The sequence below is a fragment of the Pelobates fuscus genome, chromosome 2, assembly GCF_036172605.1.
Source record: "Pelobates fuscus isolate aPelFus1 chromosome 2, aPelFus1.pri, whole genome shotgun sequence".
Classification (NCBI taxonomy): domain Eukaryota; kingdom Metazoa; phylum Chordata; class Amphibia; order Anura; family Pelobatidae; genus Pelobates; species Pelobates fuscus.
This window is the reverse complement of record NC_086318.1, coordinates 169,631,468-169,703,556: the sequence shown is the minus strand read 5'-3', so window position 1 is coordinate 169,703,556 and position 72,089 is coordinate 169,631,468. Positions and strand designations below refer to the sequence as shown.

At 38.7% G+C, this 72,089-nt stretch overlaps 1 protein-coding gene across 1 annotated transcript; it reads left to right on the top strand.

The window, feature by feature from the left end:
• Positions 1 to 15,735: 15,735 nt before the first annotated feature.
• LOC134585672 (collagen alpha-1(XXII) chain-like) lies at positions 15,736 to 69,617 on the top strand. Its single transcript, XM_063441126.1, has 27 exons — positions 15,736 to 15,852; positions 18,300 to 18,397; positions 19,857 to 19,980; positions 23,242 to 23,623; positions 24,316 to 24,393; positions 25,754 to 25,849; positions 26,067 to 26,120; positions 30,616 to 30,669; positions 30,752 to 30,805; positions 31,609 to 31,662; positions 32,656 to 32,709; positions 33,833 to 33,886; positions 34,743 to 34,796; positions 35,311 to 35,364; positions 35,674 to 35,718; positions 36,900 to 36,953; positions 37,786 to 37,839; positions 42,160 to 42,213; positions 45,393 to 45,464; positions 47,904 to 47,939; positions 50,469 to 50,513; positions 51,878 to 51,910; positions 52,473 to 52,619; positions 53,194 to 53,370; positions 53,641 to 53,731; positions 58,532 to 58,609; positions 68,319 to 69,617. The coding sequence occupies exons 2-27, from the start codon at positions 18,325 to 18,327 to the stop codon at positions 68,501 to 68,503; spliced, it is 2,256 nt and encodes a 751-aa protein (XP_063297196.1). The 5' UTR covers positions 15,736 to 15,852; positions 18,300 to 18,324; the 3' UTR covers positions 68,504 to 69,617.
• Positions 69,618 to 72,089: the final 2,472 nt, after the last annotated feature.

The window sequence follows — 72,089 nt, the reverse complement described above, 5'->3', positions numbered from 1 at the left end:
GCTGCTTTTCTTTTTTTTTTAAAGGGGCCCGGTCGCGCTATACAACGGCCACAGTGCTGACCGGGCCCCTGAAGATATAGGACCCATTGGGTGGCCCTAAGTATGTGGTTATGGTTGTCACCCCCTGATGGTGGCCCTGATTATGAGGGTGACATTAGCAAAGGAGAAGTGAGAGCAGGGCTTTTCCTCCACTCTTTGAGCTGTAGTAACAAGCTAACCAGTAAAACTGGAGACTTAGGGTGGGTAAACCAAGTACAGCCAAAAAGACAAGATATGAAGGGCCAGCCACCAGATTTAAAAATCCACATATGATAAAAATTTGCAGCAATAGTGGAACGGTAAGTAAAAATCCTATAAAGGACAAAAACAAGCTCACTACAGTTGAGCGGACACCTGGATGTTCGGGTTCGCCGGGTTCGGCCGAACTTCGGCAAAAAGTTCAAGTTCAGGACCCAAACTTGACCATGAACCCCACTGAAGTCAATGGGGGACATGAACTTTTGGGCACTAAAATGTCTCTAAAAAAGTCCTGGAAAGTGCTAGAGGGCTTCAAAAGGAAGTAAAATGGGGGTAAGAGTAGGACAAGTGCCCTGCAAACAAATGTGGATAGGGAAATAACTTAAAATAACATAAAATACATACAAAATAAAGATAATAATCTTGAACTAGGAGGAGGAGGTGGATGTGGAGTAGGAGGTTGAGGAGGGGGTAACCATGGCGGTGGAGGTGGAAGTGGCGGTGGAGGAGGAGGAGGTAGCCAACACTGTTTTTTATTTATTTTTTTGTTTTTTTATTGGGGTAGCCCCCAAAATATTGGAACATATAAAAAAAAGAAAACAAAGAGCAAGTTCACTTTAGTATAACATTAGTAGGCATGGCTATGATGGCTTCTTAGGGCACACGAGCAGGCCTGTTTGAAGGAATTTGGGGGCCCCAAGCAAAATGGACATGGAGGCCCTCGGGCAGACCCCACGCCTGAATGGCGGGTGTGCGCCCTAAATAACAATGAAGGGGTGAGACCTACTGTCCTGTCCCCTGGCCCCCACCCCTGTGTGGTGGGTGGGGGCCCTAAATAACAATGGGGGGGACCTACTCTCCTCCCCCCGACCCCCAACCCTGCATGCCGGGTGGGGGCCCTACATAACAATGAGGGGGGGGCCTTCTGTCCTCCACCCCGGCCCCCACCCCTGAGCGGTGGGTGGGGGCCCTAAATAAGAATAAGGGGGGTCCTACTGTCCTCCCCCCGACCCCCACCCCTGAATAAGAATGAGGGGGGGGCTACTGTTCTCCCCCCGCCCCCCACCACTGCACGTGGGTGGGGGTCCTACATAACAATGAGGGGCTGGAGACCTACTGTCCTTCTCCCCTGGCCCCCACCCCTGAACAGTGAGGGGCCTTACATAACAATGAAGGGGACCTACTGTCCTCCCCCGGCCCCCACCCCTGAGCAGCGGATGGGGGCCCTAAATGAATATCCCCCCCCTTCCAAGGTGACTAGGGGTTCCCAAGCCCCTAGTCACCCCCCCCCCCCACCTACCCAAATAAAAGTTGCAAATAGTGAGGGGGGAATAAAATAACTAACCTGTAAAATAAAACTTACCAATTGATGTCTTCTAAAATCTTCATTTTTCAGCCCCAAAAAAAAGGCCAAATAAAAAACCATAATACCCATCGAACTTAAAATAAAATAAAAAATCTGAGCGCAAAAAAAAATCCTGATGAAAAAGGAAAAAACATTCTCTTCACCCATGTAGGGCTCCGCGCAGACTGAGCTCTGCAGGGCGGGGAAAGCTTATAAAGCCTTGCCCCGCCCTGCAATTAAGCTAAGAACACTCTGATTGGTTGGTTTAAGACAATCAGAATGCTCTTTGCCATTTTACACAGGTGGGAAAGTTCTTTGGAATTTTCCCACGCTGTGTAATTTGACTCATAACACTCTGATTGGTGGGCTTGGAATCTAACCAATCAGAGTGCTCTGTGTCATTTTACACAGCGTGGGAAAGTTCTCCCCCCGCCCTGCAGAGCTCAGACTGCGCGGAGCCTTCCATGGGTGAAAATTGATTTTTTATTTTATTTTAAATTTGACGGGTATTATGGTTTTTTATTTGGCCTTTTTTGGGGCTGAAAAATGATTTTAGAAGAAAGAAGACATCAAATGCTAAGTTTTATTTTAATTTACAGGTTAGTTATTTTATTCCCCCCTCACTTTTTTTAGGGTGAGGAGGGTATGTAGGGGATAACTTTTTATTTGGGTGGGGGGGGGGGGTGACTAGGGGCTTGGGGACCCCTAGTCACCTTGGAAGGAGGGGGGGGGATTTTAATTTAGGGCCCCCACCTACCGCTCAGGGGTGGGGGCCAGGGGGAGGACAGTAGGTCACCCCCCTCATTGTTATGTAGGGCCCCAACCCACCGCACAGGGGTGGGGGCTGGGGGGGAGGACAGTAGGTCCCCCCACGTCATTATTATTTAGGGCCCCCACCGTGCAGGGGTGGGGGCTGGGGGGCAGTAGGTCCCACCCCCCTCATCGTTATTTTGGGCCCCCACCCACCGCGCAGGGGTGGGGGCCAGGGGGAGGACAGTAGGTCTCCCCCCTCATTGTTATTTAGGGACACCACCCGCCGCTCAGGGGTGGGGGCCGGGGGGAGGACAATAGGTCCCCCTTTATTTTATTTTAGGTCCCCCACCCGCTGTTCAGGGGTGAGGGCAAATAGGTTTTTATTTTTTTTACAGTGAGCAGCCACTGGCTGCTTACTGTTTACTAGACATTCCCCTACTCGCGGTATAGTATTAGTAAATGTGGCTGAAAGACCACTCGCGGTAGTATTAGTAAATGTGGCTGAAAGAACAATTTAGGTCTTTCAGCCTTTTGGTAGATAGCTCCCTAATACCATGGGAATTAGGGAGTTATCTACTAAGCGGCTGCAAGATGCAGCCGCCGCAATGAATAGGATCGAAGTTTCATTCATTCAAATGAAATTGCAATACAAAGTCCCGAATTGTGTTCTAACACGAATGGAGAAACTGTTCTCATTCTGTTAGGACGCAATTCGGCAGTTTTGCCGGCCTTCTGTCTAAGTGACAGGACGTTCGGCAATACTGACAGGAGGCATTGTGGGAACAGGGAGGAAAGCTATTTGCACTTTACTGCATTGACTATCAAAGGGGTGCTCACACAGTTTTTCGTTGCATTTTATTCTTAACCAGTCATTTTCTTGGGGCTCCAGGTCAGCTCGGGGCCTCAAGCAATTGCTTGGTTTGCTTGCCTTGTCACAACGGGCCTGCACACGAGTCAAACGCTTGTTGATTGGCTGCCCTGCAGCTTTTTAAAACGCGCCAATAAATCGCTGAACACCGAACTCGAACCCAAACTGTTACTGAAATGCCCGGGTTCGGGCTCAAAAAATCGTAATGTTTGGTACGAACCTGAACTTTATAGTTTGGGTTTCACTCAACTCTAATGCTCACCCATAGCTGGATGTTTAATGGGATGTCTCAGGAGCTATGGCATGAGCCCCTGGAAGCTCCTCTAGTAGCCATCTGAGGAGTGGCCAGTGGAGATAATCCTAAACTGTAATGTAAACACTGCATTTTCTCTGAAAAGACAAAGTTTACTGCAAAAAATCTGAAGGGAATGTTTATGCTCACAAGAATAAATACAATAAGCTGTAGTTGCTCTGGTGACTATAGTGTCCCTTTACTTGTTCTTCCCTTTATAAACATAAAGCTACACAATAGGATAAGAATTCCTCCAATACCTGACCAGCAAGAAACAAAATAATTCCCAAAACTGCATTAAGGTTGTAAAAATAAGGCCAACCAACAATACAAAAGAGGAATCCATGAGGAAAGCAGAGGTACCCAGTAGCAAATTACCAGCTTGGCAGAGCATCCAGTTGGAACTGTAGAATGTACTCAAAACATGTCTCCAGCATCACAGCAATTCAAGTAGGGCTAGAGACAGCAGTTGTTTCACCCATAGTGATCCATTTCTTCTGTAAATAGCACAAGGCTCGAGCAGGCAGCAAAGAAGGAGCCCGATCCTCAGGAACAGTGATCTCCAGAGACTGAAAAAACCCTGGTGGTCACTAGAGAGTAACACGGCTGATGTTTTGCCACTTTGTAACACCAACAACTAAAACTAATGGCCCGAGCAATCAAGATGGAGGCAGAGAGTGATATATCTTGGAATATCTCCAAATGCTTGCCCTAATATAAAGCCTCAGTTCCTCTGCAGCTTTTGATGGCCTCCATAGTAATGAAGTAATACAAATCAACGATTACGTCCTTTAACATATCCATATTGCTGTGCTCCTCTGGGAAGCCATGTGGGCTCATGCGAGCTCCATCTTTGATAGCTGGCAATGCCATGCAGCATTTGGAAAGGTTATTTTCTAGGCACAGTGATCATAGATCCAGCCACAGATGTCCATGCATTACAATGTCCAGCCCACGCCCTGTTCTTTAAAGTTTAATAATTAGTTTATCCATTAATTCTACTGTTTGATGACAGTAATTTAATTTAGAAAGAAATAGACTAAAGGTCCTTAAAGAGAATAAAGAGATAGTAATTAGACAAGCTGATAAAGGTGGGAGTATTGTGATTTTAAATAGGGATGATTATATGAAAGAGTCCCAGAGAATATTGGGGGACTCTAACACTTATAAGATTTTGACAAGTAACCCTATGTATGGTTTTAAAGAAGAACTACGTGGTATTTTAACGTTGGGTATGGATAAAGGGATAATTAGTAAGGACACATTTCATTATTTATTTATCACTTCACCAAAGACAGCTGTCTTTTATTACGTACCCAAAGTTCATAAGTGCCTTAAGTCTCCACCAGGAAGACCGATTATCAGTGGGATTGGCTCACTGGCCAGTAACATCTCCCAATATATTGATTTTTATTTACAAACATATGTACCACTAGCTAAATCATACACTAAAGATTCCACCCAAATTATTACAGAGTTTGAGGATCTAGACTGGAATCATGAACACCTCTGGGTGGCTGTGGATGTAACATCTTTATATACCGTGATTGATCATGAGAAAGGCATAAAGGCTATCCAAAATGTTTTAATTGATGACCCCCAGATGAATTTGGAACAAGCGTCTTTTATTTTAAATCTTATCAGATTCATCCTTTTCCACAATTTAATTATATTTGGTGTAATAATCCATTCGGTGCGGGCCTGGTGAAGTGGAGACGCTATATAGACGATGTTTTAATTATCTGGAAAGGGAGTAGGAGTCTTTTAGAGGAATTTTTAACTTATATTAATTCGAATACATATGGCCTGAAATTCACAGAAAAAATCCACGATACATGTATCAATTTTTTAGATCTCACTTTGTTTGTAAAAGAAGGGAAAATCCATAGCAAAACCTTTATTAAACCAACGGATGGAAATTGTTTTATTGAGTTTTCGAGTTGCCACCATCGCAAGTGGTTAACTAATATCCATAAGGGACAACATATGAGGATTTTTAGAAATTGCACGGAGAAAGAGGATTTTAGAGAGCAGGTTCAGATTTTAAATAAAAAATTTTGGGATAGAAATTACCCTAGAGAACTCTTACTTGATACACAGAAAGAAGTAGAGAGTTTCCAAAGAAAAGACCTTCTAATAAACGCTAATACAAATAGGAACAAGAAGCATATGAAGAACTTTTCAGAATTTGCCTTTTTAACTAAGTTTAATAGTAAAGCTAATTTAATAGAAAAATCGATTCGAAAAAATTGGCCTATTTTATTACAAGATACATTTTTAAAAAAGATTTTACCTAAGAAACCAAATTTAATATATAAGAGACCTAATAATTTGAGGAATATTTCAGCCCCTAGCATTTTACCTAAGAAAGAGGTTGCTATTGAGAGAGTGCATATTTTTTTATCAGAGAAACCTAAGGGGTTTTTTAGATGTGGAAGGTGCACTACATGTAAATTCCAGAAAAATAAGGTTACAGAATTTTGCAGTACAGTGACTAAAGAAACTTTTAAAATTAAGCACTTTATCAACTGCCAAAGCAAATTTGTGGTTTATTTGTTGCAGTGTAAATGTGGTGTCCAATATGTAGGACGTACTATCAGAAAATTACATGTAAGAATATTAGAACATTTTAATGGGATCAAGAATAAGAACGTGAAACATAGTGTACCCAAACATTGCAATGCCTGTAAAGAGTTTGATTTTAAAGATTTTATCTGCATTGGGATTGACACGATTATACCACATTGGAGGGGTAAGGATACGGAAAAAACTGTTGGCCATGAGGGAGACAGAATGGATAAACAAAATGAAATCCTCTGTCCCCTCAGTACTTAACACAGATTTGGATATATTGGCTTTTATGGACTGACTGACTTTGCACTAATCCCCCTCTCTCTTTTTTATCTCCTTTATCTCTTATTATTTTACATCCATCTGAATCATTTTTCCATTGATTTTGTCTTGTGCACATATATTTTAATATATTTAATATATATTTTTAATATGTTTTTAATATATATATGGTAATATTTTTAATATATATATATTAAAATTTTTAATGATTATTCTGTTTGCCTCCATTGTTTAATACGATTTAAATATGTATCACACTATGGTCCTTGGAATTCATAAATTCATATATCTGCTATTGTGCTATTGTAGTATGTTGATTTTATGATAGATATACCTCTCCTGTGGATATTCACATATTTTAAGTCCGCCGATGTATAGTTAGACTATCAGTACTATGTATAGATAGTCATTATTATATGTACTTGGTGTATAACCCTCATTATGCAGTTGAAATATAAATGGACTTTTTTATTATTACAATTTTTTTTATTATTACTATTTTTTATCTTATATAGAATTTATATATAATTTTTTCCTCCATTTTTATATATTTTTTCTCTATTTAATTTTTGATGGATTTGATTACATTTTTTTTTATCTATCTATGCATTGAGTTTTTTTATTCATCTATCTGGTTTTCTTTTTCCCATTCTCTATTTATTTAATGTACCCCATCAGTCCTATTTATATTTATTTTAAGGCTGATAGTAATTATTGTTAGGGGTCAGCTGGGAGTTAGGCAGGTCTGTACACACATACCGCATCAAATATGAACGTTCTTGATGTAGGACGTTCATAATGCGGATGTGTATAAGACCAATAAAGTTCCAGCGTGGTTGCGCATGTGCGGGGCAGTCACGCGTGCGTCATGACGTATGTCGGCGCGCGTGACGTGACGCGCGCATGCGTGATTATGGAAATGGCTCGGCAGACCGACGGACCGGCAGATTTAAAAAGGAGAACAGATGGGAAGCAAGAAGAATCTCCTGAGGAAGTCGTACAGACGAAACGCGTTGAGCAGTTTTTTGGGACCCTGCATTCTGGTATCAGCAGTTTATTTTTTCTATGTACTTTGCCTACTTGTTTGTGCAATTTCAATTTTGGCTGAGTGTTATTCACTTATACTAATGATAGGCTATATGCCTTTACACTGTGCTTGTCTTGCACTCTAGCATTTGCACTTTCTGTTATTCCTACCTAACAGAGTACTATGTTATATTGAGCTGCTATACTTATGGGTTTTTAGCCTATTGTTGCTTTTATATATATATTTTTTTATTGCACATATTGTGTCTTGAGATTTTTTCAATAAACTTTACTACTTGTTTTTCTACTATTTTTCAATTTTTAACCCTTATTTATGATATCACCCACATAGTGACTGTGGCACCCTGTACTTTCTTTTGTTTGTATTTTGTTATTAGGGTTGGAGTGACCCTTTATACAGAGGCTTGCCTGCACTGGGGTTTCACTACATTTCACCTACCCTCTTACCTTTTTATAGAAAGAAACAGACAGCTGAAAATACTGTGCAAGATCATATGTCACAGTGCAGTCTCTGCTATCCTACCAAATAGCTTAATTCATATTTTACAATAGATAAACTGACGGCCACTTATATAAAGTGCCAACGTGGTTGTATGTGAATGTCACCAAGTCCCTATTAACAAACACCTCATTCACAGGGCGATTTTTTCACAGATACTAGGGAACACTGGGAGACCTAGGAAATCTGAGACTCTTGGGGACACTGGGTGACAGACACGAGGGGACACGGGGAGACATGGGGCACTGAGATACTGTGATATATAGGGGACACTGGAGACTTGATAAAAACCTGGGTACAGGTCAAAATGTTGCGGTGTCCAATAAACCTGCTTAAAGCTATCACAGTGAGTGCCTGAGATTTTTTCTTTTATACTAGGGGACACTGAGACACTAGGAGACATGGGGACACAGAGACATTGGGAGACTAGGGGACTTTGGGAGTCTAGGGAACACTGAGACACTAGGGACACTGGCACACTACAGACACTGAGAGACACCAGGGAGACATGGGGCACTGAGATACTGTGATATATAGGGGACACTGGAGACTTGATAAAAACCTGGGTACAGGTCAAAATGTTGCGGTGTCCAATAAACCTGCTTAAAGCTATCACAGTGAGTGCCTGAGATTTTATTATTTTATGCTAGGGGACACTGAAACACTACGGGCACAGAGACACTAAAGGCACAGAGACACTACGGGCACTGAGAGACATGGGGCACTGAGACACTGATACATAGGGGACACTGATACATAGGGGACATTGGAGACTTGATAAAGACCTGGGTACAGGTCGAAACGTTGCAGTGTCCAATAAACCTGCCTAAATCTATCACAGTGAGTGCCTGAGATTTTTTCTTTTATACTAGGGGACACTGAGACACTAGGAGACATGGGGACACAGAGACATTGGGAGACTAGGGGACTTTGGGAGTCTAGGGAACACTGAGACACTAGGGACACTGGCACACTACAGACACTGAGAGACACCAGGGACACATGGGGATACTGATATACTAGGGACACTGGCTGGGAGACATGGGGACACTGCTATGTCTCCTATGTCTCAAAGTCGCCCAGTGTCCCCATGTCTCCCTGTATCTCCATGCCTCTCAGTGTCCCCATGTCGCCCAGTGTCCCCTAGTGTTTGTATCCCCATGTCGCCCAGTGTCCCTTAGAGTCTGTGTCATCATGCCTCCCAGTGTCCTGATGTCACTAGGACACTAGGGGACACTTAGAGACATGGGGACACTGGGAGACATGGGGCCACTGAGACACTAGGGACAGTGGCTGGGAGACATCGGGACACAGATTAGGGGCCACTGGGAGACATGGGGCCACTTTGTCCCTAGTGTCTCAGGGTCATGAGCGTCCGAATGGGAGGGGTAAAGGGGGGTAACGGGGGGGGGGGTACTTCAACCCCTTCCCATCCCTCCCCTCCCCCCACCCAATTTTTCAGCTTGTGCTGCTATTTTTCATTTTAGTGTGAGAATACAGTGCAATACCAGCGCTGGCCAGTAGGTGGCGCTGTGAATGGAGAAGGGCAGGAAGCTACAGCTTATCCCTGCCTCTCTCTCATGACTGAAACCGCAGGGGAGCCGCACAGAGGCAGCAGGTAAGTGAGGGATGGGGAGGTAAAGTAGAAGGAGCAGCAAGGAGCAGGAGGGGTCAGCATGGAGTAGAAAGGGTCTGCAAGAGGCAGGAGGGGTCAGCAAGGAATAGGAATGGGCAGCAGGAAGGGGTAGGGACGGTCTGCAAGGAGCAGGTGGGGTCACCAAGGAGTAGGAAGGGTCTGCAAGGAGCAAGATGGGTCAGCAAGGAGTAGGAAGAGGCTGAAAGGAGCAGGAAGGGGCAGCAAGGAGCAGGAAGGGGCAGCAAGGAGTAGGACGAGGCAGCAAGGAGTAGGAAGAGGCAGCAAGGAGTAGGAAGAGGGAGCAGGAAGGTTCTGCAAGGAGCAGGAAGGGTCTGCAAGGAGTAGGAAGGGGCAGCATGGAGTAGGAAGAGGCAGCAAGGAGCAGGAGGGGTCAGCAAGGAGTAGAAAGGGTCTGCAAGGGGCAGGAGGGGTCAGCAAGGAGTAGGAAGGGTCTGCTAGGAGTAGGAAGGGGCAGCAAGGAGAAAGAAGGGGCAGCAAAGAGAAAGAAGGGGCAGAAAGGAGTAGGAAGGGTCTGTAAAAAGCAGGAAGGGTCTGCAAGGAGCAGGAAGGGTCTGCAAGGAGCAGGAAGGGGCAGCAAGGAGCAGGAAGGGGCAGGAAGAATCAGAAGGGAAACTTTGGACCTTCTCATCTCCCCAGGTAAAAACAAACAATATCAGTGTTAATGTGTTCACTTTTATTTACTGAGTGTCAGGAAACTCAGAGGGCTGCTGGGTAAGGGTGCCGATGATTGGCTAGATGGGTCAGCTAGCACTCTAAGCCAATCAGTAGCTCCCCATTCTTAAAAACGTAAAACATTTTTATGAATCGGGAACTAGCGATTGGCTTAGAGTGTCAGCTGACCACTCTAGCCAATCAGCGGCACCCATGCCCAACGTCAATCTGCACTTCCTGACACTCTGTTTCAGAAGTCGAATACCACTGAGTGACCTGGAGATCTGGAGCTGAAGGAAGCCTTTGTGGGTAAACCATTTGAGAGCGGTTTCACCCCTTCAAAGAAAGAGCACCCAGGGGCCTCCTTGCATCACAGCATTTTCATTTAGATAAAGTTGTTATGGTGACCAGAATGTTCCTGTAATTTGATGAAAGGAACACTATAGTGTCAGGAATACAAACATATATTCCTGACACCATAGTTGTGAAAACGCTATTCATCCTTGCTTTATGTGAAAATGACTATGCTCCTTCCCTTTCATGACACTGTCAAAAAGGGGCCAAGCATGGATGTCATTACAATTATGCCCCCCCCGGAAAAATTCCTGCGGACGTCCATGCTCAGGGTCCCCATGTTCCCCAGTGTCCCAATGTCTCAGCGTCCCCATGTCTCGGAGCTGCTGTCTGGACTCTCTGTGCAGAGCTGCTCCCCCGCGGATCAGTGAGTAGAGAGAGGCAGGGAGGGAGATGCCATAACTTCTTATCACTGCCTCTCTCCACACAAACAGCGACCCCTACTGGCCGGCGCTGGTATTGCAGAATAATCTATGTTTATACTGAGACAGACATTTGTATTGCCGGTATTACTGCAATACCGGCACCGGCTAGGCAGCCTCAAATACCTGAGAAATACTTCTGAGAAATACCTGGCAACCCTAAGAAATACATGAGAAATACCTGGCAACCCTAAGTGTGTAAAAAAAAAAAAAAAAATGTACAAATTTTTTTTTTTTTTTAAAACCAATGGGCCTATTCCATGGGCCTGGGCCTGGAGCTGCAGCTCCATCAGCCCCTATGTTAATCTGGCCCTGATAGATATGCATTGTTTCAACGCATCTCTATGAGGAGATGCTGATTGCCGCAGCACAGCGTTTTGCAATGTGCGATGTGCAATAGCCTTCCAATGCTTTCCTATGGGAAAGTATTACAATCTGATCAATCTGAGTTTAAAAGCTAACTGAGCATCATGGGAAATGAAGTCCAGAAACAATTTATGGTGTCAAGGTTAGCCATCACTGATCTAAGACATGGATGTGGGGCCAGCTGTGGCAAGTACATTGCACGTTGGAGAAAAGGTGAGTAAAATAAAATTTTTACTGCAATCTAGGGGAGGTGGGGGAGGGGGGGAGAGGGAGTGGGGCAGAGGCCTAAATAGTTAGTTTAATACTATAGTATCAGGAATCCGTGTTCCTTTATGTTTTCAAGCTTGTAGTGAACTTATGGTAGGTTTTACTCAATCTCCTTTTGCTATTAACTTCCAAACCTAGATTTAAAAATGCAGCTTGCATGAAAAGATTGGGATTAGTCACTAAAGTAAAAATAGTTTTTCAAATTGAAGGCCAAAGTATCCAATCTGAATGCAAACCTGATTTTGAAGATATTTTAGCTCGCTTGGCTTTAATGTTGACATTCACTTTAATTTCACTTTGAATTCCCGACGATGCACACTTTTGCAAATAGCCCTGATAAGAGAAGAGTATATGTTTTATGCCAAAAATAAACAGGTAAGGTTTGTAACAATAACATTGCTAACTCCCTTTTTTCAGTGTTTTTCTGTATTGGGGTAACCCAACACCCTTCCTGGGAAGCTAGGGGCAGACACTTGCCAGATCCAGACTTATAAAAGTTAAATAACATTACAAAAAATCATTAAAACATACGCATGTTGAAAAGAAGCAGAAAATAACCTACAGTTCACAAGCAGAAAAAACTACAGTCTGTATCGCAATGAATGCTGTGTGTGTAACTTTACAGTACCATAACTATATCTGCTTTACATTATTCCAAAGGCTGTAAAGTTCCTTATGAATTCATTCCTTTCACATGGTGTATATTGACTTTAGGTCTCGCAGTTTCTTGTAACATGTTCTATGGTATTTCTAGAGGAGATGTGAATCTACTGGGGAATAATGTTCTTTTTTCAAGTAATATTTTTTTTTGTCAATCTTTCTTTTATTCTCAATCCACAAAAAATCATAGACATTACATAGAAATATCGGATATAAATTAATCTCACACACCTTGCAATACCATTTATATGGTAACTATTGCATTTTCTATTTATGTACTTAAGTGTACTCTGTATTATACATCATGACTTTAAACACCTGTCGTTTCCAATTTTGATACATAAGGATGGAATCCCCCTCTTTTTTCCCCTTTTAATTAATTTTTCCCCCTTTCCTTCTTGTTACTCCATATTATAACTTTTTTTTAATTCTGATATTGTATTGTTCTACAAAGAACTGTTAATAAAAATAATTTGAACAGAAATTAAGACATAGATATTGTACAAAATCGGAGCAGCATGCCACTGGTATCATAGCTATTACGTACGATTCAAGGGTTATATATATAACGAGAGATGATAAAGATAAAAATGACAATCTTAACCCCTTAAGGACTAAACTTCTGGAATAAAAGGGAATCATGACATGTCACACGTCATGTGTCCTTAAGGGGTTAAACGGAGTCTGCTGCCCCTGAAGTAGTTATCTAGGAAGCAAATGTAGGCCGTTAAGGGGTAGCTAAGACTGCTGACCTCTTGACATTGTAGGGAGGTAAGTGGTGCGCACACCCATGTAGCAAGATAAGAGGCTGACACTCACTACTCCAAGTTAACCATAGTTTAAAAATCACAAAAAGTGGGTGGTGGGAGTGTGAAAACGGGAAATTAAATCCCCAGTGGAGAGTGTGGGAAGGGACTCAACCCAAAGGGAGTACATCTGATGATGACAGGCCAAAGAAAAACAAACAAAACAGAAGCTGCAAAAATAGCAAAAAAACGTTTCAAACAGAACAATAAGTAACATTGGTACAATTGCACTTTGAACAAAATTATAAACGTTCCTCTTCAATGACTGTGCAAACTTGGATATTGGCAGGACCTGAAATACACTGTTGTATACGCCGATCCAGAACACCCCAAACATGCTCAATGGGTGACATGTCCAGTGAGTATGCTGGGATGTTTTCAGCTCTCAGGAATTGTGTACAGATCCTTGCAACATGGGGCCGTGCATTATCATGCTGCAACAAGTGATGGTCGTGGATGAATGGCACAACAATGGGCCTCAAGATCTTGTCACAGTATCTCTGTGCATTCAAAATGCCAAAATGCCATCAATAAAATGCACCTGTGTTCGTTTTCCATAACATACGCCTGCCCATACCATAACCCCACCGCCACCATGGACCACTCGATCCACAACGTTGACATCAGCAAACCGCTCACCCACACAACGCCATACACGCTGTCTGCCATCTGCCTTGTACAGTGAAAACCGGGATTCATCTGTAAAGAGAGAACCCACAGACTCTCCACTAATCTACTCCTTAAAAAAATTGATGTCTGCAGCCATATTGCGGCAGAGGTCACCCAGGAGGGTTTTTAGTGTCCCCTCTGTTACTGGTAGATCAGCAGCCTTCACAGGAGGTATAGTAGCACTCTGTGCGATTGCTGGCATTTCCAGCTTCTGAATATCGGCAAGGGACATTAAGCTGGAGGACCGGGAAAGTCCATCTGAGAATAGCGCCATGACAGGCCTCGATGAGTGACCAGAGCAGATCGCCAATATTGGCTGTTGTCGGGGGCCTATCCACCCTGCACTTTTTATTTTTGCACCCAGAAGCACGGTAAGCTGAATGCTGGCTCCTGTTGCAGTAAGTAACCAGGGTATTTCTGTAGTAATTGCACTGGCTGGCCTGGGGCACCCTCGGAATGCTTCCAGAGAGTATGGCTAATCGCAAATAAAAATGTTAATGTTATTTTTGCAAATAATAGTTTTTATTTTGTTTCTATAATTAAGTAATTAATTATAATGGGAAAATACAGTTGGAATGTTTTTAAAAATTAACTAACTATAACTATAGAATTGCTCTTGGAATAAAGTGTCCCTACTCTTGTATACAAACTTTTTGGTACAACTGCTCAAATGACATAATTTATTGATTTTCTAAGTGAAACGAATCTCTACAGTGAACAAATATAAACAACATATTTCTCCTGACTTTGTTTTTAACTCTTTACAATTTAGCGGATACACTCATATGTTGAACTATTAATATGTTGAACCCAGATGAACTATTTGTTCCTACAAAATTGCCGTTTTCATGGTGAATACCCAGCAGGTCACATATAAGAGGGGCTGTAGTTGTTGTGGTGCTTCATGGGTTTGTTCAAAGATCAATAAAATACCTAATCTACGGTATTTTGCTTGAAAGTGCTTCAGAACTTTGCAATAGTATTAATTCCTAGATAGGATTACCCAGTAGTCAGTAGTTTAGAATAAGTCTCAAAACAAACTTCTATACAAAGAAATGAATTAATACATATTCTTATGTAATATATATTCAGTATTAAAGAGATAAGTGCTAGGAATATAAAGATGTCTTCCTAGCACTATAGATCCCTAACTCCCCAGCCCCCCCTCAAACTGTAAGATTTTAATAAACCCTTATGTACTTACCTGATTCCAGCGCCAATGTTCCTTGCGTTAGTTAGGCGACTGATTGACAGCCACTAGAGGCAGTTTGAATCCTACAAAGTAATTACTGCAGTGTATCAGAGACTGCAATAGTTAACATTGCAGGATTAAGGGAACAGGGGCATTGCACCCAGACCACTTCAATGAGCTGAAGTGGTCTGGGTGCCTATAGTGTCCCTTTAATCTTTTTATATACTATTGCTTAGATCCTTTTTCCTGGAAAAATTACATTTGAATTTGTACTTCTAAAAATATTCCACTTTTATTCAGGATTCCAAAGTGACCCAAAGTTTATCAGATTGTTTTTACACACCTCTAGTCAGCAATAAATGGATTTGTGCACTTGTTTTTTCCCCAAAGAGTTGAAATTTGAACAGCATGTGCAACTGAAATCCCCGTTATCTGCAAAATAGAACTCAGAGCGCAGTTATTCTATTTCAATGCTGTCTTTTTTTTTTTTAAATCAAAGATTGTTAAGTGAGTCAGAAGAATAATAATTGTAATCCAGTTTATGTGTAAACATATGCAACACTCTTTTTAATGTAAGGATTTTTTGTTCTCAACAAATCTAGCAAAAGTATTTGACTATCTTTGTACCAAGTGTCATAATAGAGTACAAAGGCATATATTACTTAATTCTCTCAGTATAACTGGCAATTTGAAAAATAACCAATCACCAGCCATCCATTTCTTGTTCCACCTATCACCAGGGAGCAGAACCCCTAGGCACAGAAGGAGAAGTGGAGTTGTCTGTACTGAAAAATCAATGAGAAACTGATCATCTCTGTGTCTTTGGGGATTACTTGTTGCTCTCCCTGTCACAGAAGTTCCCAGAACTAACATTTCCCATCTGCATGCTTTACTTCACCTACAGAACATGAAAAGTAAGTGCAAATGTAATACATCAATTGCTGTAACCTAAATTGTGATTTTTTTAAAATGTTATTTTAATGTTGGGAAAAAGTTAGCATGCAATGCTTAGCTTATTCTTGCAACCATACATCTATATAAATATATTTATTTATGTATTTATAAAATATTTTACCAGGAAGGGTACATTGATATTTCTCTCGGTTTCAAGTATGTCCTGGGTCCACAAAACATTGCATTGATACAATAGGGTACAATAAAATACAAAATCAATACTATTGCACAATATATACAAAATTTAACATAGAACAGGTAAGAAATATATAATGTAATGAAATATATGTGTGTGTATATTTGTGTAAGTCATATGTTAAATATAGTTATATGTCATATCTTAAATATAAGCATGCATAAAAATCTAAGTAAACCTTACTATATCATAGTGGATGTTGTAGATACATGCTTAAGGGTACCTGCAACTGAGGGTGTGAATATCATAATTAATAAAAAATATATAGTTTGTCATTAGAGTATTTTAATCTGATGAGTTTCACAAAGAAATAGAAATTGTATGTATGTATGTATGTATTCCTTGGTAGATTGTAAGCTCATGGGCAAGTTCTCTTCTCATTTTGTATCATTTTGCTTTGTATATGGTATGTCTATATTCTGTTTAATTACAATGTTTTATATAGCGCCAACATATTTTGCAGCTCTGTACAATAGGAAACAAGACAACAATTTAATTGTAACAAAACATGTATGATGGGAACAGTAGGTGAAGAGGGTCCTGCCTAAACAAGCTCACTCTATAAAATATAATTACCAATGATCTGTTTCATAAATTGTACAGTAGTGCTCTGGGCAAGAGCCCTATATAGGAAAATTAAAATGATCTATCTATCTATCTATCTCTCTATCTATATATCTATCTATCTCTCTATCTATCTATCTCTCTCTATCTATCTCTCTCTCTCTATATCTATCTATCTATCTATCTATCTTTCTATCTCTCTATCTATTTATCTATCTATCTATCTCTCTATCTATCTATCTATCTATCTATCTGTCTGTCTGTCTGTCTGTCTGCCTGTCTGTCTATCTATCTATCTATCTTATTCAAACAACTTTTACTAAATATGTACATATATATATATATATAAACTTAAATATATATACATATAGTAAAAGTTGTTTGAATAATGAGTGATTAGTGACTCTATTTGAGCAATTTTATTTATAATACTTCTATTCAACAAATAACTGCATTTTTTGATTGGTTACATTTGTTACACAGAATAAGGCAGAAACGTAAAATTATATCCAGTTTATAAATTATACAAATATTTTGTCCAGATCTTAACTGTATTACTCAGCTCCCACTTGTATACATTATCATCACTTTGTTTGTAATTGTAGATAGATGAATACTTTGTACTGGTGCTTCCACTGTGACTGTACCGCTAATTAAATCCACATGATCTCTTCCATCAGTACCATGATTTTATAACTTGTAAATATTATGTTTAAATAGCTGTTAGATAATTCTTGTTGTATGACTGATATTGTAATCTGAATTTATTTTGTCATATAATATTAATTTTAGTTATTAAATCTGAAATACATTATTGTTATTTTGCAGGCTAAAATTAAAATAAATTCAGAAGTGATTGCGACTTAAAATGATGAGAACAATCCTAGTAGATAGTGTTTGGCCATGATAGGCATGCATGGAATTTCACAGCACAGTGAGGGTGTGATACCCATTATTTACACTCCAGGAATGATACTCATTATAAAGTTGTAGAGTCTATAGTATACAACTTCAAAGTAAATTCTTTGAAACAAATTATCTAATTTCAGCATGATAACAAATATACTTTGGTATTAGGTAATTATCACACTTGATTTAAGAAACTGATCTAAACCGTCATCTATAACAGTCACATACTCATTGTATATATTAATTTCCTTAAAATCTGTACGTTTCATTTATAATATATATTTTTTATATCTTTTAACATATCGTTAACAAAATTAGTAAATGTTGAGAAGTGTTATAAATAAAACAGGTAATCTCAAATCTGTCTTCATTCTATCACATGATAAATTTCAAATATAACCAACCAGCATGAGAAGGGAGATGTTTAAAAAATAATTATGAGAAAGGGTTCTAAAAGTGGTACAGTCACCATGGAAACCAAATGGATCTCCCCGCTGATTCCTGCACTTTAAAAGTTCCCCAATTACACTTCATATCTACTATCAACTATTTAATGAATCTTGCTTATTATGTTAGTTAGATTAGTTAGAATCTTGGAAAAATTAAAAAATCATGAATGGAACGTGAAATGTTATCATGCATTTTTCATAACATTTATGTTTTTCTTCTTTTACTAATATAAAACCAAGCAAAACTTTTTGCTGACAACATCATGCATTTGCTATGTTTGTTTTGCAGATTTATCCCATTTAAGAAAGACACAATGAATTTTACAGGTCTTATCAGTTTTTTAACCGTATTCATTCTTACCCAATGCCAAGAATCTCCTATTTCTGGTAAGTCAAACAATATGTTATACGTTAATGATAATTAGTTTCATTCATTCATGCATAACTCAAAATTTTAGTCTAATCAAAGGATTAAATGAATCAACTGGACATAATATACAGTAAATTACTTTTACTTGGGTTTGGAAGAAACAGTTATTGTTTAATAGGAACGTGGGGGATGCTGATGTTGTTTAGGATGTTGGAGGCAGTAGAAGAGATGAAGAGAAATGCTACACCCACAGAAAAAGACACAGTTTATTGTCACATTCTTAGTATTCCTGTCCAAGAAGTGGTTATTTCTAATATTCCCTTAAATCCCATTGAATATGTTAAATAAAAAGAAGCAGTACATACGATTTGGGTTTGGACATGGGTATGGTTCAGGGTAGTATTTTTGAAAGGGCTTAAGTTAAAATGTGAAAAGGACTACAACATTGCCACCTGGCAATGTCCTTAGAATACTGTTTATAATTCCTCAACTGCTGTACTTAAGGTCCATCCTGATACCTCACGTTATCAAAAGCTGTTCAGTCTTGTCTGGGGCCATCAGAGCCTCTATCCACTTGTACCAGATTACATTGAACACAGAGTATATGTGATTTATAGTATCAGTAATATCTGCTACACTATATGGGCTAACACCATTTTTTGTGTGTTTATACTCTGTTGATGAAGTAACAGTCATCCTGTATCTTGCAAGGCCTATGTGGGTGTTTCTGTAAAATTCAGCTTCCAGAATCTCCATAGCTGAGTTGATCTGGATACATATCCACCACATATAAAACTATGATCCTTTTCTTTTGAAACCCCTAGAACACATTTATGACATTGCAGGGTATGTATAGCAACGTCTATAGAGTTTATAAATAACTACATGAGAGTAGTTATTAACACACCATCTTGCCATGTTATGAAGTGACCTTACTAGAGACTTACAGATATTTTTTTACTCTTGTTACTCCAGGGTTTAATCGATGTTCTGTGCCCACTGCACTAGGCAGGCCACTGAAGCACGCATAATCAAATTATCAGACCATGAGAACATACATCTTCTACGTTTAGAACATTATCTGTACATTAAGGCTAAAGACATGGGGACTGAAAATAGGTCACCTAGGTGTTAAGGCGTCTTTACTTAAAAGACCTGGCGACCGATGGTCTTAAATAGAAGCTGGGATTGAGTGGACTAATGGGGGTATCTAACCAGCATACTAAGGGGAAGTGACTTTCCACTTAAAATAGCGCAAAAGGCTTTAAGAGGATAAGACCAGTGGACTGATGATAAGATACCTTGACACTGAGGAGACTAAGAATAAGAGACTAGGAGCCTAAACTAACTCTTGGGTGGCCCCCAAAATTACTATATACAGATTAGCTTAGATGTGACTTTTATGAAACACAATTGAAAAATGTAATTCAAGTTTAGAAATTAGCATTCAAAATAATGTTTATTTTCCAATTACAGTTTTTGACCTTCTTGAAGGACTGCGTTTGTCAGACACACCAGATGTAAAAACAGTTAATGGATCAAATCCAAATTTAACTGCATTGCGCATAAAGCCTGACATACATTTAAAGAAAAATGCAAGGTGAGGAAAAGTATATATTCATATTATTTGTTTTATAATAAACATCTTAAAATTAGATTTAAGTTACTGTAATCAATAGAAATACACATCTCATGCCTTATGTAGAAGTTTGCTAAACAAGAAATGCACGTTTTATAGTTTGAGTTATTTAATAGAAGAACACTCCAGGCTTCATAACTTTATTGGAATTAAGTTGTTATGGTGCAAGAATGTTCCCCTGATCAGATTACCTCTAGGGTTTAAAATGATTCAAAGTCTTGAATCTGATGCCTGATTGTTTGCTCAGCTATTTATAGTGCTTGAATTAGGTAGCCTTGGACTGGGATAGCCTAAGAAATACTGAAAGCCTGAGAAGAATGCATGTGTCTTAAGCCGTTTTATGAATGGAAAGTTACTGCTAGAGTCAGAGCCTATCCGTGGCTGATGCTTTCAACTTATCAGGCCTATCAGCGGCTTATGTTCTCAGTCCAAGGCTTCTGAGACTTCCAAAATCAAGCCTCGGACTGGGAGGAAAATAGCTGAGCATTTGAGCAGGCACTTTCTAGCAACTTAACATCTTTTTTCTGATGAAGTTGCTATGGTGCTCAAAGGGTCCCTTTAGGGCCCAAAAGATAGATCCCCAGATGTTTTAAACATTAGCTTCCAGGATGCTTTGACATTCAAAAAGCAATTTAAACGTATGCAAAGCATCACTGGGGATGTAGTTCTACAACATCTGAAAGCTCCAGGAAGGGGCTGTCATACGTTCTACTGAGATAAGCCATGCCATGACTGTCAAACTATTCACAAATGATATGACTACTTATCCTGGAATGGCAACAGTGCCCTCCTGACATCATAACCACTGCAGTGAGCTGTGCAGGTTATGGTACTTTCACAAGTATGTTTTCTCCTTAGTACAGACATTGTGAATGAATATAGGTAGGTACAAAATGTGTCATACAGGCTCAAGAAATGCTGTCATCTCTTACATCTCTTAAAAATGGTACATTCCTTCTAATGGTGGCCTAATGGCACACAGTCTAGGTAGCCAACAATCAAGAGAAACAATTAAATGTTGCAAACTAAGGTGCTTCAGTCCCATAGTGTTATCAGCAGGGCTGGATTTACTCTCCTTTGGGCCCCAAAGCCAGTTTCCTAAATGCACCCATCATATTAAATATACAAAAGTATGGGGTATGCAATTTGATGCGTTAATGCAAGGTTTGTCGAGATGCTGCTTGTAGGGTTGCGTTTGTTGGGTGGCAGTTTGTTGAGTTGCTTTTATGATGGTAGGCTCTTTGTGGTGTTGCTTCTTTCTGGTAATGCTGCTTGTAGGGCTGTTTGTTTGGGGATGTTGCTTCTAGAATTGTGGGTTGTGTGTGGATGGGGCTATTTCTGGTGTTGCCTTTTTCTGGGAATGCTGCTTGTAGGTTTGTCTGTGTATGTGGGGGGGGGGGGGGAATGCTGCTTTTAGGGTTGTTGTTTTGTTGTATGTGAATTGGGCAGTTTGTGGTGTTGTATGTGTGTGGGCATGTAAACAGGGGCCGTTTGTGGATAGAGGCAGTAGTGTGTGCTAACGGGGAGAGTAACTATAGTTTGAGTTTTGGGAACAAAAATAGGCTGCAAAGTGTGGGGGAAAATGAGGCTTTTGTTTGGGTTTGGATTTGTAGAGAATTTGTAGTGTATGTGTGTATGTGTGTAATGTGCATTTTGAGGTGATAGGGACTTTATATGTGTTGTGGTAGATAAAGCTGCTGTGTGTTTGCTAAGTGGCGGAGGAGCTGTGGTTGGGGAAAAAGGAGTATAGGTGCTGTAGTGAGGAGATTGTGGCTGTATGGTTAGTAAACCTCCCCCCCCCCCCCCCCCCAAGTGTATTCCCCCTTCTCTTATGTTTACCTTGGGCCAGCTACTTCAGGCCAGCACCTAAGGATTTTATCAGGGAGTTGGCATGGTATCCCTCAGCAACATTGTGATACAATATTGAGCACAGGCCCTGCAAAAAAACACAAATGTAGGGTGTACATTGGAGAGAGAGTGTAGATCATGTATGGGCCAATGTGCACTGATAAGGTAAGAAATTAGGCTAATATGGAATAGTGTAATCACACTGTTTCATATCAGTCTAATTTCCTCCCTTATCAAGGTGATCCACTAGCCATGTGGATGAAATGGTGAACAGGAAGAGTGATTTAGATACAGCTAGTGTCATGGTGAGGAAACGTTATGGTGGTGGGATTGAGGAGAACTAATAAATACTGACAATGTGAATAAATATAGGGGGAAGGGAGCACTGCATATGAAAAGACAATAATTTACAAAAAATGAAGAGGGGGTTTACATAAGAAACAGGTGAAAGAAAATAGACCTGGACACCGTTTTTCAGAAACTGTTCCTGTTACTGATACAGTTTCTGCAGTAGATTTGGAATACTAGCCCAAACATTCACTCTCACAGATTAAATGGCTTGTGCCTTTATCTTAAATCTGTAGAATTTTAAGATTGTTTGGACAGGGACCTCTTTGATATGGTTCCTGTATATCAAACATGTCTTGTACGTATTGTACAATTGTAATTGTTGGATTAATAGGTGTTTGGGCCAGTAATAGACATATACCTTGAGGAATACTCCAAACACCAAAAACAAATTAAGCTTAATGAAGCTGTTCTGGTGTGTAGATCATACTGTAGTCTCACAGCTCAATATCAAATCAGTTAATTTATGCATCCCTAGCCACAACACCCATGGTTGTAACTCACACAGTCTCCGATTTCATTCTGATCTCGCGTCACAGTGTGTTTACTTTAGAAATTCTAATCTCCTTCTATGTCAATTGAACTGAAATTACACACAGAAGGCCCCTGTAGACAATTAACTGGACATGAAATAAGGTCTTAAACATACTGTGCAGTTAGGGAAGTTTAAAAATTAGATATCACTTTCAGGAAGTGTGTAGGGAGGTTGTGTGAGTCACAGCCAGAGGACATGTGGCTTGGGCTGCAGAAAAAAAGTGGTTTAACTTCTAAACAGACAATTAAGTGCAAGAATGCATGGTATTTGATCTATACATCAAAATCAATGTACTGAGCTATAGTTGTTTTGGTACTTACAGTGTCCATTTAAACTAGTGAAACGAGAAGGAGGGAGAACTAAGTAGGAAGAACATTTCACAATTTTTCGAAAACAAAACCATGATAATTAAATAATAAAGAACAACATATCTGCTTTAGTGCCTAATGCCTCTGGTTAATATTCATATTTTCTTTTCTTTTTTCTTTTAGCTCTTTCCCTCCAAATGGATTGCCCAATGATTACTCCATTATAGTTACTTTTAAATTGTTGGTGGACACACCTCAGAAAATTGAAAATTTATGGCAAATAATCGATTCTGATGAGAAACAAAAAGTTGGACTTTATTTCCATAAAAGTACAAGGTCTTTAGATTTCTTCTACTCTTCCCCAGAAAAGACAATCATATTCAAGACACATAACAAATTAGGCACGTTTTTTGATGGCAAATGGCACAAGCTGTCACTAAGTGTAAAAGGAGACGAGGCAAAGATGATTTTAGACTGCACAGAAATCAATGCAATTCCACTATTGGAACAAACAACCGATGCCAAGAAACTGTTTGCGAAAAGGGACGTAGGCTCATCTCCTTTAGTAAGTTATATGCTTTTTTTTATTTTTTTATAATTAAAACAATTCATAATACTTGCATAAAATGAAGCCAAGATTTAGAGGGGAACTTCAATTTCTGTAGAAATTATGAAATTAAATTAAACATATTGTAAATCACCTATCCCCATTGTAAAGCGCTGTGGAATTTGACGGCGCTCTATAAATAATAATATAATAATAATAATAATAATAATAACTTTTGTTAACAAGTTTAATATAATTATCTATTTTCATTAAAAATTATGTTAGACATTGATTTGTTTTTTTGTCCACTGTGTATGCTTTCTCTATGTTGAATACCAAGCTGTGTACAGAGAGCTTTGAAATCTGCAAGTCTGTCACTCTGCGCACATATCCTGTTTAGACAAATGGGCATTATAACCTTATTTCACGGTTATTGTAAAACAGATTTAAGATTTTAGTGCATACTCTATTTGCTTTAACATTCATAATCTCTGAAAAATAGAGTTAAACGGCAAATTTCTTATATGCACTTTAACCCTTGCAATGTTGGGCTTTAATCAGTTCAGACTTCATACCCCAGAATGAGGGAATCCAGACTGGTCACTCTACTTCCCTATAATATCTAGGGATCTGCACCGAAAACAGCAAGTGAATATTTTTTCTCTTAACATAGGAAAAAAGCAAATGATTTACACGTTTATATTCTACAGGTTGACATCCAGCAACTTGAAATACATTGCGATCCAGAAAAGGCTTCAGCTGAACAATGCTGTGAGTTGAATGATCAAGTAAGTGTTAATATTCTTTTTTGTATACAAAATTTTTCTATTGAATGTGGCTAGCAGTAAGATGTAAGCTAAAGTACCATTTGGTGACATTGTTTTAAATAGCATTATCAAGATTTTTAATTGTCTAATAATATATGAACAGGAAGCAGCAATCTTTACTCTGCCACCACACGTGTATTTTAAGAAACACAATAAACTCCAGTATTCTTGAACAAGTTGTCCTTTTCAGAGAAGTTACTCAGACAGCCACTAGAGGTGCTTCCTCATATGCATAGTGTGCAGCACTGGTCAACATGGAGACACTTGATGTTCCCCAGAGAGATGCATTGATTTAATGCAGCTCTATGAGGACATGCTGATTTGCACAGTGCAGTGTTTTTCCATACATGTGTAAGTGCCTGCTAATGCTTTCTTATGGCAAAGCATTGGATTGACTGAGATAATCAAGACTGATTTTCTCAGATGTGGAGGCAAGGAAAGCCACAGTGAGACCAGCACAACATATTAAAAAACATATTAAAAAAGGTGAAAAAAACAACTTTCCCATGCGATTGGATGGCCGGTTACCTAAACAGACACACTCACAGAAAGACACACACACACTCACTAATTAGAAATACACTGACAGACACACACACGCTCACTGACAGACACACACACACACACTCACTCACTCACATACTCACAAATTATTATTATTATTATTATTATTATTATTATTTAATGTTTTATTTACATCCACATAGTCTCCCTACCTTTGGGAGAGCTGGAGTGGACCCTTTCCTTGGGGTTAAGTGTGGCTGCTCTGATCCTGTAAATTTCAAGCTTTTCTTTCTCTGTTCTTTGGCGTGCTTTTTAGTAATGCCTGGGCCGGAGTGACTTCACATCCCAGCTCCCGGTATCACTGCAGACCGCCGTAAGGCAGCAGAAAAAGAAGCGCAGGAAGATCACAGTTCCCTCAACACCCAGCTCCATTGCTCACAGCTGCCTACCTTCATTAGTGCTGAATGGACTGACAAACACCCAGGTGCCAAGACAAAATGCCTAGTCACCATGGCGATCTGGGATTTGTAGAACGCTTGACTTCAGTGTCCCTTTAAGACAGACAATTATATATTTCTGAATATATTTTAGTTCTACTGCATTTTGGATAAATATTTAATCTAATTTATATAATAACAAAGAGCTAATCAATGTTAAGAAGACATCATCATACCACCATTTATTTGATATTTGACACTGACTATATTTTAAGACAGATACACAATATGTTTTTTAAAGTAACGTATACTCCTCTATTTATTTATGTTTATTTCACATGCATTTTTATTTAATGTATTATTTTGTGTTTGTTTCATAGTGTGGAGGAACAGCAGAATTGAGCCTTGGCTCAGACCGTCCTGGGTGTAAATGCTCCCATGGAGTGTTAGGTCTCCAAGGAGATGCGGGGCAAATGGTAATGGAAGACAATCTATGACATAGCTTTACTAAAATGTTGAAAGATGGAGAAAGAAGCACTTAATGAATCATCGCTTGTTTTGGAGCTCACTCTTCTTCTTGAGAATAAGGAGTACTAATTCAGCTTCTAGTGTCTAACCTATTCATAAATATCCATAAATAAATTATTGAATATTGTTGGACTGAAGGACTGATGATTTTTTTTTTGTTTTTAGGGGCATAAAGGACATGAAGGATCCAGAGGAGAACCTGGACAGATAGGAAATCTGGTAAAGTGAATTGTTGAAGTGTTTAATGATCTTGATTTACCTGTTGCTTGGCTAAGCTGTTAGTACATTATAGTTGTTAATCTTCATATTTTATGATTATAGACATTATGATGTATCTTGCATAATACTTGTATAGCCAGGAACCCTTTACCACTGAGACAGGGGTGGATCCAGAAACTAATCACCGGATGGACATTGGTAGATTATTTACAGTGCTGTGCACATCCATCTATCCATCTATCCATCTATGCATCTATCCATCTATCCATCCATCCATCCATCCATCTACACCTCCACAGACCCATGGATTCAGGACTTCTAAATGGTACTTGCCTCGGTGCAATCTTTGGTCACATATACCAACAACAAGGGAGGGGAACTTGTAGGTCTTTATGCAAATATATACAGTTGTAATCAAAATTATTAATTCAAGATCGGGTTTATTATCAACATTTACAGACTTTCAGCTGTTTGCAATGAACAAATTAAACTAAATCAATTGAAATAGCTCAGCACAACAAATGATTCAAGTGGTTTTCCCAAATTCAACTGAAAATGCAACTTATAATGAATTATCCAGTCTAAAAATTATTCAACCCCTTGAAAAGCATCCCTTACAACAGCACAAACATACAAAACAGGTGTTGTCTCAAGCACACAACTAGTTAAGGGATGCTTAGTCATGCTGACACAAGAAATTCAGTTTATATTTTTGTGCTTAGTCATGCTGACACAAGAAATTCATGGGCATGTTGTGGGAGTGTTCTGGGGTTAACTGTAACCTTGCTGTGTATATAAGTGGGCCATCTGGCCATAATAAAAAAAGGGTCTTCTTCACCCTTCACTAAGTCTCGACTAGTGTTTGGGTGACCGCGGTAACCTGTGCAAGAAGCTATAATCACTCTGGAGCTGATCACAACTGGAAGGGGCGACCTTCAGGAGGGTATATCGCCATATCTGGTGACAGCAGTGGGATGCTTGCATACCTCCTGGAATTTGTGGAGATGGATCGAGCTAGCACCCATGGAGCGTCCCCATATGAGGAGAAGTTCCAGCTCTGTCCCAGGATTTTGGTCCTGCCTCAGAGGAGAGTGACCTGGAATGGAGGGATACAATCCATAAAGAACTCTGGTATGAGGTCCTGGAGGGAGTTGAGGTTCAGCAGAGAGAGAGAGCCTCCCAAGCTGCGAGCAGCGCGCTCAGGACCAAGTGACTCTGCGGATGCCTTTTCTGGGAGAGCAGCCCATGGAGGAGAGGGTGATGGAACTTGAGCTCCTAGTAGGGAGGGAACTGTGCCTGGATGATGCCTTCCAGGCGTTATGGTGGTACACGGTCTAGCAATGTCCATGGATGGCTGAGTATGATAGGCCCGAGGGTAAGTACTGCCATGAGCTAGAGGAGGGACACTTGGTCCTTCCCCATGAATATTAGAATAGTTCCGATCTGATACCCACTAGGTTCTCCCACCTTTACTATTAGTATTAGGGCCCTCACCTGTTGCCCATTGCGTGGGGCCAGTGGAGGGGCACTACTATTTACTATTATAATGACAACGCGTTAATTCCCATGAATATTAGAATAGCTCCCACCCAATTCCCACTGGTGGGAGGCATGGAGGGATGCATGTGGAGGTAAAATGCCTCAATTATAGCAATATAGGGTCTTATTGACTCCCATAGGATTATTAATTATAATATTTTGGAATCTTCTGTAATGTGGTGATTAGCTAGCATAATTCGATCTCGCACCGCTGAGATTTTTAACTAGCGGTCCTAGCAACCATCGAGCATACAGTTCAGATCTTTTCTATCAACCACAATGCCACATGCGTGCATTTTAATTTTATCCTTTATCTATTTTTATCCAGATATACTAGACTAGATTAGTCTATCTGTATGTTTTATATTTTTATTCAAACTCCTGGACTGCTGACTGAGACCAATGGAACCCACATGAATCCAGACGTGAGAATTATACCACTCACGCTCATACAAGTCGAGCTTTCAAGAGTTCTCAAAATCTGTAAAAGTATTCCTTACTTATTCTTCCATTTTATTAGAAATGCTGCACTATATATTTCTCCATCTCTGTTACATATATTATCGGAAAATATTGTACGATGCCACCCCTCCTTCCCTGTATAAGCAATTTACATTTATTTGATAAGAGAAGAGACTTTGAATTGCGTGATTGAGCTGCCTAATACTACTGGAGTGCTAAACACCATATAAACTCCATCTATTACTACAAACTGGCTGTTTAGGAAAGCTCAGCTCTTGCCAGGATGGAACGAGTGAGTGACTGGTCAATTGCCCTCTGACTTTCTTTTTATTTTTGGTTAAATCCCCTTTTTTAACTTAAAAGGAATCCTGCTCCCCATTTTTATTTAATACAAGATCACAAAAGGAAAAACATTACAATAAATCATTGAAAAAGTTCTCTCACTTCGTTTTTTTTAAAATCCAGATACATATAAAAATATTCTGGATAAAAAAAAAAGCCAATTCTGACTTGACAAAAATTACCTAATTTTGTCAAGTCAGAATTGACGTTGCAAAATGCTTGCTATTAGGCCAACATCGTAGCCATTTTTGCATGTCAGCACAGTGATATTCAATTTTTCTCCTGCTGTTTTGGCTGCACAAATTACCTTCTCAAATTGTTTTTGGTACCGAAATTCGAGCATTCCAAATAGTTACACAAGCTAAATCCTGGAAAAAAATAAAATCTGCAAACATTTTGCATACACCAACAAACTCATTAAAAAATAAAAAGGAGAAAATTAACAGATAACCCTTATACTCACTGTACTAGCAAGATACCAGTATGTATGTCTCAAGAGAGGTTTTGTTATGGTAATTGCAAATTCACTACAAATATATCACTCAAAATGAATGACAACATTGTTAGGTTTCGGGAAATAATATATACACTTTTTGCTCACAGGCTCTACACCTTTATTTAGAGACTGCAGGGATCCTAGTTTTATGAGGGATATAATTAATGTATTCTAAAACCTGGATGCATATGCACAATTTCATATATTTATGTACAGGTGTTCAGGTGTTTCTAATCTCTTTGTAATCAGCTTAGATCACCGTGGTAAATTCAGAAAATTAATTTGAGACAAAACAAGATATATATTTCATACACGATGTCCCAAAACCAAAATATCATCTAAAATCACTTCCAAAACTAGAAGAGATTGACCCTTTATTGAACTTACTACATGCACTGCTATTGGTATGGTGTCTTAAGCTTTCTTTAATAGTTTATCTGGTAAGATAATAAAGATTACAGGACCTCACCTTTTATGAAACGCTTGATGCTTTTTTGCCATAACTTCTGGCACTAGATCCATGGGCGTGCACATTCCAATGCAGCCACTGATATGCTGATCCTGAATACTGCCACAACTCAAAGATCCTCTGGGTTGGGAAACTAATTGGAGTCACACCAAACCCACCATCCACATCCCCTGGAAGATCATTATGGTCTCTCTATGGACTCTTGTTCAACCACCTTAAGTAGAGTCAGTGGAAATTGGATCAGATTCCCCATGATGTCTGGGCTTGAAGACTGGAGGTGTTTGGGCACAGAAGATGAGGTTTACCCCATCATGATAGGTGATGGCATGGATCTCCCCACTCTGTCCTACTTAGGGGAAAGGTTGACTATTGGGGCAACTTAGTCCTCTATATTCTTAATAGGCAGAAGTTATATGCCACATAACTTACTTCTTTAACCCCTTAAGGACACATGACATGTGTTTGGTCCTTAAGGGGTTAAGGATAGTACCCTTTGGTTCTATTTTATGTTTCACTCACTACCAGTTACTATCCACGCTACTTCGATTCCTTTAGTTATAAATAAGTGCACTGTGTCATTTCTTTTCATACTATTTTTACTTTAAAATTATGCCCTTCAGTTATGTTTGTGACATTTTGTTTTCCCTCGTCCAGCACACAATATCAGGCTAATATTATATGCACTTTGTAGTACCTCAAAACCATAATGCCTGTTACATACGCACTCAATTTCTTGTGAATTAATGTCACTGCTGTAATGTCTAATCTTTTAATGTTATGCCTCAATAAACTTTTGATTGACAAAAAAAAATGGTGAAATTCATTGTGTGCACATATGACCCAGTCAGTCTAGGTGCTGGTATTGAAGGAATTTAGACATATTCTAGAGTTGTGTTTGCTTCAGCATTATTGCATACAACCCATGTAGTAAATTACACATTCATTTGTAATTTTTATGGTTTGCATTAAAATGGTGTTGTCAATGTTTTATCACAGCATAGTTTAGATATGCATGTTTGTTTGTACAAAAACTCCACTGGGGATATTAATTGGTTCGTCAATCCAGCTAGTCCGTTGACTTTAAAGGGTATTTACATTTATTGTTATAGAGTTGCTATAGTGTCACTTTTAATTTCCACTGGTTTCATACCGATTGTTTTTCATTTATTTATATATTTTTTGTTTAGGGAGTACGAGGTAGTCCAGGGCAATATGGAAGACTTGGAGACCCAGGCCCCAAAGTACGTGATTTATGTTAAAAAAAAACCTGAATATTTAATTGTGCATTAAAAATGAGTAAAAGTAAAAATATGTTCTTTTTAGGGGGAAGCAGGAATAAAGGGTGAAAAAGGAGAACAAGGAATTACTGGTGAAAGGGTATGTCAAAAATATAATAGATGCACACAAGCTATCAAAGCCTTATTATTATTTTTTTATAAAGCATCAAAATCATTCTACAGTGTAAATGAAGTAAAACAAAAAACATACAAGTGATTTTATTACAAATCAACCATTTGAGACCAAAATATAACAACAGTCCAGTGCAAACACACATAATGGAATAGTGTAAAAAGTAATAAAGATAATATATAATAATGTGTAACATATAGTAAATAATATTGATAGAATATGCTCTGGAATGAAATGGTAGATTAAAATTCATAGAGGTAGGTCAAATCCCATTTAATTTTGAATCCCTGGGAGAATCATGTGTTATGGAAAGGTTAAATAATGGGAACGCTATAGATATAATCCTTGGAACTCAAACAGCATTATAAGAGGTCTCACTTTCACATGGCACGTCCTACTTGTTGACCATTATCTGAACTCAACATGACTCTGACTGGAATAATCAGCGCACTCCAAGCAGACATACAGTTTATTATGACCAGATTGTGATGATGGCATAGATTACCATTGGTTCTTCATGGTTTGGCTATAACCCTCATATAAGCCACACCTGTTTATCTCTCAATTTACCGTTCGAAAAGATTCAGTTGGAACTGTTGGTGTGTACTTAATAATTGTAAATAGTTTTTAGTGAACAGTATAGCACACACAGATATACACCCCCACTTGCTAAATCCATAAATGAAATAAAACCATGACATTTATTTACTAGATACGTATGTATTAATTTATTTATTAAATGCGAATAATGTAACATCTTACTTTAAAAGGGTGATCGTGGTGACCCTGGCTTTAAAGGATTAACTGGAGCAGAAGGGTTTAAAGTAAGTATAGAATTGGGATTTAGACACTTATAAGTCATATACACTAGTGGTAATGGTGTCAATAGTGCCGGGACCCAGTCCCAGAGTAAGTAGTCAAACTGTTTAAGAACAGTTTGACAACTTACCTGAGGTCTGCTGGGAAATGGGTCTGTAATAGGGCATAGGAGCAGTGGTGTGTGTGAGTGGTGCAGTGTATGTGTGGGTCAGTGTGTGTTTGTGTGACAGTTGCAGTGTGTGTGTGAGGATTGCAGTGTATATGTGAGTGTGGGGCAATGTGTGTGTATGGGGGGGCAATGTGTGCATGGGGCAGTGTGTGTATGGGGGCGGTGTATGTGTGTGGGGGGCAATGTGTGTATGGGACAGTGTGTGTATGGGGGCAGTGTGTGTATGGGGGCAGTGTGTGTATGGGGGCAGTGTGTGTATGGGGGACAGTGTGTGTATGGGGGCAGTGTGTGTATGGGGGCAGTGTATGTGTGTATGATAAGAAGGGTAGGGGGGCTTTTTTATAATATGTGTTTTTTTAAAAATTTATTTAAAACAAATATACATTATGTCCCCTCTCCCTTCTTACCTTTACTGAGGGAGGAGGGGGGACATTTCTCGATCCTTGGTGGTCCGGTGGAGAATCCTAGTGGTCCTAGTGGTCAGAGTGAACTCTAGCCCGTAGCTCCAGTTCACTCTCACGAGACCAGGCTGAGCTCCCGGGTCCTCTCTCCCTTCCTCCCCTGCCGGCTGCCAGCACAGTGCCTGCGGACCACGGAGGGAGATCTCTGATCTCCCCTCCGGTCTGTGAATGCACATTGCAGGGCCGGCGCCCTGCATGTGCTGGCAGGGGAGAGGGAGACCCTCGTTCTGCTTGGTTTTCTCGGGGGGAGGGGGAAATTGCCCCGTTGCTCCCCCCCTGGATCTGCCACTTTATGCTGTATCAATGATAGAACTTTAGAGTCATGTCTATTCACTTTCAGCAATGTAATATTAGATTGTATTTTTTAGGGAATTACAGGACCATCTGGAGTCAGAGGAATCCAAGGGCCAAAAGGAGAGAAGGTAAACACACATTTCGAACTTTGTCTTTACACAATACAATTTACAGTGATTGGATTTCCTCTTCAACTTAGAAATCTCGACTTACCCAGCAATAAGTAAGATCTAGAAAAGAGTATCCTTAATCCAGCTCATCTCTCTCTGGGTATTGGTTCTTTGTATTCTATGTTAGGATCTATATTATTATTATAATTATTATTATTGCCATTTATATAACGCCAACAGATTCCGTAGCGCTTTACAATATTATAAGAGAGGGTATTTAGCTATAACTAGGACAATTAAAAAAAAAACGTACAGGAATGATAGGTTGAAGAGGACCCTGCTCAAACGAGCTTACAGTCTATAGCAGGCTTCCCCAAACTCCGGCCCTCCAGATGTTGCTGAACTAAAACTCCCATGATTCTATGAATGAAATAGATAGGCTGAGTTTTAGTTCAGCAACATCTGGAGGACCGGAGTTTGGGGAAGCCTGATCTATAGGATACATTTCTATATATATTTAATGTGCAGGTAAGATGCGGGTAATAGCATGAAAGATTATTATGAGCTCTATTTAACAATAGGACAATAGTATTAAAGACAACAACAGGATAACTCGCATTGCTTATGCAGCAGGTACATCCATTAGATTATCTAGAGAACCTTAAGGTCCAGAAGATCTTCAACAGACTAATTTGGCTTGCACTGGTGGTGTCCAGGACTAGTCATTTTTCAAAATTCCTAAGGGAATGGCTGTAGACTAGAAAAACAGAGTGAATGTAGTGTCTGCCCTTGAACTTTAGTATATCCTAATACGTGGAGTGATACTTGGTCATTGGTTTGTTTAAGGACATACAAGAACAGAACAGAATTGCATTTATGTTATAGATTCAGACGGTGTGAGCCAGTGGCAACAAATTACTTTGAGCTAACTTCAATAAATCACAATAGAGAGCTATATATATTCTTATTGTGTAATACTGATAACGAAAAAAGATGTAAAGTACATGTGATGGGATGCTGTTACATTTACCTTTTTACATAATAAATATATTATTCTTTTACAAATGTAACCCGTTATAAGGGGGTATCTATTTTGTTGATAGTTTTAGTAGTATTAATTAACTTAATATTAACTATTTAGGGAGAAGAAGGTGAAACGGGATTTGAAGGAATTACCGGATTCAGAGGTGTGAAGGTAAGTGACCTGTATTATTCTTTTTATACTTTGTATTCTGTTTTATACCTTACTTGAATAAGTAGAATATGAATATGTAGAGTACGTGCACTGAACATCCTACATATGAATATGTAGAGTACATGCACTGAACATCCTACTATCCAAAATTCTTTAATTAAGACTAGTGGTGCATAGATTGAATTAAGAATAGATACTATGACTGAAACAAATATTCCTAAAGTAACACATCTAAGAAGACTGTGATAACATAAGATGAATTTTTTATGCATAACTCCTAAAAATGTTGATATGATAACATTGTGTTTATAAATGAGCAATGCCTTTCCTGACCCCATCACTAACAAGAGCAAGAAAACTAGAACACAGTTGGGTATGGTGTCACAGAAAGAAAGTAACAAACATAATTTATTACAGACACTGTAAAACATTGAAACCAAATAACTATTTGTTGCATAGTTTACTGTTTAGGAATACAAAAGTAAAAGTTAAATAAAACTAAAATTAAATCAGGCATCTATACTTACCTTTTCCAGTTAAAAAAAATAACCATTTTCAGTAGGAATGACACTTCAATTGTTACTAGTTTCGAAGTACATCCTAGCTCTAAAAAGCATTATCAAATCACCCTTGGAAGGCTGAGATGTTCTTGCTTACTAACATTTGACTCTAAAATACTGTAGCTGACTTATTGGCTAGTTTTTAGATTTTTAGTAATTTTACACTTGCCACTCAATGAATTCGAAAATTTTATAGAAATGTTGGCAGGACAAACATAATGTTTGTAATTTAAATTAAATAAGATCAGTATAAAATACTGTAAGTAAAAAAAAAGTAAAATACTATTTCATTTTAGGGTGATGATGGTTTTCCTGGAAAAGAGGGCCGTCAAGGACGACAAGGTCAAAAGGTATAGTAAAACTGTTATTTATTTATTTATTTATTTTTCATCATGGTCTGAATAAATATTCACTCTTTTTTAATTTTTAATTTTTTTTTAAAGTGCAGATTTCAACAGAAATTGACATTAAATGGACCTTGTTTTACCCCAGTGGCTGTGAGACAACCCGTCTTTTTTCTTCCTCTTTTTAAATAAGTGCTAATCTCTAGAGCTAGGCAATTGCTCAGGCCTCAGAGCACTATTTTAAAAGTTTCTAGTTCCAAAACAAATTGTAATATCCTTTTGTGCAACAGTTTACAGAAAATTAAAGAATTCTACAGACCATTCATTGTCAGTATATACAGACTTCTTATGGCTACAATGACAATTAATATAATCACATCTCCATCAGAGGTGTTACTTCAAGCCATGAAGCTAAGAACGCACTGAAGAGGTCCACTTGTAAAGAATAGATTTTTATGATTTGTTATGTAAGACAGTTTTATAAAAACATCAATATGTTTTTTCTTTTTTTTTCTTTAAGGGGATTATTGGAGATTCTGGAGAACCAGGAAAGCAAGGATTTAAAGGCATGCCGGTAAGAGTGTTACTGACTTTGGTATATCCATATCATTAGGATAAAGTATGATCTTGCTATTGATCTTGATAATAGCAAGATCACATGTGAAAGAATATATATAAAAAAGTAAAAAAAACTGACAGACATAAAATTATTAATAGGTATAATAGATCCAATATATATATGTGTGCACTGATATACTGAAATACACTTTTGTATAAAGTATTTTTATTCTATAGGCATATTAATTGCATAGGACATTACCTAGAAAAAATGATTATTTATACACATATACATATCTTTAATGGATTTTATCATCTTCACTAGGGTGTCCTTGGTCAAAAAGGTCGTCGAGGGTCTCAAGGTCCCCAGGTAATCATCATTCTTTTGTATTAATTATGTGTTGCTGGTGCCCTTATTTTACAGCTTCAAGTGCGAGAAAATTGTTTTGTAATAAGCATACTAAGCTTATTTTGTAAACTAAAACTGTATTAGTACATACAAATAGACTAGTATAAAATCGTACAATATTTATTTAATTTACATAGTATTTGTGTGAAGTGCTAATATTGTCACTTTTTTTTAAATTGTTTTTTTTAATCCATCAAAGGAAAATGTCACAGAAAAATAATGTATCACATTCTTTACAGCATGCTTTACTGACAGAAAGTAGAGTGTCTGTACACCATCTGTAAATATATGAATATTTGTGAAAACAAAAAAAAAATTACATACAACTTATTAAAACAGCACATACAAATACCAAATAGTGCATAACTGTACAAATAAATGGGAAACAATAAATAATAGACTTGTGGGGAGTTAAGAAATAGCAGGGTGGAAAGGCAAAGGTAGGAATCAAACTCCAGGTGAAGCATGAATATCGTGGGGAAAATATCTTTGGCATAACTGCTCAGTGACTCAAAAGGTTGTCTTCATAGACAGCACATGAGGTGCATGGGGTCCAATATGTACAATCCTGTGGGTCTGTTCTGAAACCACTTAGCACCAGTGTGGCAATATCTAATATTTAATCCATGGCTCGCAAATTGTTAGGTATTTACTGCAGTGTTTTCCTAGGGACCATTTAAGGTCCGCCTACTTTCTAATATTTTCCACTGAAGTGTGCTATTCAGTTAAAGTTGGAGGGTGAGTGGATTTCCATTTCACTGGTATAAGGGATTTGCCCATGGTTGCATAGGGAACAAAAGTGAGTGCTTGTATTTATGTTTCGGGATTCTGTTATGATGAAACAATAATAACGTTTTAGGGTAGAACTCGTATTGTAGTGATAGTTGTAATGGATTTGTGAATGCCTTTCCAATAATGAACAATCTCCTGGCATGCCCACTAAAGATGTAAAAATGTACCTCTATACAACCTTCAACACCAGCACTTGGCTAGATTAGTAGGAAACATGTATGTAACACAGATGGAGTTAAATTATTGTCAGTTTTTTATGTACTCTTCAGTTGTCAAATACATTGCAATCCATGACAATTTTCAAATTCACTGTGATATTGTCTTTCTGCATTCGTTTTGTCTGTTTTCAGGGAGTTCTAGGAGACCCTGGCAGTTCTGGAAGGGATGGGATTGATGGAGTTGAGGTAAGACTTGGATTAATAATGTACACCTTGCTGAAATGACTAGTAGTTGTATAAATTCTTTATTTGTATTTTTAGAATCCCTATTTACTGTAATAAATTCATATTGTAATACCCAAGAGGACTTTAGCATTGTACGCAACTTTAGCATTGTACGCCATGTATAAATTATAGGGATAAAATGTTTTTAATATTTAAAAAAGCTTGTCAAACACTTAGCTTATGGGGATATGATGCCACGTGACCTCATATACGGCTAGAATTGTGGAACATCAACGTCTGGGAATAAAGTTGCTGACATTATCTACTGATGCAGTGGATTACACAATTTTATTATAGAATCCTAGAAACTTGAGAATGCAGCTTTGAGTCTTGGAGTCATGTGATAAAAAACTCAATGGAGAATAAACAACATTATTAATGAATAAAGGCTGTGGAATCATGGTATCAGTGATGTGACTACACATTTGAGAGATCTTAAGAGAAAATGTAATTTTAAAATTTACATTAATAGAAACAAATCTAGAGGATTATAAGATAACAAACAAGGTGAGCTACATGTAAATGAATGTACCTGAAAGCAAACCGCTATCTACAAAAGTACAACATTTGTTTAAAGGCTTGTTGAGAAACTATTGAAGAAGATTGGCTTAAGAGGTTTGCTTGAATGGATCCATACCTATGAATTCTGCAATGCACCAAATTCTTTTTACAAGAATCCTCCTTGAAGTGATTTCTTCAAACAAAGTATATTTGTCTAATCTTGTTTACTTACAAATTGAAGCAGTAAATACATAAATTGATTTGACCACTTATATATTTGGTTTGTTTATAGGCCTATCAAGGACCTCAAGGATCTAAAGGTCGTTCAGGAGTCTTGGGGTACAAGGTAAAGTCCAATATGTTGTTTTAAGCTTATTATATATGTTAGTTGATTAATTACACAGATAAAATGTTGGTATATGAACACACCACTATAAATGATTTGTTAAAAATTGATTAGATGAGTTGGAATCCACAGGATATGAAGATACATTACTATATATGCTCATGTTTTCAAATTAATATTTTGTTTAAGCAAGTTGGGATGGAATCTGGGAATTTTAAAAAGGGCTTGTTTTCCCTTCTTGTTTCGATTTTTGACCAGGAAGTTGATAACGGTCAAAAAGCTGATGCTGTAAATGAGCAATTACTGGCTGTTTCAGTACTACAAAACCTATTTGTAACAAATGTTATTAGAGGCAACTTAAAATTGTAATGTGTCCCATAGCAATTCTTAGAAAATGATACTTTAAGCAAAACAGTGTGCTTTAAGTAAAACATGCTACACATGAAAGGTTATCACATGTTGCTATATGACTAAAAATTACACCAGACTTATCTAGGTGTAAGGAGGAAAGGGCAAGAATCACTCTGGGCACCAAAATCACTTCATGTCACTGGGGAGGTTATGGTGCCGGTGTCCACTGGTACCTCCTTACCCTGATTTAACACTTTTATGGAGTCCTTCAACTGCTGGTTTGACAGGTAAATGAAAACACTAAGGGCAACTTGGTCGGATGATCACATGTGAAATGTGCATGCACTGAGTGAACCTTTTATAGTGTAAAGGTACTTTGGCAATTATTCTAAAAGTGCCTTTTTGTGCAATTTGAAAAGTAGTAACTGGTAGATTTGGGCATTTGTTTTCAGATGAACATATTTTTGTGCCACAAGTGTGCACTGTGCTGCGAGTAGGCAAAACAGCGAGCAGACAGTGGCTATTGCTACCCAGTCGCTAATCCAATAAAAGGGGGACTAGGCACCTATTTAATTAAAACTGGAGGTGGGGGGCCATGGGGTACCCCATGCCCTTCTCCACAACCTGCAAGTGGGGGCTGTTTAACTAAACGGGGGGTGGACTTAATGTCCCCCTTCAGCCCCCACTTGTTGCCACAGATAGGGGCTATTAAAAATAGTAACAGGGAGGGAAGAGCCTGACACCGCACCAGAGTAGAGGCCATTTCCCTGAGCTCCGTGACACCTCACTAAAATCCCCTGAAAAACGTGAGCATCCAGCGGAAAGGCAGGTCTCTCTCACCACTGCTGGCCACAGTACACCTTGCAGATCATGCAGAGTACCGGCACGAAAACCTGCCGCCGCAGCGGCAAGGCCTACCACACGGGCGGACAGCGGAGGGAGAGCACGGAAGGGCTCTGGCTGTGGTATACACTGGGACTGGACAATCTACAAACCAGAAAGCACAGCACAGGTGAGATGGGTCATAGTGTGTCTCCTACAACCCCTCTTATGTATTTTTTACTTCCCCGCCAGCCCCTTTCTGTCTCTTTCTTCCCCCCCCAGCCCCTATCTATCTCTCTTTTTCTCCCACATAGACATAGATACAGGCAGAAATGCATACATGCACAAATACACAACCATACAAGCACACAGACATAATTATTCAGGCACACAGTCACAAAGATATACAGACACACAGTCATAAAAGGCACACAATCAAACAAACACAGTCATACAATCTACACATACAGGTACATTGTCGTACAAACACAGACATACATTCATACACAGGCACACACAGAAATACAGACACATACATAAAGAAACATAGAGATAGGCATATAGAGACATACATACACAATGATACAGAGACATACATACACAGACAGTCATAAAGAGACATACAGACAAGGCATACAGAGACATACATACAGAGACAAACAAAGAACCCTGCACACTGATACCGTGTAAATGCTGCGGCCATCCACAGTGGTGGATGCTCCATGTCAGGCGGACGTCGCTGGATCCACCAGTAAAGTCTTCAAAAGCAATAAACGCAGGCAACACTCCAATAGTAAGGATGGTATATGTACTGGTAGGTGAACCACCCCATCGAAAGTGTCACGTTTCAGATCATGCAATAAGGCTCTGCTCAGCCGAAACGTTGCACTTTCTATGGGGTGGTTCACCTATCAATAAATATACCATCCTTACTATTGGAGTGTTGCCTGCATTTATTCCTTTTGAATACATACACAGACAGCCATACAGAGACATACAGGCTGTATGTCTCTGTATGATGGTCTGTGTATGTACACAGGATGGCTAAAAGATAGATCCCCATCTGTCGTGCAACTTCAACAATGCTTTGAAAGCTGGGGCTCTACCGATTCCCCATGCTTGCAAGATTGTATTTACCTTTTTTATTATAACATTAAGGATCTTTATTTGGCCTTTTTTGGTGCTGAAAAAAAGAAGATGGAAGAACAAAAGCTATATAAAGGTAAGTATTTTTTTTATTTTCTTATTAATATACAGGTTTTTAGTTTATTGCACCCCACTGAGTATTATTACGGTTAAGGCCCTAGAGTTGGAAGTTTTTATTGGGGAAGGGACCCCTTGTCACTGCCTGCATGATGAGGGGCTGGGGGAGGGCAGTAGGTTCACCCCCCACTTTATTATTGAGGGCCCCACTCATTGCCACTCACTTTATTGTCTAGGGCTCCCACCCACTGCCAAGGTCTCCCCTCAGTTAATTATTTACATAGGTACCCTACAATGGGAAGAAAATAAAAGTAAAAGCTGCACCACTAAAAAAATAAATAAGTTAATAAAATAGTCCAGATAAAAGGGAAAGTCCAAGTAAAATAAGTAAAGTCTTAGCTGGGTAAATCTTCTTTAGGTAGGATAGTCTATACAATACTGGATGGAGAACGGTGTCCTCGTTTTCCTTCCGCAGGTAAATCCAATAATATGAAAAGATAAAACAAATATCCAAAATAGTATAATATATTCACTAAAGTGTGACAAATTAAGAAAGAAAAGTATAGCACTCACATTTGGTAGAGGTATAACTAGCTCTAGTGTGGAACGCGTACAGCGGTTTAGATCCCCGCTTGTAGGATATACTGCAGCTTTGCACCCAGCTACGCAAATCTGTTTATGGCACACTGGGAGTCTGAAGCCATTTTTGGTGATCATGCATGGACGGCAAACCTAGTCTCCTATTTTAGATACATTGATGATCTCTGTTTTATCTGGGAAGGTCCAGAAGATGGCCTTATTTCTTTTATTAATGATCTTAATATTAATAATAGAGGCATCATTTTAACATACGAATATAGTAAAGAACAAATCAATTTTTTAGATCTGAATATTTTTATCAAAAATGGACAAATACACACCAAAACATATTTTAAGAAAGTCTGTGTAAATACTGCAATTGAGAAATCCAGTTGCCACTATCAACCATGGCTGGATAGTGCTCCCAAGAGCCAAATCTTAAGATTACGCAGAAATTGTTCAGAATTGAAAGATTTTTAACGAGCAAGCAGATTTTTAAAGTTTTTAAGTTGCTGCCTTGTTCTGGTTTTGGCGCTAACCCTTTTTCTCTTCTTTTTACCCTACACTGGGAGTATGAGGACTTTTGTCAAGTCCATCTTTATTGGATTAGTGACAGGGCAGCAATAGCCCCGTCGCTGGTCTTTTTTCTATAACAGTGAGCAGCCACTGCCTACTAGCGAGTAGGAATAGTTGAGAGGATTTAACCTCCCTCATTTACTAATGCTAAGTAATTTTTTTTTTTTTTGTTGTCTATAGTTGGTTCAGCTTTTTAGTAGATAGGTCCCTAATCTTGTGGCTGGCATGTGGGATTGCCATATGGAAGTCTAAAAAAAGAGCTATATACTAAACATAGCTTCCTAATTTGGTACACTAAAATATGCAATCCCCAAGAGTACTGATTTAGGTGTTATCTACCAAACAGCTGCAAAATTTAGTTGTGGCACAGATTCGAATTTCATTTTTCCAAATGAAATTCCGAAACAAAAATAATTTGCGAATATTGTCCGAAAACAAATGAACACACGCACAAAATTTAGTTCTGATGAAACAATTTTTTTTCATTATAATGTATTCAGGCAAAACAAAAAGATTGGCGGTGACCTAGATCTAGTATCAGTGGTTGGTTTTAGTGGAGGCGGAGTTTTTGCACCTTAAAAGCAGGGGTGGACTAAGGTACCTGTCGGTATTTTGAAGCTGCAAATATCTACAGGCTACTTGTATTAACAGTGCTTAATACCTGCCTTTTTCCAACAAGCATGTAAATGGGTCCACTGTGTGCATATGGTATATTGCAAACTGTCTGAGCAAGTTTGGTCAAAGAATTGGCAGTGTAATTTCGTGAATTTTTAAACTCATTCATTTAAGGGAGAAAAAGGACGTCTGGGACAGCAAGGTCCCGAGGGGCCTCGAGGAAGAACTGTGAGTACAAAGTAAAGTACCCTAACAAATTCAGAAAGAATATAGTTGCTTTTAGACAGATTCTGACAGACAACAACTATACACCATGTCTATGTAAAACTGCTAGAAAATATGTTATCAAAACTATAAATAAATCACAAATGGAGTAAGGAGACAGCTTAGAAAAATGAAATAGTTAATGTCATATCCGTGTTAAAAATGAAAATTGAGAGAAGTCATTATGATAAATATTTTATATGACTGATTACTGGTTATACATGATGAAAAGTAACATTGAATATAATTCTCAATTGCAATCTGACTTGATACAGATCATGCCCAAAATAACACATACATCAATCTAAATATCCACCATTATCAATAAATCATATGCCTAACTGGATAGATTTTCATAAATAGTATTCCTCTTCTAAACAATGACAGACAAAGCATGTTATCAGTGTATCTCAGTATATGCTATGTGTGCTATGTGCATGCTAGGCTGTGTCTTAGCAGCTTTGTATTTAATTAGACTTTAAATTATATAAAGGCTTAAAAAATGATATATAATAACTATAAATACAATAGTAAAGTATACTATAAATATTGAATGAGTTATTAGAGTATCTGACCTGTTTCAGCTCAGATAATGTTTGAGTTTCTCAAAGTTATTACCCTTGCATTCAATTTGAACTAATCTCATAGGCTGAAGCATTGGGGGCAATGCCCAGAACCAAGATAACCAAATGAAAATGGCACATCATTTTGGGAAAAAGTGGATTATTAATTGATTATATCTCAATAGATATTATAGATTGCTTTTTTGCCCATACCTATCCTGATGCCATAACATACTTATTCTGTCTAATACTGTTTACACATTGAGAAGGAGTGGTTCACCTGTTAGTACTGGGAATACCCAGGTATGATTATACTTGTGGGAAACAAAATTAGTGACCCATGCTGACTAATTAGCTATGTGCCAACAAGTGAGCACAGTCCACATCTACAATAATTTGTAATGCTGAATTTTGTTTAGCCATTGTCCACTGATGTCATTGGTGAAATGGAGTTCAACATGTTAAAAAATGGAGTCTTCCTGCATTGCCACACCAGCCTGATCACACAACAAAGAGATTAGTGCTGGGCTTTAAATGGTGTGTGGCCTGGCTAGGAGAGGACATAATAGTATTGTGACACTGTGTAAAAGTATGATTCAAGGGCTGTAGGATTCCCATGTCACAATTACAGTGCTCAGTCAGAGTGCCTGTGCAAACTGTGTAAATCTTTCTGCTAATGTTAATTGGGACATCATTTGAGGGAATTCCTTTGCTTAAATCAAAACATTAGGTTTAAATATGGTTTAGGGTTTAGATTAGGGGAGGAATTTGTGAGGATTGAGAGGGAGTTAGGAGATCTAGAATTAGGAGAGGTTTGGATTTAAAGGGCAATTTGCATATCTAGCAAAAAAAAAACTGAAGGTTACATCTCTGCTTAGGGTGCGGAGGCTGTAGGGTGCTTTGAAAGGTAGTTTTAGTTAAAGGATCACTATAGGGTCAGGAACACAAACATGCATTCCTGACCATATAGTGTTTAACCCACCATTTAGGCCGCTTCCCCCCCCCCCGGTCCCCTATAAAAGTATAAAACTCGCCTTATTTCCAGCACCGTGCGGGTCTTCGGGTGCTGGCACCACCCCTTTGTGACATCCTCGAAATGGGCGATTTTAACCAATCCAATGCCTACCTCATCTCTATGAGGAGAATTCAGCGTCTACATGCAGAGCGTGGGGACGCTGAATGGCAGGGCTGCTTACTGTGCAACCCTGAGCCAGGAAGCCCCCTCCAGTGTCCATCTTGGGAGTGGCCACTTGGACGTGTCCCTAGGGGGCAATGTAAACACTGCATTTTCTCTGAAAAGGCAGTGTTTACATGAAAATGCCTGAAGGGAGCTATTATACTCACCAGAACAACTACATTAAGATGTAGTTATTCTGGTGATTATAGTGTCACTTTACCTGAGCTGTGCCTTGCAGCTACCCCAATCTTCTTCCTGGACACCTTCTTCCGTTCCTGGCACAAATCTGCCAGAAGCCGCATCAGTGTAGCACTCTTGCACGGTCACTTGGGACAGCTACTGGGATTTGACAAAAGTTGATGGTAAAAATCTTTTTTCAATTTTTGTTAACCTTAGGCTTGCCCATTAGACAAAAGAGTCCTGACTTTTTCTGATGATATCTGTGGATTGCAATGCATTCACGATGAGTAATTCATAATGATTATGTCTTTGTGAAATACTCAGAAGTGACAGAGCCATTTCAAAATGTTTAGGGTTAGGGTTAATGAATATAGAATTAGAGATTAGATGGATTTATTATTAAGAAATACCTGTCCTTAAGATGTGGACATTAAAAGTGATGTGAATTACAATCCACATAGTCTTTAACCCCTTAAGGACCAAACTTCTGGAATAAAAGGGAATCATGACATGTCACACATGTCATGTGTCGTTAAGGGGTTAAAGGGGGTACCCTCCAAGCTTACCTAACTTTGCACTCTCCTTAACTCTAAGCCTCCAACCATGCTTTAACTTCCTGTTGAGTAGGGTACTTGAAAAATGGCTCCATAAAAAAGCTTAGTATACACCAAGAAAGAAAATAATATGTTTCCATATTTTATAATTGACATGCATTTATTAAGTAATTTCAACTTGTGGACTGCTAAATGCCGCATTCATCAGACTAGTGAAAAAGTAACTTTGAAAGAAATTGGTGAAAAATAGCTGCACAATTAGGCTCAAAACGTGCCACATGAGCATCCAGGTCATGGCAGGTCATCATAGGGAAAACTGAATTGAAACTTTGCTAAAATGTCTCATTTATACATAGACCAGCTAATTTTTCTGGCAAAATTCTATAAAAACCAAATAACAAAATTACTTGTACGTTATCCTAAACCCCTATGCACGTTTTAAAACTGGAGGTTCTTTTAGTATCACTCCAATGGCCATTCAAATGTAAGCTCCCTGCCACATCAAGACAAAAACTCTTAGGTGAGTCTCACACTAACAATTCACCATGCTGTTTTCAACATGAAGGTAAAATCTCTATTGAGACAGAGAAGGGTATTTTTCTAAACTCCTACACACTTACTAACCCTTAATGCATTAACTTTTAAGTACCAAACCTCTTACTCAAACAGGGAATTCCGGGGCCAAAAGGCGAAGCAGGAAGACCTGGAAGACCGGGATTTATTGGTCCCCCTGGTGCATCTGTAAGTGTATTTTATTTTTGGGAGTTTTATTATGAGGAGCAATATATTATTTATACTTGTTTGAACTTAAAAGGAACAAAGAAACATTTTAAGGTTTAAATGAAAACCATTGTGTTTAAATGAAAATCTGAAAATGTGAAATAATGGATTTCAAGACTGATTGAAAGCCTTTCACAAATTAGCAGTAGTGACTAAGGAACACAAGTTCTAAAAGTGAGGTGGTTTACTTCTTTAAGGCACATTTTAGCCTACTTTTGAAATAGGCTAGCATTCATACCTACCAGGAACATAGTGTTGCTGGACAGCTCGGTGCCTTTCAATGTCAGCCTATCTGACATCCAATTCTGCTACTTGTGGAGTGTGGAAATTAGAGGGAGGCCTCTTGGTTAATTTGGCATCCACTAGATCTCTCATAATTATAATTTGATCCTTTTTTTTTACATCACATGGCAAAGTCTCTTGTAGATAGGTTCACTAGTCCCACTACTTGGTAAACTCTCACCCATCACATATGGGTTAGAGAAGTGGTTCCTAAACCAGTCCTCATGGCCCACTGCCTGGGTTTTGTCAGTATCCCCATTGAAGTAAAAAAGTGAAATACATAAATCTTGGACTGTTGGTGGGCCATAAGGACTGTTTTGGAAATTGCTTAGTTAGAGGATTGGGGGCAGTTGAGTAGATTAAATCCTTGGACCAAACTTTTTTTTGTATTTTTCTTCAATATTTATTTCCCAGTCCACAACACAGGGAATGGGAGAGTAAATGGGCATCTCATCAAACTTCTGCTCACAAAAGCCATATTAGTGTCGCATTTCTTGCTCTTCCTCACTTCTATTTTATTTATTAATGTGTTTATTTATTTATTGCTGTGGTTTTATCTCTGGATGTGATATTATTTGTTTGTTGAATAGTTTGAGAACTATCTGGGGGTCAATTTCTGCAGAAATCCATTTTTACATAGAAACATAGAAACATAGAATGTGACGGCAGATAAGAACCATTCGGCCCATCTAGTCTGCCCAGTTTTCTAAATACTTTCATTAGTCCCTGGCCTTATCTTATAGTTAGGATAGCCTTATGCCTATCCCACGCATGCTTAAACTCCTTTACTGTGTTAACCTCTACCACTTCAGCTGGAAGGCTATTCCATGCATCCACTACCCTCTCAGTAAAGTAATACTTCCTGATATTATTTTTAAACCTTTGTCCCTCTAATTTAAGACTATGTCCTCTTGTTGTGGTAGTTTTTCTTCTTTTAAATATAGTCTCCTCCTTTACTGTGTTGATTCCCTTTATGTATTTAAATGCTTCTATCATATCCCCCCTGTCTCGTCTTTCCTCCATGCTATACATGTTAAGATCCTTTAACCTTTCCTGGTAAGTTTTATCCTGCAATCCATGAACCAGTTTAGTAGCCCTTCTTTGAACTCTCTCTAAGGTATCAATATCCTTCTGAAGATAAGGTCTCCAGTACTGCGTACAATACTCTCAGTGAGGTCTCACCAGTGTTCTGTACAATGGCATGAGCACTTCCCTCTTTCTACTGCTAATACCTCTCCCTATGCAACCAAGCATTCTGCTAGCATTTCCTGCTGCTCTATTACATTGTCTGCCTACCTTTAAGTCATCAGAAATAATCACCCCTAAATCCCTTTCCTCAGATGTTGAGGTTAGGACTCTATCAAATATTCTGTACTCTGCCCTTGGGTTTTTACGTCCAAGATGCATTATCTTGCACTTATCCACATTAAATGTCAGTTGCCACAACTCTGACCATTTTTCTAGTTTACCTAAATCATTTTCCATTTGGCTTATCCCTCCTGGAACATCAACCCTGTTACATATCTTAGTATCATCCGCAAAAAGACACACCTTACCATCAAGACCTTCTGCAATATCACTAATAAAAATATTAAAGAGAATGGGTCCAAGTACAGATCCCTGAGGTACCCCACTGGTGACAAGCCCAAGCTTCGAATATACTCCATTGACTACAACCCTCTGTTGCCTGTCACTCAGCCACTGCCTTACCCATTCAACAATATTGGAATCCAAACTCAAAGATTGTAGTTTGTTGATAAGCCTTCTATGTGCAACAGTGTCAAAAGCCTTACTGAAATCGAGGTAAGCAATGTCCACTGCACCACCCTGATCTATAATTTTAGTTACCCAATCAAAAAAATCAATAAGATTAGTTTGGCATGATCTCCCTGAAGTAAACCCATGTTGTCTCTTGAAATCCATGTGTTTTTAGACATTAAATGGGAAGGGCTTTAGTTTAAAACTCAACTAGATAAATGTAGCTGTTTTACATACCTGCCTACTAAATATTGCTGCTGAATTGCCCAGGGGTGGGGGAAATAGTTTTATCCTTATTATCCTACTACTGTAAATTATAGTCTTCAAATGCAGTAACATATTTTCCTTATTTTTTCACAGGGTCATGTAGGACTCACTGGAGCACCAGGACCAAAGGTACTACAGGATAATGACAAATATTTTATTTGGAAGGGAGTACATTGCTGTTTTGTCATGCTTATGTATATAAAAAAACAGTGATATATGTACATACATATTTTATACGAGGTCATAATAATTTGGTTCACAGGTGTAATCTGGAATCATTTTGCATTCCAACAACGCAATTATATTTTTACACGAACTGCTGTATAATGCTACTATATTATAATTATTATCGTCTACAGTGGGTACTTTATAGATACTTAAAGGTATGACTTGGAGGTACCTCTCTGTGTGCTGACCCATGTTTGGCAGACCATGCACACAGGGCCGGCGCGTCCATAAGGCGGCACAGGCGGCCGCCTTAGGGCGCACGGGCTCTGGGGGCGCAAGATTTCAGTGACCGGCAGGAGGGAAGCTCTCCCTCCTGCCGGGCCACCATCTCGGCCCCCGGTGCTGTGTGCGGCTGTGCTGAGATCAGACACGGCGAGGGAGCTCTAACCTCTCTGCTCTGCTCCCTCGCGCGCTGTCTGTCTGCTGATACCGCGGGAGCCGGAATATGACGTCATATTCCGGCTCCCGCGGTATCAGCAGACAGACAGCGCGCGAGGGAGCAGAGCAGAGAGGTTAGAGCTCCCTCGCCGCGTCTGATCTCTCAGCACAGCCGCACGCCGCCCAGCAGCCCCACTGGACCCCAGGGAAGGATTCATCATCCACACCAGCTCTCCAGGTAGGGAGGCTGGGTGGATATTATTTATTTATAAAATAATTAGTGAGTGTATGTGTCTCTGTGTGTGTGTGTGTGTGTGAGTGTATGTGTCTGTGTGTGTGTGTGAGTGTATGTGTGTGTGTGAGTGTATGTGTGTGTGTGTGAGTGTATGTGTCTGTGTGTGTGAGAGTGTATGCGTGTGTGTGAGTGTATGCGTGTGTGTGAGTGTGTGCGTGTGTGTGTGTGTGTGTGTGTGCGTCTGTGAGTGACAGTGTGCGTCTGTGAGTGACAGTGTGCATCTGTGAGTGACAGTGTGCATCTGTGAGTGACAGTGTGCGTCTGTGAGTGACAGTGTGCGTCTGTGAGTGACAGTGTGCGTCTGTGAGTGACAGCGTGAGTGTGTGCTTCTGTGAGTGACAGCGTGAGTGTGTGCGTCTGTGAGTGACAGAGTGTGCGTCTGTGAGTGACAGAGTGTGCGTCTGTGAGTGACAGAGTGTGCGTCTGTGAGTGACAGAGTGTGCGTCTGTGAGTGACAGAGTGTGCGTCTGTGAGTGACAGAGTGTGCGTCTGTGAGTGACAGAGTGTGTGTCTGTGAGTGACAGAGTGTGCGTCTGTGAGTGACAGAGTGTGCGTCTGTGAGTGACAGAGTGTGTGTCTGTGAGTGACAGCGTGTGTGTCTGTGAGTGACAGCGTGTGTGTGTGAGTGACAGCGTGTGTGTGTGAGTGCGTCTGTGTGTGTGCATGTGAGTGTATGAGTGTGTCTGTCAGTGTATGAGTGTGTGTCTGTCAAATCAGTGAGAGTATGTTTGTCATTGAGTCTGTGTGTGACTATCAGTGTGTCTGTCAATGAGTGTCAATCAGTGTGGGTCTGCCAGTGTCAATGAATGAGTGTGTGTCAGATCAATGAGTCTGTGTCTGTCAGTGACGTCTGTGTGTTTGTCATTGAGTGTGTGACTGTCAGTGTGTACAGAGTGTAGCGGAACGCGGTACAGGAGCTTCTGTTTCCTGTACCTGGCCAGACTGACAGGAGGTGCTCACAGAGAGAGCACTCCCTGTCAGTTCGGCCGGGTACAGAAAACTGAAGCTCCTGTACCGCGCTCCGCTCCGCTACACTCTGTACACACTGACACACCAGGAAGGGGAGTGTGACCACTAAAGGGGTGTGGGGTGCACCAAGGGACCATTAATGGTCAGGGAGGAGAGAGGGGCTGGTTAAGAGGCACATAGGTGAAGATGTTTTTTTTTGGGGGGGGCGGAAAAATGCATCTTCGCCTATGTACCTAAAAATCCAAGCACCGGCCCTGCATGCACATCTCAATACCACTGACTTGTGCTTTCTTTTGACTGCTCCTGACTTAATTCCCCGACTTTAACTTTGCTTTAACACAATAGTGACAAGTGAAACTTTGTAAATAGCTGTAATGATTTGCTTGAACAGTACATCAACTGTTTTCCAAACCAACTGTAATTAACTAGACAGTGACAGCGGGTTGCAACAGGTGAAATTGTAACCAACTTGTTTTTTCTGAATTAATGACTTGGGAATTTTTCTTCAAAAAGACTATTTCTCAATATGTGTGAAAGGTAATTTCAAGCTGTCGAGATTCCAAACAATTTTTAAAGTTAGATTTAAGATACAAAGAAAAAAAACCATTTGTGATTAATATCCATAACATGCTTATCTTGCCATTTAGAAGCATATCACAGTTTTAACAGCGACCAGTCTAATTTTAGTGCTTGCATATGGGATAATTTAAATTTCTCTTATGCCATTGAAGTGGTCGGAGAGCAAAAGATGGTTAAACCTAAATGTTTATTGTGTTTTATTTCTTCAGGGAAGTATTGGGCTCCAAGGATTCAAAGGCAAAGAGGGTGCACAGGTAACATTATGATAAGAAAACCAAATTATATTGTATTTGTTTTTTTTCAACAAACAGTGGACAAAATCATTATACGAGTGTCATCACTGTACAGAATTGCTGTTATTCAGAACATTTTATGTCATGTGTGACCACTAATAAAATGTATAACTAAACAGGTGAAACATTGTCTAACAGTTTACCTCCGGTACTATTGGTAATATTAATAAGTGCATTATGTATGTGACTAGTTAGCCTTGTTTCTTGCTGTGTAAGACAATTTACAACTTGGTAAAATGGATAGTTAAGAAATGTGTAAAGACAAAAGAGAGAAAGAGAAGAGGGAGACAGATAGCAGCATTTAAAAGTAGAAGAAGAGGGTAGTAAAGAAATCAGGTATCATTCCAAGATGTCCTGGTCCCATTACACCATATTGTATGTTACATTTTGTGTCCTGGTCCTTGGATATTGTGAATTCTTTCATAAAGAGTATCTGTGTTGCTAATCCCATATTAATGGAATTAGTGATTGTCATTGAGTTATGTGGCACAGTGGGTTTATTCTGTTCTATAATGTGGTAGAATAAAGGCTAGCATTGTTTTTTTGTGTGTGTTTTTTTTTTCTTAGAACAATTGTATGTCTGGGCACTCCTACCAGATGTCCATGCTTCTGATAGATGATAATGTAATGTGTGCCCAAGAAATAAAGAAAGGGATGCTTTTTAGAGTTTTATGAAAGCAATATGTTAAAATGGTGCCAAATCAAGTTAAAGTACAGATATGCCAGGGACGAAGATCATTGAATTAAATTAGACTGCAAGATTTACACCTTTATGTTTTGATGTGAACCCCCAATCTCCACTAGAGGGTAGTAGCACACAATAAAAAAAAACAGGATAACATATCTGGTGAACACATACTTGGTGAATGTAGATTATTATTATTACCATTTATATAGTGCCCACACATTCTGTAGTGCTTTACAATATTATGAGAGGGTGGATTTAACTATAAATAGGACAATTACAAGAAAACCTACAGGAACATTAGGTTGAATAGGACCCTGCTCAAACGAGCTTACAGTCTATAGGAGGTGGGGTATAAAACACATTAGGACAGGAAATAGTAATCAATCGATACTATGTCATATTTATCCAATACAGTACTGTTAAATAGGTTACCATATGATAAGAAGTAATCATATAGTTAAAGCATGAATTATTTTGGAAATAAAATATCTATGTATTCAAAGGTAGCATATCTAAAAAAAAAAAACAGATGCTTATTAAATGTTATAGCTGCTTTATAATTTCAATTGTAAAAAATATTTTGAAATCGTTTTGCCTTCCTGTTAAAATAATGCACACATTGTTACATTTTTTTAAGGGTGAAAAAGGAACAAAGGGCCCTAAAGGACGTGTAAGTGTTAAATTAAAATGGAGGGAAAGCCCTATTCCTGGAAATCAATCCAATGAAACATTTTCTGCTCCCTCAACCGGACTGAGAAAAATATGAAATAGAACATATGACTCTATATATTAATATATATATATATATATATAAGGTAGTAAACCATTAGAATAGTAATAAGTTGCTTTAAAAATAATCTTCTCTCAAATTATGAATGTTGCCATCTATTAATAATGTTGCCATCCTGATAATTAGCTATGCAAATTGCAGACACTCCCTATATTATACATTAAATATAGTTAATTTCACAAGATATTTACCAGACTCATGCTTTTTTGCTTAGTAACAATTGTAAAGATGATTTTCCACATGTTCCCTCTACATGTCTCTTGCTTTCTTCCACTGCTTCTTATGTAATGGCCCCACTTTCTCTGTAGCCATGTTCCTTGTCCAATATAACAAAAAAAACAAAAAACACCTACATCATTATGCTACATTCAAAGACTGTTTTACATCTCACACTGGTATGTACTTTAAGTGTAATTCATTAAAACATTTTTGCATTATACAGATAGGAGACACTGGATTGAGAGGCCCTGAAGGAGAACTTGGTAAAAGAGGAGCTCCAGGAGAGACTGGCGCTCGTGGTCAACCAGGGGAACAAGGTCTTCCTGGCGATCCTGGGAATCCTGGAGATATTGGACCAATAGGATCGAGAGTATGATATCAGTTACAGTTCATGTATCTTTCTCTTCAAAACAATTATTAACAGTGATATTCACTAAAAAGAAAATTTGAAGTGAATCCGCATCTCCTCGTAGAGATGCATTGAATCAATGCATCTCTATGAGGAAGGTTCAGCATCTCAATGCAGAGTGTCGAGATACTGAACATAAATGGGCCGAATGGTTCTTATCTACTGTCACATTCTATGTTTCTTTGTAGGTGCTGCACGGACCATGGAAGTACATGTAGTGGCTATCTCACTGCCACTAGAGGTGTTTCAAGGCAGATTACTTTCTCTGAAAAGGCTATAGACTCCAGAGCAAATACATAAAGCTGTAGTTGTTCTGGTGACTATAGTCTTAGTCAAAAGCACTCCATATCTGCCAAGACTAAGCACAATTTGAAGAGCTAAAAGTACTTCAGAGCAGATTTTGGACATGCTTGGCAGTTGCACATGGCATCAGCATTTGTGAATGTACACAAACTGTTGGTTATTTGCATGATCTTTGATTGGATAGTCATTACTTCAGATTGGATTGTTTTTTTAATTTGTGTTCTGCCAACAGGGACCATCTTTTCCAGCTTCCCATGTAATTGAGGTCTGCCAAAAGTTTGTTCTGGAACAAATGTCTTCATATGCACAGGCTGTAAGGCGACAATGTGCTAGTGCTTGCCCATTGTTTGGCGAAGTACCTATGGGTGCTCCAGGACCTGTTGGCCTACCTGGACCACAGGGACGACCAGTGAGTATCTCCTCAAGAAGTAAATACTCAATAAAATGTTTAAGAAATTGCAAAACTAGCTTTATATCTCAGCAAAATTTTTAGTAACACTCAACAGCTACCATTTTTTCAGGAACCTTTTATCTTATTTTCTTTTATAATATTAATCATAATAATAATAATAATAATATTTATACAAGCTTTCCTTACCACAAGCAATATGTTCAAGTATTCTGGTGCACATTCAGAGCAGTAGTGGTCATGATATAAAATGCTTGGTTCTTTTAACAGGGTACACCTGGACTGAAAGGAGAGGATGGGGAAACAGGGCCTGAAGGATTCTATGGAGAATCAGGTGATCCTGGTGCAAAAGGCCAACAAGGTAATGTTTTGGAATAAAATTGTAGAAACATATAAAGTTAATTAAAGCGGAACTGACACATTTGCAGAAATTACACATGTGAATAAAACACTGGAAATCACATGCAACCTCTCTGCAGGGCTATCTCTGCATAATTCCTCTTATACTGTTAATTGATTTAAGTCTTCAAATAATGGTTAGAATATAAATACACTGACATCAGTGGTACCATTAATTTAGCCATTGTGCTTTGATTTGGTTGTTATAGTCACAATCAAACCTTTCAGCTTTGCATGCTACTTTACTGACATGATTAAACAGTTAAGGAAATAATTCTCCCTCCATCGCTCATCTCTCCCAACCGCACATGGACAGTACCTTCCCTACCCTTGAGGCCTTCCCCCCGGCTACTGAACAGGCTTTTCCTCTCCTCTTATCTCATCCCACCACATATTCGCTTGATCCCATCCCATCTCACCTTATCAGATTTCTCTCCTCTTGTCTTGTGCCATCCTTAACACACATTTTTAACTGCTCTGTTTCTTCTGGTGTTGTCCCTGATCCCCTTAAACATGCTTCTGTTGTACCTGTCCTAAAAAAGCCACCTCTTGACCCATCTTCTCCTTCCCATATCGCTGCTCCATTTTTCTTCAAAGCTTCTAGAAAAAATTGTCTTTTCTCATTTGGCTTGCTTCCTCAATTCCAACTCTCTCCTCGACCATCATCAATCTGGCTTTCACCACTTCCACTCTACTGAGACCGCTCTGAGTAAAGTTACAAATAACCTAATCACAGCTAAATTCAAAGGCCACTACTCCATACTAATTCTTGACTTTCTGTCACCTTTGACACTGTTGATCATGTCCTCCTTCTCCAAACTCTTCAATACCTCGGTCTCTGTGACACTGTTCTCTCATGGTTCTTCTCATATCTCTCCCAATGTTCAGTGTCTCCTTTTCCAATGACACATCCTCCACTTGATTCACCTGACACTCTGTTCTTGGTCTCCTTCTATTCTCTCTTTATGCTGCATCAATTGGCAAACTTATTTCCTTTGGATTCCGCTACCACTTGTATGCTGATAACACCCAAATATACCTTCCCTCTCTTGATCTCTCCCCCGCTGTCCTACGATGCATCACTGCTTGGGTTTCTTCAATCTCTGACGAATGTCCTTCTGCTTTCTGAAACCCAATCTCTCTAAAACATCGCTTCTTATTTTTCCTCCTCATAATACTGAATCTCCTCTTTTACTTTCCCTGCAAGTCAATGGTACCTGCATTGGCCCGTCCTTGCAAGCTCTCTGTGTTGGTGGCCTCACTTTTGCGCCTCATATCCAGTCTGTTGCTTAAACTTGTCGATTCCACCTTAAAAATATTGCCTGCATCCCCCTCCCCCTTTCTTAAGCAAGATGCTGCCAAGAAACTTGTTCATGCTCACATGGACTGTAATTTCTTACATGGATTACTGTAAGTCTTTCCTAATTGGTCTCCCCAGAAGCTGTACTGCCCCACTACCATCTGTAATGAATGCTTCCCCTCACCCTTCTGTCCAATTCAAAATACTAACCCTTACCTATAACGCTCTAAACAACTCCAGCCTCTGTTCAATTTCTTATCTGATTTGTAGATATGCTCCTCCTCAGTCTCGCCGCTCTGCCAGTGACCTTCTCCTGTCCACTGCTTGCACCCTTACTGCAAATTTGTGCTTACAGCCTTCTTACCCTATCTGACTCTCCCCTAGTCTTATTATGTTTTAGAAGGCCCTAAAAACCCATCTTTTCAGAAGTGCTAATGACCTCTTAGAATAACTATTTTTAAACAAAAATCTCTCTCTTGCTTTCTCCTAATGGGCAACACTCTCACCTTCAGTTCTGCTACTTTTCCCAACTTGTTGTTTGTAGTACCCCTTAATGCCCTTCCTATAGTGTGTTTATACTCCACTACTATAGACTGTAAGCTCATCTAAAAATGGTCTTCATGTACCTTTTATTCCTGTAACACTCCATAATTGTCTCTTTTTGTTACATTTTCCCCTTTCATAATATTGTTGTCATGGGTGGCGGTCCGAAGACCGGGGCCCTTGTATGCCTGATTATAGTAGGAGTCACAGCGTGGAAATGGACTATCAGGGCCTGGTGCTGGATAACCACACGCCCCCTGATGTTGAGCACCATTGTTTGTGCGGCCACATACCAGGGCCTGATGCAGTTTCTGCGGATCCCAGGTGCCATATGATAATATGCAGACCTCCCAGGATCTGTATAGGGAGGTTCTGCAGCAGATATGTATCCAGTACTAGAGACAAGGCAAGACTAGAACAGGCAACAAACAAGATAGCAAGACAAGGCTAGAAGAACCCAGAACCAGAGAAGGACAGAAAGCAGAACCCAGAATATGTACACAATACATGAGAGAAGCATGAACAAGACATGGACAGGGCAGGACAGGACAGGACTGTACATGAACTGGGAATACAAGTTAAAATAAAACAAGACAAGAGATACATTGCAAAACAAGAGGATACATAACCAAGTACTATATATGTAATAAACATTGGAGATTTAGACATACATAAATGGCCAAGATGTATGCAGCCCACCACTGCACCAAAGTACTCCAATTACGGTGGGTCCTAACTGCCTAGATATGCATGACTAAAAGTTCAATAATAAATCACACACAGTACTTACCTGCAAAGAAAGGAGCAGAGGAAATGAAACCAATGCCTGCAGAAACAGACTGAAACAAAAAGGATTAATGGCAAAGGAACGGGTGTGGCAGCAAAAAACAAACATTTAAAGGAATCCAAGAGACTGGGAATTCCAGGAACGAAATAAAGTCATGAACCTAGAAAACCCAGCATAAAGAAAACCAGACATAGAATAGAAAACCAGAAAAATCAAGAAAAACTAAACAAGAATTGTAAAAAGAGTACTGGATACCAGAAGCCATTGCCAGAAATGATCCGCAGCCAGGAACAGGATGTAACAATTGTAAATCTCTGAGGAATACATTGGCTCTCTATAAATACCAATAATAATAATAATAATAATAATAACAATAACCCAAACTTATGGGCGATGAAGATGGAAGGTATATTATAATTTATAAGTGGGGAATGCTATTATCCCCCTCTTACAACAAAAGGGGGCCAGAATGCTACTTTCCACCTCCACCTATGAGTTTCCTGTGGGGGATATTAATGATAATTTGGAGGTGAATTTGCATTTGCTCATTCCTCCAATATGTAGGGTTCCCTTAGTAACCTCCAAGGCCATCTCATCAACAATAAAAAAAAAATCTACCTATTACTCTCACCCTAATAATAGCGAAAAAGGCTAAATAAATCCAATACCTGTACAGTAAAATGTTATACTTACTAACGGAAGATTTTTTTTTTAAATATACTTTTCTTCAGCTCCACAAAAGGCCAAATACAAATCCATAATGACCAACAACACTACTATTAAAAATAAGAAAAGACTCAAATTGCAAAAAAAAAAAAAAAAAAAAGCGTCCCAAAACAAGTTACCTAGAAAATCCATCTTCATCCAGAGAGGACTCGGCACAAAATAACCTTTCATAATGGGAAACGCCTTTATAAAAGCTTTTCAAGGCTTTGAAAGCTCAGTCAGAATAGGACATAATTAACCATAAGATATCCCTAGAAAGGCTTGGGCTTAGTGGTTGAAAAGGGGCCCTAAAAGAATGTCTATGCTTGGCCCTGTTACCTTTCCCTCTGTGAAGAATGAAATGAGGGCCCCAAACTGTTAATCTGCCTAGGGACCAGTGATATTGTAACCCTTCTCTAAGTCACAGTGTTCTTGTAAGCCAACCAATCAGAGTGTTCTTACAGGCAAGTCTCACTTCTTTCTATACTTAAGTGCTTTGTGTGCTTTCTATTAAAAAAAAGCCTGCATATGCTAAATTTAGGCTTGCATAACTCTTTATTCCTTCTGTACCGCTAAGTCTCAGAGCTGACTTAAGATTGCCCATGGTCCTAGGCAACATGCTAGCTTTGAGACCCCTCCTAGAGTCCCTGGCTCTTTTCTGTGACTGTTGTGTGTGGTGGTTGAGTATTGTGTGCATGTGGGGCAGAGTGTGTGTTGTGTGTGTACTGGCTGAGTGTTGTGTGTATAAATGAGGCTGAGAGACATTGCTAGGGAGGCTGAGTGCGTCTGAGTGAGTGTTGCACATGTGGTGTCTAAATTTGCTACCCCTATCCTACTTACCTTTTGGTAGTAGGGGGGGTGGTGGTATTCCTGGTGGTCCAACATTCTGGGCTAGATCCCTGGTAGCTTGGTAGGGGAGCATTGTGGTGTAAACTTCTTCAGATGCAGGTCACTTTAAGAGGTCCCTTACTATCCCAACTCTTAGTCACTGCCTACGGGCACTGGACAATGCATTCTGAGTTCATTGAAGAGTGCCCAGATTGCAAGTGAGCTCTTAAAGTCAACTGCACCCTAAACAGGTGCAGACTACAATGCTCCCTCAATTAAGTAAGAAGGTTCAGGGCTAAGCATGGAGATTGACTGATCTCTCTGTCAGCTCAGGGCTTTCTAATCCCAAGCCCGGAAAGGCTACCTATGTTACCTCATGAGTAATCCAGCTCTGGTAAGCCTAATCATATATTGGTATATTGTTATATAGGTATTAGCTCAGTTGCTTATAGTGGCTAAATTCAAGCACTCTTAAATATCTGATCTTTTAGACAGTATTCAACTTTAGATGTACAACATGTAAATGCAGATTGGGGATGTTCAAGGTATATTTATATTGTTGACACCTGTAAAATATTATTTCTTAATACATTTTTCAGGCGAATATGGAGATAAAGGTGACAAAGGTCCAAAAGGATATGGCATTGTCGGATTTCCAGGGGACCCTGGACCAAGAGGTAACTAATCAGACCACAGTTAAATCCTGTTGTATTTGATTTTCACATTAAATGATCTATTTTATTTATTATTTGATTTACTCAGTTAACATCATAAGTGTTTATATTGGATCGGGTAAATATTAATTCAAGTAAACGTTAATGTAAAATGTTAGCTTCAATGTACAGTTATTCCCAATAAGCATAATTATCTTGGCAAATTATTACAATACAACAATATGTGTACATTAAGATAAATAAAAAAGCTAAATTAAATTATTGCCCTTCCTGGAACCTACAATCAAACAAATGAATGTATACTATATCTTAGTATATACTATACTATAGCATAAGTTGATAGTTTTTATTTTAATAACATATAGCAGGATGTAATATAGCACCAAATGTAGTATGTTGATTCTTAAAACAGATTATCTGTAGGCACTGTAACTGCTTCAGCTCATTGAAGTGGATATAGTGTCTGGAGTCCCTGAGCGATGTCCTGCCATTCAATGTTTTAATGAGTTAATGTAATGTGCTGCTTGGGCTAATTAGAGAGTATTAGCTTGAGCAGTGTGTTAGTTGACTATCACATCTGTCCATTGCTGGAATGAAACGATAAGGCTAGAAGAAAGTGTATAATCTCTGCATTAGCCATACCTCCTGTAGGGTCTGGGCAGTGTTAAACTGCTTGAAACTGGTTTAACACTAAAACAAAGGGATAAGGCCAGGGGGAATTGTTAAAGTGCCTACAGTGTCCCTTTAAACTGTAAAATAGCATGAATACATTACAGAGGTCATGTCAAATAAATCCAGTTTGTATTTGAATGAGTAATATGGTTTTGTAGATGTGAGTTCCCCAGAGATTAGTAAAGTTTTATCACACTGTTCGTGCACATTATGTTATGGTCGTTCCACTTTTAGAAATCTACCCCATTTGTCTCCATGCAATTCTTTTATAGGTCTACTAAATCTAATTGAGTATTAAATATCATGGATTTAAAACAAACCCCCCCCCAAAAAACGTGCTACCATTTTTATTTTAGCAGCTGATGATAAATCAAAGCGCAAACATGTTCAAACTAATCAATGCATGTTAATAAACACTTCATGTTGATTTAGTCATTTGACATTGACATGTCCAACACACTCTTAGCAAAAGCGCACATTATTTGTGTTTTTTTAGATCTATGTTTTTCAGTTGCTGTCTCTATTAGATGTAGCTATCTATGGAAAGTAAGAGATGCCAATTGGACCCAGCCTTTCCCATGTCTTCAGTTGGGTGGAGTTTACAAACTATATGAACAGAACGCTAAATTAAGTTGCTGTGAACAGCCATCTGCTGTCATCTTCCAGCATCTCAGGCAGCTTGCATGCTACTATCAAAACTTACAAATAAACTAGATTTACAACAGTCATGTGACTTGTAAAATGCACAAGTATTTATTTTAATGCTTTGTGAGCAGAATTAAATGTGGTGCTGTCGAGACATGGACAATCTTACTTATAAATCACAGACTGCAATTTTGTGCAATAATTGTGTCATACAAGTTTTAACATGTATGACAAATATATCTTTATGAATAAAGTATGCTTGCTTGCAGAATCAACTTCAAAACAAAGTAATGTACCAACTCCATTAACAATGGTTAAAGGAACAACCGGCACCATAACCACTACACACACTCTGGTGGTTATTGTGACAGGAGTGCCCTGGCTCCTCGTAGTCAAAGTAGTAGCAAACCATAGTGGTTAAGCTTGCAGTGTTCCTTTATTTAACCCCTTAAGGACACAACTTCTGGAATAAAAGGGAATCATGACGGAATATTCCGTCATGTGTCCTTAAGGGGTTAAGCAAATGAAGCCAACGTCTCAGTTGCTGTAATCTACTATTACTCCCACCATTCTTGCCCTATGTTTTTCTGCATGAGAGGAGTTTCATTCCCATATGTAGTTGGACAGGTTATCTTGCCTCTAGTGCACACCGCCATTTTAATGCTCTTTATGTTATAGTTTTTTCCTATTTGTCTATTTTGGGCCACATTTTACAAGTCAGTTGTCAACTCGCATAACTCACTGATTAATGAATAAACCACATTGCATTTGACCTTTAGGTTGGCAGGAATAATGTTTAAAGTAACTGTCTTAGTGTCTCTCTCTAGGGAGAAAACAGCTATTTGATTTGTATGCCTCATTTGTAAAGTGTTATAGTATAAGTGTGATTTAGTTTGGGAGGGGAGCTTTGTACCTGTTTAAAATAGATCACAGTAAATGTGGAAATAATTTAGTGAATTAGATTCACTTCTTTTATCTTGGAAGAGCCAGAGGGCCTTATAACACAATCCTACGCAATCCATCGCCTAGTCCCAGGACTGAATGCCCTTTTTGCAATTTTCGTCAATTAGTTTGCCGACCCTAGTAGAATGTAGAATTTAGTGTTTCCCATGAACTGTTAAGTCCATTAAACTTCAGTCTTTATGGGGAATAGTTTATTGAAAGTGGCACAAGAAATTCCCCACATTTACTCACCCCTTAAGCAAACTAGCCTATAATTTTTAAACAGTCAATTGTACTGCATACAATTCTTACTTGTGAACAAGGCTGAACAAATGAATGAAAATTTTATATAAAATACAACCGCAGAATATAATGAGAGGTCTAATGTCAGATAGCCCTTACAGTTGTGTTTACCCACTAGGCCAGGAGTTATACTGACGTGTAGCCTAAATGTAAACAATATCCAGTATTTGCAGTTCAGCTACTTTGAGCTAAAAGTCACAATTCTGTTTTTCATTCTCTGCAGTTTCCAGTTTAGTAAATAAACCACATTGTATTATATAATAGTCCTCACTAAATCATCGATGATGTATAGAAAAAAAAATAGGACAAAAGAAAAGAAATATAGTGTAAGTACTTGAAAATTTGAGAAAAAGAGAAATACACTTAAAGTATTTGGAGATATAGACTAGCTCTATAAGTAGCGCCGTGGTGGTACAATCCCTGCCTATGGATATAGGCCTGAAGTCTTGAATCAATGCATCTCTATGAGGAAGGTTCAGTGTCTCCATGCAGGGGGTGGAGACACTGAATTTCAGTACTGCACAGTGTGTAGCACTTCCCTAGGACGCATCACTAGTGACCATCTGAGGAGTGGCCAATGAAGGTGTCCCTAGGCTGTAATGTAAAAACTGCTTGTTCTCTGAAAAGTCAGTATTTACTGCAAAAAGCCTGCAGGGACTGACTATACTCATCAGAACAATTACATTAAGCTGTAGTTGGTCTGGTGACTATAGTGTCCTTTTAATATAAATGCACACTCACATTTAAAATAGTCTTCAAATGGCTCTATGTATAAGGCCTTGAGTGGAATGATCCCCACTCTTGGATATATGCGCAGTATCTTCTTTCAGGTATGGATAGGTTAAAACACTCACTGGGATGTAAAAACAGAAAATAAAATATAGTGCATTGTGTTGTTGAATCAATATAAAATAATAGGAGATGTACTCCCTTGGTTGAGAGCAAAATATGATTTTGCTCAATCCTAAAACAAAGGTGGTATAATAACCACCAAGGTAAATTATGTCTGGCAGTCAGGCAAACCAAAGAGGTCCAAAGGTAGTAGTAGAATATAAAGTTTATTGAAAAGTAATATTAAAAACAATAACATAGCACACATTATTTTTAGTATTACTTTTCCAATAAACTTTATATTCTACTACTACTACTACCTTTGGACCTTCTGGTTTCCCTGATGGTGGGATGCTACTATTACCCAATTTAATGGTACTCATTTAGATGGAGATCATAGAGTGGTAGATACTGACCACGATAAGAAAAAGTGAAAATAACATATCAGTGTTAAGTTTATTCACTTATGTATATATATGAAAATGCCTCCTACTTTTTTTCTGAAGGATGGATATCCACGGGTTTCAGTGTCAAAGCCTTTGTATCATACAAGATCTAACACATTTGCTCACTTTCTAAACATCAACTTCAAAGCTCACAAAATGTATGTTTTCTTTTTTTACCCTGACTTAGGTAAAAATAGACCTGACTTGTGACGGCTTATGCATGGTATGATCATATACTATAACTAAATCCTCATTGTTTTTGGCTAAGTCAGATGTTTAAAAAAACTTTTGTGAGCTTTAAAGTTGGTATTTAGTGAATGAGTAAGTACACTGAATTTTGCATGTTGTATTAATTGGCCCTAGCAGCACCCATGTAAGAAACTCTGTGCTCTATCAGCTGATCGTCTACAATCAGCAAAGCCTGATTTCCAAACTATCAAGCCCCAATATTAAAAAAGGAAAGGTAATAGGCGCTCACTATAGTGACCAGGCAGCAGTATACAAAACAAGGATTCCCCAACCTTGTGAGTGAATAGCAGAAAGAGAGAAGGCGTATACCGCGCTTATTGTTTTAAATGTAAAATATACAAAAAATACATACATATGTTCCTGGATATTCCAATTAATCGTGACCTCAAAGAGAAATTAAAATAAAAAGATAATAGCGCAATACAGCAAATTTAGTCTAAAAAATAGATGATAAGTAACTATGTACAGTCCACTCACGTGAAAAAGAGCTATAACAGAGCTCTACTGTGAAGCGCTTGGACGGTACAATCCCCGTCTTTGGATTAGTAGTAGTTGCCGCAGATGTTTTCAAGGTGCCATGTGTGTAGTTGGTATAAAAGAAAAGATAGCAGCAATATGGTGAAGTAAGTCCAAATGGTAAAATAGATAATAAATAGTAATGTACTTACACTTTCCAGAGCATGTAACCTGCTCTAGTGTAAACAGCTTAGGTGGTATGATCCCCACCAAGGATATACAGGATACCAGGAAATGAAGATTGTAAGTCTAGAAAGTAACTTAAAAGTATACTTTAATATAAACAAACTAAACAATGAAATATAAAATATAGATATCAAATATAGTCCCACTTTACGCGTTTCGCCTAATAGGCTTCTTCAGAAGTGTGAAGAAGCCTTCTGAAGAAGCCTATTAGGCGAAACGCGTAAAGTGGGACTATATTTTATATCTATATTTTATATTTCATTGTTTAGTTTGTTTATATTAAAGTATACTTTTAAGTTACTTTCTAGACTTACAATCTTCATTTCCTGGTATCCTGTATATCCTTGGTGGGGATCATACCACCTAAGCTGTTTACACTAGAGCAGGTTACATGCTCTGGAAAGTGTAAGTACATTACTATTTATTATCTATTTTACCATTTGGACTTACTTCACCATATTGCTGCTATCTTTTCTTTTATACCAACTACACACATGGCACCTTGAAAACATCTGCGGCAACTACTACTAATCCAAAGACGGGGATTGTACCGTCCAAGTGCTTCACAGTAGAGCTCTGTTATAGCTCTTTTTCATGTGAGTGGACTGTACATAGTTACTTATCATCTATTTTTTAGACTAAATTTGCTGTATTGCGCTATTATCTTTTTATTTTAATTTCTCTTTGAGGTCACGATTAATTGGAATATCCAAGAACATATGTATGTATTTTTTGTATATTTTACATTTAAAACAATAAGCGCGGTATACGCCTTCTCTCTTCAAGCCCCAATATTGCTGTAAGAAACTCAGTGCTCCATCAGCTGATCGTCTGCAATAAGCAAAGGTAGCCTTCTGGAAGACCACACTAAGACTCTATCCTGCACAGCATCATTTATATTTAATTTAACCACCCTGTACATTTATTTTATTTTATATTTCCTGTGTGCATTGTATATTTTCTTGTCTTTATATCTGGTATGTTAAGGTGTAGTTTTGCTAGTCCTGTATGTAATTGTTTTATTCACCTATATGCATTACTCTATTTCCCCTCTGATTTCTGACTGACCTCTGACCCATCCCTTCTTTTATTGATATGTTTGTTTTTATTTGAATAACCATCCCTTTATCTATGTGCCTAGATACATATCCCCTCCCTCAGCTTTATTGCAAGCTTAACTGACCCTCACATATCTTTATTCAACAGCCTGATTTCCAAACTTTCCAGCCCCAATATTGCTGTAAGAAAGTCTGATACCCGCCCTCATCCCCACCCCCCCATGTTCATTATTACATTTATAGATTGTCTGTTACACCCACATTTTAGATAAGTAAAAATAACAGGTGTACACACTGCCTCTTATTAGTACACTCCTGCACTTTCATAACCTATAAAACTTAATATTTACCCTGCCTTCACCTGCTCTTGATATTCCAATTTACTTTTTACAGTTTAGCAATGATCTGTCTTCTCCTACTCTTTCTTTCCTCCTTCTCCTTCAGTATAAAAATCTCTCCATACACCCACTTCACTCATCCCCCATCCATATTTACATGTGCCCCACTCTGCTACACTCCCCCCTTCTAGCACTCCTTCCCTTATACTTGGGTATTTCAATATCCCAGTCAGCAACACCAATTGCACTGATGTCTCTCGACTGCTCTCTGCCGGGGTGTTTTAGCCGCAAGGCAAACAAGGCATTTGCCTTGGGCGGCATTTTCCATGGGGCGGTAAAAAACGCCGCCCCCAAATGCCCAGGGCAAATGCCTTGTTAGTCTTGCGGCTAACTGGGCTGCCGGTCGGGCGGGTGGGCGGCTTGCGAGGGAGCTCTTCCTCTGATCGCTCTGCTCAGCTCCCTCGCGCGCCGCAGAGTGAGACTGGCAGCCGGAATATGATGTCATAGGGCAGCACAAAACCAGGATACACCACTGGCTCTCTGTAACCTCCTCCTTTGGACTTGTGCAATGGTCCAATTTAGCAACCCATACAGCAGGAAACACTCTTGATCTTGCCTTCACCAATCTCTGTAGCGCCTCTAATCTCTCCAATATTCCTTTTCCTCTATCTGACCACCATCTGCTGACTTTTGACATCGGCATGCCTAAAACCCAATTAACACCACCGTCTGAACATCAATCTCACAGAAACCTCCAATGTCTTGACCTAGAGCATTTCTCCACTAATCTCCAAACTCTTCTTTAACCTTTCTCAAACCTCACCTGTCCTAGCTCTCCAACCTCCTTCTACAATTCCACCCTCTCCTCTCAACTAGACATCATGGCACCTCCTACATTTAAATGCAGCAAGCGCCCCCAACAACAACCTTGGCACACCTAGCTGACTCGATACCTCCAAAAATGCTCCAGAACTGCTGAATGCTGTTGGAGAAAGACTTACTGTGCGACTGACTTTCTCCACTATGTATGCTGTGCTCATACAGCTTGGCTCTTTCCTCTACAAAACTAAATTACTTCAATACCCTCATAACCACACTCTCCCGTGAACCCAAACAACTATTTCACACATTTAACTCTCTTCTTTGCCCTATTATTCCTCCTCCACATACTAATTTGACCACCTCAGACTTTGCAACTGACTTCACTGACCAGATCGCTACAATCAGGGAAGAGATCTCTCATCTTTCTTCTTTCCCTTACAATACTTCCCCTAACCTCACTCCCTCTGCTGTTCTATGTTCATTCGCACCCACTACAGCAGAAGGGGTTTCTGCTCTGCTCCAGTCCTCACGCCCCACCACCTGCTCCCTAGATTCAATTCTCTCGCATCTCATACGTACTTTGTCTTCTTCTCTTTCTCTACCTCTCACTAAAATTCTCAATCTCTCTCTCTCTCCTCTGGCATATTTCCATCGCCCTTCAAACATGCAACTTTAACACCAATTCTAAAGAAGCCCAACCTTGACCCTAACTCCCCAACCAACTACCGTCCTATCTCGCTACTGCCTTTTGCATCCAAGATCCTTGAAAGAGTTGTGTTTGCGAGATTGACAGACTTCCTCGAGTCCAACTCTCTGCTAGACCTGCTTCAGTCTGGTTTCCACGCTAAGCACTCTGTGGAAACAGCACTGACCAAAGTATTCAATGATCTACTCGCTGCAAAATCTCATGGTCACTACTCTATCTTAATTCTCCTTGAACTTTCTGCGGCTTTTGACACTGTTGATCATCAACAGCTTCTTCTCATCCTCCGTATTGTCAGTCTACAGGATATTGCTCTCTCCTGGTGCTCCTCCTACCTTTCCCAGCGCTCTTTCAGTGTTTCTTTCTCTGGCTCTGCTTCTTCTCCCTAACTCCTCTCTGATGTTGTCCCCCAAGGTTCAGTCCTTGGTTCCCTACTGTTCTCTATCTCTACTTCCTCCTTTGGTAAACTCATTAGCTCCTTTGGCTTCCAATATCATTTATATGCGGATGACACGCAAATCTACCTGTCCTCTCCTGATCTCTCCCCGTCCATCTTGACTAGTGTCTCTGACTGCTTCTCTGCTATTTCTAATTAGATAGCTGCCCACTTCCTTAAACTCAGCTTGACCAAAACTGAAATTCTGGTCTTTCCTCCCTCAAGTGTTGCTTCTCCTGTGTCTGTCTCCCTCCAAGTCAACGGTGCTACCATCAGCTCCACCATGCAGGCTCGCTGCCTAGGTGTTCTGTTTGACTCTTACCTCTCCTTCACGCCTCATGTTCAGTCTATCGCCAAATCCTGTCGCTTCCATCTCAAAAACATTGCGCGCATCTGACGCTACTTAATGCCAGATGCGACTAAGGTACTGGTCCATTCCACTGTCCTTTCTTGCCTTGACTACTGTAATCTGCTTCTCAGTGGTCTTACGTGCTCTCAACTTGCGCCGTTACAGTCCATAATGAATGCGGCTTCCTGTCCGCCCGCACCTCTGGTTCTGGTTCTCGCTTTCAAATCTCTACATAATGCTGCTCCTACCTATCTATCCTCCCTAATACACGAGTATGTCTTGTCTAGGCCCTTACGATCTGCTGAAGACTTACACCTATTTTCTGTCCATACTCCCACCTCTGATGCTCGAGGGCTGCACCGTTCCTGTGGAACTCAATTCCCTCCTCCGTAAGATGCTCACCCAGTCTCCACTCCTTCAAAAATCATTAAAAACCAACTTCTTCATAAAAGCGTATCAATTAAACTGTTAATAGCTCCCGACTGATTCCTCTCTTGCAACTGTCATTAGTCTAATACTATCCTTACCTTTTGTGTCACTTTACCCCACTCCCTCTAGCATGTAAGCTTATTGAGCAGGGCCCTCAACCCCCTCTGTTCCTGTGTGTCCAACTTGTCTGGATACAACTACATGTTTGTTCGTCCACTCACTGTAAAGCACTGTGGAATTTGTTGGCGCTATATAAATAATAACATAATAATAATAATAATAATATTAATAATGTTCAGGTGAGTGTTGCCTTCTTGGTGTCATGTGTGTATCTATATATAAATATAAAAAAGTACAAATGATCAAAATATTAAAATATTTTTCAAAACATTAAATCATTTTAAAAGCTTATCAAAAAATAATAAATAACCTAAAAAGCTTATCCAAAAATAAAGCAAGGCCATGGTTAGATATGTATATATTTAGACCTACATTTAATATTGTTGGATAAGCTTTTCAAATTATTTAATATTTTTTGTATACATGTTAAGTGATTTTTTTCCAAAATATTAAAATATCACAAAAGTATATTTTGTAAAATTTTTTTAAATATTACAAAATTAAAATATGTATCATAATATTAAATCATTTTAAAAGTTTATCAAAAATATTAATTCATTTGGAAAGCTTATCCAATAACATTACATCAATGTCTATATCTGAATTATCTGAATCTTAGAAACAACAACAAAAAAGTTAACAGGTTATAATGTCTAATTTGTTTCAGGTGAAAGAGGACAGCCTGGAAAAGTATTTGATGGTGAACCTGGTTCAATGGGCCCTCGAGGACACAGAGGACAGCCTGGCTTAATAGGCTATTCCGGATTAAGAGGGCTCCCTGGTCCATGTATCGCTGCAAACTGTGAAAATGTTCAACCTACCAGTGAACCACAGACAGAAACAGACCCTTAAGACGATCTATGGACTGACAGAAGAAAAACAAAATGTTTATTGAGAAGCGATAATTGGGCAAACATCCCCTTTGAATTATTTGTTTATTAAATGAACCATAATTGCAGCATATTTTCAGTTGCAACACCTTCTAACTGATTGTGAAGATGAATTTGGTTACTGAATGAAATCAAAGCAATATATACCTCATAAACATACTTGTCAGTTCTTTGGGATATCCAAGGAGGTTTCCTGTCTGACAACTCATTATTATGCCTTAGCTAAATTATTTTGTTCTTTACGTGAATTGAGTCACACAGAGTGCTTCCCATTTACTGGCAGCCATTTTAGGATATCCTCTAATTTTTTGATATTGGAGCACTACTCATTAAACTTCCTTGTAGACTGACTCAGTTTACTATTAGGTTTAGTTCCTGCTTGGGACCACCACTTTCCTTATCAACGAAGAGGAAGAGATATCTGGGCTTTAGACCCAACCATTGTCCCTGTATATGTTCTCTGATATCTTCTGCTTTAACCGTGTCTTATGTTCCTATATATAACAATAGTTAATTGGATGAAATTCCTGTTGCAAACTGTGTTATTTCTCCAAATTAAATATAGAAATTGAAGTTTAACTAGAAATAATATTGAAATTACTCATTTATCCTACCTACTCCCACAGATTATAAAGAAACTGTTGAGAAAAGGAAACCAGCACATACAATAACATAAGTAATTGAATACTAAGTATATTTGCAAAATGGTTTGTACATTTTATTGCCATGATTATATTTGGAATTGTCTATTGCTTCTACAGGTTTGTGATTGAATATATAGAAATCATTTGGAGGTATTTATTTATAATAATAATAAAATAGAAAATCTCTTGAATTTTAGGAATATGCTATTGGAATAGACGACAAGTTTGCAAGGGATAATGTTAAAATCATTTGAAAAAAGCCTGCTTAGAATAACAGGGGGATTTCCAGTGTTCAATATATTAGCTTCCAGCCAATCTTTTCATTAGTGTATATGAATTCCACTGCTTAGAATGTTTAATTTGGAGGAAAGTAATGGAATTATATTGTATAACCCCTGTGAGACAATAAACACATTCATGGATTCAAACACAGGTAATTGTTTCAATTTGTAATGTTTAGAAGCATCCAAGTACACAGTAAGCATTTATTTACTTGAACTATTTTTTTTAATTCATGATATTAAAAAAAATATATAATAAGTATAATATAATTGTACGGAATAAACGCACTTGCATAATGATATTTCTGTGGAGGCACTTTTACGTAATCTGATAAAGATGGTTTAAGATTAGGGGAATAAGAGCGCTGGAAGCGATCATGATCGCTTCCAGCAGCTCTAATGGTATTGCAGCGATTGAGGCATCGCGCAATACCCCCCTCACTGCCGGGATCCTGAGTGATCGCTCCCCTGGAGCGATCACTTCCGGGTTGCCCCATGTGTCGCCCGGCAGTGTAGTGCAGAGCATCAGATGCCATCAGGCAGGCTTCCAATGCTCTGCCTGTGCTGAGTGCCTTAAGGGACCACTATAGGCACCCAGACCATTTCAGCTTAATGCTTAATGAAGTGGTCTGGGTGCTAGGTCCATTTAGGGTTAACCCTGCCTGCTGTAAACATAGCAGTTTCAGAGAAACTGCTATGTTTACATATGGGTTAATCTAGCCTCTAGTGGCTGTCTCATTGACAGCCGCCAGAGGCGCTTCCGCGATTCTCACTGTGATTTTCACAGTGAGAAGACGCCAGCGTCCATAGGAAAGCATTAAGAAATGCCTTCCTATGGACTGAGTGAATGCACGCGCGGCTCTTGCCGCGCATGCGCATTCAGCCGATGATGTCAGAAGGAGGAGGAGAATCCCCAGCGCCGATGGAGACCGACGCTGGAGAAAGGTAAGAATTTAAACCCTTCCTCCCACTTCACACCAGCGGGAGGGGGGCCATGAGGGTGGGGGGGACCTATTAACACTATAGTGCCAGGAAAACGAGTTTGTTTTCCTGGCACGATAGTGGTCCTTTAAGGGGTCGAGGCACTCAGTAAAATAAATAAATATTAACCCCATTTCCCCCCTCCCTCTCCCTCTCCTATGTACTTACCAATCGCCGCCGTTCCTCCGCCGGTGATCGGTCTTCTTCTATGCTGTCAGATAGTCCCACCTCTGCAAAAAAGGACCCCCAGTGGCCATATGACCACTCTAAAAGAGCGGTCACATGGCCGCCATAGGTGTCCATAGTGCTGACTGGCAGTCTCATCTGTTGGTGAAAAAAGTTAAAAATAAATAAATAAAGATAAAATAAAAAAAAATCATAAATATATATATGTATATATGAAATAAATAAATAAATATATATATATATATACATATATTATATCTATATATAATACGTATATATTTATCTTATATATAATGTCATACTAAGTGTGTTATTAATATAAAAATACACTTAGAGTAAAATTACACACAGATATATATATATATAATATATAATATATATATATATAATAGATATATATATATTTTATATATATATATATATATATATATATATATATATATATTATAAAAAATAATAATTATTAATTAAAAATATAGAAATAAATTAGAAATAATTAAAAAAACTAATATATATATATATATATATATATATATATATATGTCATTTTATTCTAACTGTAGTTTGAGATTAATATATACATATATTTATATCAAAATTCACTTAGAATGAAATTAAATATATCTATGTATATATAAATAAATAAAAATAATATGAAATATACATATGTCCATAAATAATTTCATAAATATACACGTAGACTTCAAATATATATATATATATATATATTTAAATTCTACTTGCATATTTATGTAATATTTTTACATAATTGAGTAATTTTATTGATTGCAATTTGGGGGACCGGCCTGACAAGCCAGGCCGAAAGTCCAGAGAATTTAATTTGCTAGCACTATATTTAACCCTGTAACTTTCCAAGACACCCTAAAACCTGTACTGTTTTACTCGGTAGTCTTTGCTGAACACAAATATTAGTGTTTCAAAACAGTAAAACATATCACAGCTATGCTATTGTCAGTGAAAGTGATGTTTTTTTTGCATTTTTCACACACAAACAACACGTTCACTGATGATATCATTGTTGTAATACCTTTTACTGTTTTGAAACACTAATATTTGTGTTCAGCAAAGACTACCGAGTAAAACAGTACCCCCCATGTACAGGTTTTATTTTGTTTTTGAAAGTTACAGGGTCAAATATAAGACCGTTTTTTTCACATAGAAATTTGTCAGATTGGTAATGTTGCCTTTGAGAGAGTATGGTAGCTACCCCCATGATGGCATACCATTTGCAAAAGAAGACAACAAATCAATGCAATGCAAATGGGGTATGTTCAGTCTTTTTTTAGTAGCCACTTAGTCACAAACACTGGCCAAAGCGTTCATAAATTTTTTTTGCATTTTGAACACACAAACAAATATAAATGCTAACTTTGGCCAGTGTTTGTGACTAAGTGGCTACTAAAAAAGACTGGTCACACCCCATATTGAATACCCT

Coding starts and splice junctions, on each gene's coding strand:
- LOC134585672 (XM_063441126.1), top strand. CDS start 18,325: ATGAATTTTACAGGTCTTATCAGTTTTTTAACCGTATTCATTCTTACC. Junction 34,797..35,310: donor AAGGACGACAAGGTCAAAAG/GTATAGTAAAAC, acceptor TTTTTCTTTAAG/GGGATTATTGGAGATTCTGG. Junction 47,940..50,468: donor CTGGAGCACCAGGACCAAAG/GTACTACAGGAT, acceptor TTATTTCTTCAG/GGAAGTATTGGGCTCCAAGG.